The sequence below is a fragment of the Leopardus geoffroyi genome, chromosome A2 (assembly GCF_018350155.1).
Source record: "Leopardus geoffroyi isolate Oge1 chromosome A2, O.geoffroyi_Oge1_pat1.0, whole genome shotgun sequence".
In the NCBI taxonomy this organism is placed as follows: Eukaryota; Metazoa; Chordata; class Mammalia; order Carnivora; family Felidae; genus Leopardus; species Leopardus geoffroyi.
Window position 1 is genome coordinate 148,286,476 of NC_059331.1, and position 71,623 is coordinate 148,358,098.

The following is a 71,623-nucleotide window of genomic DNA, read 5'->3' on the forward strand; positions in this document are numbered from 1 at the left end:
CTCTCTAATTTACACTCCGGGGTGCATGGGGAGAGAGTTCTGTGCTGTCTGCAATATGCCAGGGCCCTATACAGACGTCTATCACCACCCTGAATTCTTTTCAGCAGGATGTTCATTTTGATTTGCAGTTTACCCCTTCAGCTTCCCTTCATCAGGCTTGGCCAGACTCCTGAGAGGAGATCTGAGCTGAGAGCGGGAGACACGGGTAGGCCAGGAAGGCTGGAGCTGGGCTCTCCAGGGAGACATCTGCCACCAGTCCACCCTCCACAGCCTCCTTCAACTCTATTTGCTTCTACAGGGAGACGGGGAGATTATGATGTTGCACAGGCGTTCCAAACCCTTGTCATGGTTAATAAAGGTCTGGCAGGAACCAGAGCTAGGATGGCTTTGCAGGCTCTGGTGTTGGTGACTCGGGGAGGGAAAGTAGGTGTAGCTATTTTTCCGGCTGCCTAGGTGACACTAACGAGCCTGGGGACCAACAGAGAGACCAGACTGAGGGTCTCTGCTTCCTGCCCTTACTCAACAGGTTTACTGATCTGGGGCATGTGGACAGTGTGACAGGTAGTGCAAGGTCAAGGGACAGGAAGTGGAGCATGAATAGCTAGATGAAATGCTGTGGGGGAAGCTTCTGGCCGGGGGCACCACTGCATTTCCCTGATCTTGACTTGGGCCAGGACTGGGCCCAGAAAATAATACATGTTTACTGTAGGGGCAGCAGACAAGGAAAAAGAAGTTTGACCTTGTCTCACTACCCAGAGACTAACCACTGCTATCTTTTCAGATGTTTTCCGAGTAAATGTATTTAATGTTTTATATTAATTGACATAATGTTTAGCTGTATATCATGATTCCGTCTGGCAGGCATAAATATTTAGGTCATTGGAAAGGCCTATCCCATTTGTTCTTTTCACAAATCAAAATCCAGTCACATTTGCTTTCTAGAAATCAAAAACTATCAGGTAAGACTGAGGTCCTTTTATATACAGGAAAAATTATGAAAATGTAATCATGGGTTTGTTGTGCAATAAAAAAAATTTAAACAAAGAAAATGGTGGAAAGATGTAAATGATAAGAGAATAACTGGAGAAAACTTGTTTTTAGAAAAATGCAATATTGCAAAAATATCAAGAAAGAAATGAAAGCTAAAAAATTGAAAACATATTATTTTTTTTGAGGGAGAGAGAGGGGACAAGGGAGGGGTAGAGGGAGAGAGAGAGAATTTTAAACAGGCTCCACGCCTAGTTCGGAGCCCAACATGGGGTTCGATCTCATGACCGTGAGATCATGAAAAGCTGAAATCAAGAGTTGGATGTTTAACCAACTGAGCCACCCAGGCACCCCATGCAAACATTTTAGTTTTTTACTCAAGACAAATTTTTTAATGTTTATTTTTGAGTGAGAGAGAGACAGAGAGCATGTGTGCAGGAGGAGCAGAGAGAGAGAGAGGGAGACAGAGAATCCAAAACAGGCTCCACAATGTCAGTGCAGAGTATGATGTGGGTCTTGAATCCACAAACCATGAGATCATGACCTGAGCCAAAGTCAGATGCTCAACCAACTGAGCCACCCAAGTAGCTCATCCATGCAAACATTTTAAAGGAAAGAAAAATATCAAGATGCAGATAACCAAGCTGAAAAGAGAAAATACTTCTACAGGCCCAACATAAGAATGACTTATCATTATAGTTTTTTTCTTTCTAGTGCTTGTCTCATACGTGTTTTTTCAAGGATGTGAAGGCGTATAGCATAAACATGTCTTCAACCTGTTATGTAGTCATAATAATATAACTTTAATGGCTAAAATACATTCTATTAAGTATATTTATTGCACATTGTTTAATTATTATCCAGCTTTGGATTTTGAAGCACTTCAGATTACCCTATTACAAAAGTACAATGGTTAACATTTTTGTGCATGTTACTTTTTGTTATTTTGAATTTTCTTAAGAGTATTTGCCTAAATGAAATTGTTGAGTTAAGACGTTTGGACTTTTGGGGCACCTGGGTGGCTCAGTTGGTTAAGCATCTGACTTCGGCTCAGGTCATGATCTCACAGTTCGTGAGTTCGAGTCCCACGTTGGACTTTGTGCTGACAGCTCAGAGCCTGGAGCCTGCTTCGGATTCTGTGTCTCCCTCTCCTTCACCCCTCCCCCACTCGCACTCTGTCTCTCTCTCTCTCTCAAAAATAAGTAAACATTAAAAAAAAGTTTAAAACACTTGGACTTTTAATAGTTCTTGATTAATATTCCAAAATTTGCTGTCGAAAATGATCGTCCAATTTACAGGAGTATTGCTTTCATTGCTCCCTCAGCAGCCTAAGATATTATTAAAAAAATTTTTTTACTGAGGTGTAAGTTGTATGAAATGTCCATATTTTAATAGATCAGTTTGATGAGTTTTGACAGTTATAGGCACTTTTAAAACCACCTCTGCCCAGTTATAGAATATTTTCATTACTCAAGAAAATTCTCTTGCCTATTTTGGACTTCATAAAAACACAAATGATAACAAAGAATTATATATGCTCTAAACTCTATTAATCTGCTGTTACAATTTTTTATATTAAACAGAATTGGTGGTCTTTCAAAGAATTAATTACATGCCCATTTGGTTCTTTTTTTATAGTGTTTCTCTCTCTCCAAATTCTCCATTTGTTTGTATGTACTTACTCTGTTTGTTTCACTGTCACTGTCTAGACAATTCTAACATCTGAGCCATCTCCGGGTCTCATTCTATTTACTCTTCGTCCCTTGACCCTATCACATTTGCTTGTGTCTTATGGTCTCTTAATTCCTTATTTATGTTGGGCACTGTGTGTAGGAAATCACTAGAGACTGAAGTAAAGAATATTTACCCACAGGAAAGGTTGTGTGCCTTCCATTAGACTGCTAATGTGAGAGAAGGAGACATATGAAGGCTCTGTCTGAACAGGGTATGGATTGGTTGCAGCTTTAGTTTGATCTAGTTCACCACTGGCTTCTGATGTTTTGAGGATGGTACCAAGGCTCGCTTGGGCTCTGAGCACCAGTGAGACTCAAGAGATCTTTCTATGCTGCCCAGTTCTGTTGGAGCTCTCTGAACCATGGAAAGCTTTCTGTCTTTCTGCTTTGCAGCCAGCTGTGGGCTTGAGTTTTAGGGCCTTCCCCCAGATTTCTGTTCCATGTCTGGGGAAGGCCACCGTGCTGCACTTGGTGGAGACCCTGGCTCCCTTGAAGGGATTTCTCAGCCTTCTGTCTTACCCCCAGTCTACAGCAGGTCGTGTAGTTGGGGAAGATCCTGCATGCCTCAAAGGGAATTCTCTCGGTTCTATCTTGCCCTTTGCCTTTGGCCTATTACCTGTGTACTTGAGGAAGATGTCTATGAAAGCTTTGGCATGCAGGTGGGCAGACACTTGCTCTATGACCGGGGCTGTTGGAATGCTGATCTGTCACACGAGCTCACACGTGCCCGTTAAATGTTGTTACACGTTGGGCTGATACTTCTTTACCCGAGTTTACGACCGATTCCTCTCCTACCTGTCACTTCAGAGATAGAAGCAGCCATGCGTCTCTTCTATCTTAGGAAGAGCTTGTCATTTCTGGAATCTGGTTTATTTAGTTTTTTGTTTTTTGTTCTTTGTTTTTTGTTTTTTTGCATCCTGAGCACTCTGATGATTTTTACAACCACGACTATGAGGCTTGCTTGGCTGGTTCTCAGTGCCAGGGCAGGTTCAACAGTCACTTCAGGCTTTCCACATCCTAACCAGAAACAGAAGCCCCAGAGGGATTATTTTTCAGTTCGAGATAATTTAAGAGAGGGAAATGGGAACTCAGTGCTTTAATTTATATTTTTTATTCTCTCGCAACTGAACATCTCAAATCCTTGTTTGCTTGTTATATCACTTCTTTTGTGAGTGTCTTTTGCCCTTTTAGTGTCTTAATTTGTTTCTGACCCATATACAGAGGTCTTAAATACTAAATATAGTGCCTCTTTGTTACATTTGTTGCAGTATTTTTTGTCTGCCATTTGCTTTTATGGGTTACGTTCTATTTCGTAGTCAAATTTATAGATCTTCCTCTTTTTTCTTTTTTATTCCTTGTATTGCTTGTGAGCCTATAAAGTTATCTTTCCTATAGACATTTGGAAAATATTCAATTCTATTTTTCTGAGATTTTGATGTTTAAAAAAACCCACATTTGACTCTTCCACTCAACTGGAATTTATTTTAGTACATAATATAAAGCGAGATTCTGAAATTACTGTTTCTCCAAATTGCTAGTTAATTGTCCCGACACCATTTATTGGGTAATCCTTTCTTTCCATCATTGAGCTGTAATGAATCTTACATCTTTGTACATAATCGGGTCCATTTCAGTGCCATCTGTTCTATTACAGTGATCTCTCAGTCTGGTCTTGGGCAAATCCAGATGAGTTTTTGAATCTGCAAAGCTAAGGAGCTAACTGTGGTCTTGATATAGCTTCCTCAGGGGCTGGGAGAGCCAATTCTCTCTGAAAGCGTCTGATGACAATTATATAACTTGTATTTATTTACTTATTTCATTGCTTAATTTTATTAAATTCCTGAGAATTAAAGCTCTTTAAAGGCTGTGATTATCTTTGACAAGGTTAAATACTACCTGAGCCCTGTTTTCCTGGAAAACAGCAATGGTCAAGAAGTCCCCCGCTCCTTTGTGTTCCTGGAAATGCTGATTGCAAAGCAGCAGACTGCCCAGTGTGAGCTGTCTAAGACTCAGGGGTAAACTCCTATTAACTTAAGACAAGGCCAGACACAGACCCTCCAAATTCCCATTCTTTGTCTCATAAATGTTTAGTTCCGCTCTTTGTTTCTGATGAATGTGGACAAGATACCCATTCAGTCGCCTTGGCCAAACTTTAGTTAGGCTTTTTCTCCACCCCACCCTCCACAACCCTGAACCTTGAATTTTGACCCATGCTCAGGCTGAGCCATTAATGGAATATGGATTCTCTCCTTCACAACCCCTCCTGAAAATAGGCTGACCACAAAGAAAAACAGTCCCTCCTCAACTATCTGATCACACTCCTTGCACATTCTGTCCCCCGCCCCCAATTCTGGTTTACTCCTCTCTCTAGAAATTCTGCCTGAGGGGCACCTGGGTGGCTCAAACAGTTGGGTGTCTGACATTAGCTCAGGTCATGATCTCAATGGTTTGTGGGTTCGAGCCCCACGTCGGGCTTTGCGCTGACAGCATGGAACCTGCTTCGGATTCTCTGTCTCTGTCTCTTTCTGCCCCTTTCCTGCTCATGTTCTCTCTCTCTCTCTCTCTCTCTAAAAAATGAATGGATGTTAAAATTTTTAAATAAAAACAACAACAACACAAAATAAAAATTCTGCTTGAATTCAGGTAGGAGCACTCTTTCTAGTGCTGTCGTCTCCCTCCCCCTATGGCAATAGTCTATTTCATCTCACGGTATTATTTCCGACTTGAGAAGTATGTCTATCCATTCACCACTGTATCCCAGTCTCCAAACAATTCCAGTAACAGAGTAGCTTCTTAATAATGGTTCAAGTTGTTTTTTATTATAAGAATAATACATAATCCTTGAAAGAAAAAAAATCAAATGTTTCAGAATGATGTAAAATAAAGTATAAAATCCCTCTTCCCCTCAAGTGCTAGCCTTTGCCACCATTTATATTTCTTTCATATCTTTCAAGACATTTTCTGTTTTTTCTATTTTTTTTAAGTTTATTTATTTTGTGCAAGAGAGAGAGCACGTGTGCACGGGAGGGGCAGAGAGAGGGAGAGAAAGAGAGAGAGAGAGAATCCCAAGGAGGCTCTGCACTGTTAGCACGGAGCCCCACGCAGGGCTTGAACTTGTGAACTGTGAGATCATGACCTGAGCAGAAATCGGGAGTTGGACACGCAACCGACTGACCCACCCAGGTGTTCAAGACATTTTCTGTCCTTATGTGAAAAATAGATGTATACATCACAAATGAGACAATTCATAATTAATATTCTTCAGTTTTCTGTATTCATTCAGCAGTCAGTATGCCAGGATATCTTGGGCATCGTTTTACATATGATTATATGTAGAGCTACCCCATTCTGCCTAAGAGCAGCACAGTGTTCCCTTGTATGGTACATTGCAGAAATGCCATCATTTATTTGTTATTTTGTTCCAGGTTTTTGATATTACAAACAGCACTGCTGTAAATACCCTGTGTATCTATTTTTTACATACCTGTACAAGTATATATACAAGGATAAATTCCTAAAGTGGAAATTTTCAAGAATTTAGAATGTTGGTAGATTATCACATTGCCCTTCAGCTTTACACTAACACCAAAGATGAATGAAAACAATTTTTAAAAATTCTGGTTATCATTGGACTTTGCCTATATTATAGATGAAAAATTGAATCTAGATACTGGTACAGTTTACATTTCTTTGTGTGAGATTGAACATCTTTTCACATGGTTATAGGCCCTTTTTAAAAAAAATTTTATTAAAAAATTTTTTTTAAACTTTTTTTTGTTTGTTTGTTTGAGAGACAAAGAGAGACAGAGCATGAGCTGGGGAGGGGCAGAGAGAGAGGGAGACATAGAATCCGAAGCAGGCCCTGGGCTCTGAGCTGTCAGTACAGAACCAGATGCGGGGCTCAAACCCATGAACAGTGAGATCATGACCTGAGCCGAAGTTGGATGCTCACCCGACTGAATCACCCAGGTGCCCCTGGCCTTTTTTTTTTTAAACTGGGTTGTTCTTTCCTTATTGATTTTAATAATTTCTTTTTTTATGTTATTTTTTTACAATTTACATCCAAATTAGCATATAGTGCAACAGTGATTTCAGGAGTAGATTCCTTAATGCCTCTTCCCCATTTAGCCCATCCCCCCTCCCACGACCCCTCCAGTAACCCTCTGTTTGTTCTCCATATTTAAGAGTCTCTTCTGTTTTGTCCCCCTCCCTGTTTTTATATTATTTTTGTTTCCCTTCCCTTATGTTCATCTGTTTTGTATCTTAAAAGTCCCCATATGAGTGAAGTCATATGATACTTGTCTTTCTCTGACTAATTTTGCTTAGCATAATACTCTCTAGTTCCATCCACGTAGTTGCAAATGGCAAGATTTCACTCTTTTTGACTGCCGAGTAATACTCCATTGTGTGTGTATATGTGTGTGTGTGTGTGTGTGTGTGTGTGTGTGTGTGTGTGTGTTTATCACATATTCTTTATCCATTCATCTATCGATGGACATTTGGGCTCTTTCCATACTTTGGCTATTGTCGATAGTGCTGCTGTAAACATTGTGGTGCATGTGCCCCTTCAAAACAGTATACCTGTATCCCTTGAATAAATACCCAATAGTCCAATTGCTGGGTCATAGGGTAGTTCTATTTTTAATTTTTTGAGGAACCTCCATACTGTTTTCCAGAGTGGCTGCACCAGTTTGCATTCCCACCAACAATGCAAAAGGGATCCTTTTTCTCCGCATCCTCGCCAACATCGGTTGTTGCCTGAGTTGTTAATGTTAGCCATTCTGACTGGTATCTCATGGTGGTTTTGATTTGTATTTCCCTGATGATGAGTGATGTGGAGCATTTTTTCATGTGTAGGTTGGCCATCTGGATGTCTTCTTTGGAAAAGTGTCTATTCGTGTCTTCTGCCCATTTCTTCACTGGATTATTTGTTTTTCGGGTGTTGAGTTTGATAAGTTCTTTACAGATTTTGGATACCAACCCTTTATCTGATATGTCATTTACAAATGTCTTCTCCCATTCCATCGGTTGCCTTTTAGTTTTGCTGATTGTTTCCTTTGCTGTGTAGAAAGAAGCTTTGTATTTTGATGAGGTCCCAATAGTTCATTTTTGCTTTTGTTTCCCTTGCCTCCGGAGACGTGTTGAGTAAGAAGTTGCTGCGGCCAAGGTCAAAGAGGTTTTTGCCTGCTTTCTCCTCAGGGATTTTGATGGCTTCCTGTCTTACATTTAGGTCTTTCATCCATTTTGAGTTTATTTTTGTGTATGGTGTAAGAAAGTAGTCCGGGTTCATTTTTCTGCGTGTCGCTGTCCAGTTTTCCCAGCACCACTTGCTGAAGAGACTGTCTTTATGCCATTGGATATTCTTTCCTGCTTTGTCAAAGATTAGTTGGCCATATATTTGTGGGTCCATTTGTGGGGTCTCTACTCTGTTCCATTGATCCGAGTGTCTGTTTTTGTGCCATCCTTATTGATTTTAAAGAATTATTTTTATATCAGATAAATTAGCTTTCCTGTCATATATGCTGCAAATAATTTACCCTTTTGTCTTTGACATTGTAAATGTTATTTTTGCCATAGAAAATGTTCATATTTTTATATAGTCAAAACTGTTCATCTTTTCTTCTATAGCTTCTATGTTATTTTCAATTCTATGTACAGGCATATTATAGTTTACTTAATGCCAATATTTATTATTTTTTTATTAAAAAAATTTTTTTAACATTTATTTATTTTTGAGAGAGAGAGACGGAGTGTGAGCCGAGAAGAGGCAGGGAGAGAGAGGGAGACACAGAATCTGAGGCAGGCTCCAGGCTCTGAGCTCTCAGCCCAGAGCCTGATGCGGGGCTTGAACCCACAAACCGTGAGATCATTCCTGAGCCGAAGCCCGGCGCTTAACTGACTGAGCCACCCAGGCACCCCAAAGCCATCATTTATGAAGATTTAAGTTGCTTTTCATTTTTAAATTATTTTAAACAATATTTGCAGATACAAATTTATACTCATTGTTGACTATTTCCTGTTAGTTCCTAAACATTGATTAAGTCCTGCCAGATGAAGGCCACTGATTTTCACCCCCTTCTGGATCCATTGATCTATCCTCTCAGTAAGAATGCCTCTTTTTGCTCAGAAAAGTTAGATGCTGGAGAGGAGAAGGAACGAGGAGCAGAAAGATGGGGAGGGGGGTGGCAGGCAGGAGAGAAGAGCATTTTAAGAATATGTAAGGGACGACATCACAGGTGCACATCCCAGTTAACATCGTTATCTCTTAGTTTCTGCTCCTGACAGTTTGCTGGAGGGGTTGATCTGCCATTCTTGTAGTTTTGGGGTATGAACGAGGACTAATTAGAACCTTGCCTTGTAGTTGGGTTTGTACACAGTGATGGTGACTTTTGTATCAGCAGGCAAGGAGGGACCCTTTTCTCTACAGTTATCTGCAACATGTGATCTCATGGTCAGGATAGTTTATATATCTCCTCTATGATTTCCTATAACCTTTAAAACTAGATTGGAGCAAGGGGCAAATCCTGTCTATTTGTGGATAATGAATATGGAATAAGTTGGATTTCTCTCTCTTAAATATAAATGAAAGGAGAATTCACAAATCCCAACCGTTTCTGCTAATTCCACCAAAGGTAAATTGCACACTGCCTCGCATACTCCTCGAAGAGCATGAAGCTAGAATCTCTCTATTTTCTTTCTTTTTTTAACTTTATTCATTTTTTGAGAGACAGAGAGAGACAGCACGAGAAAGGGAGGGGGCCGAGAGAGAGGGAGACACAGAATCCCAAGCAGGCTCCAGGCTCTGAGCAGTCAGCACAAAGCCAGGTGCGGGGCTCGAACCCCCTCACTGTGAGATCGTGACCTGAGACGAAGTCGGACGCTTAACCGACCCAGCCACCCAGGTGCTGCCAGAATTTCTGTATTTTCAGAACTGAAACTTGTTTAGGCACTTGAGTGAAAATGGCAAGGTGGCCGATTTGTCTGATGGTTTCTTTTTATGGACTCCAGAGGGTTATATAATCTCATACCTAGAAATTTGGTTTAACTGATCGATCTTCTACATTAATGTTAAGGTTCACACTTCTGTTTATGCCTCTGCCATCTCCCCCACGGGACCGTAAGCTTCTTGAGAGCAGGCTTGCCTTGTGAGTGAGCGTGTGCATGGTGCGCCGCCCAGACAGGTGCTGAGGACTTTTCAGATCGCTAGGGGGAGCCACACGAGGTTTTCTCTGGAATTCTTACAGGCGCCAGTTGCTCAAAGCAGGGAGCTCTGATCTGGACTGACATGGCAGCGTCCTCTGCCCCAAATAAGAACGTACGTTTTGCAGGAACTGTCTGCAGGGTGATGCAGCAGAGGCCGTGGACTGTGTGTATAAAACCATTTGCTGTCTGCGCAAAACCTGGGCCTGGTGGCTCCTCTGCACAGTTCCCGTGTGCCTTTGGGCAAGAATCCCTTGAACAGCTTATCATGCGTTTTTTCTTGATTCCCCTGAAGTTCCTGGGAGGTTCTGAGTCCCATGCAGGAGCAGTAGGTGGTTTTTCTTTCTCAACAGACACATGCCAGTCTTGCTTTTTGGAGCTTGTGTGAGGTGTGAATGGACTCTTGCCAAGAGAGCAGGGCAGGAGACTGACAGGGACTAGGACTGGGGAGAAGGAGGTATTGATGATGAAACGGGGTTCTTGGATCAGCCCGGAAGCGGAAGTACTCCCTGTCAGGCACAGACTGTGGGGCGACCCCGGTGGAAGTGGACACGATCTTGCCAAACATAGGATGGGTGAGTGCCAGGTTCTCTGCCCATCCTGACCTCTTTACTGTGCTCTGTGCCCTCGTTGCTAGTGGTCAGAACTCCTCGCCGAAGAGTTGGCTTTTAAAAATCTCTGATGCTCCTGAGCCATGAGGTGTCGTCTGGGGTGGAGGGTTGGCAGACTGGGGTTCAGGACTTCTCCCGTCTGGTCTCTGTTCTCACAGTTGCTCCAGACTTCCCTCATGATGCAGCCGAGCCCCTGGGCAAGGCTGGCCTGAGTTTCCCTGAGATGAGCAGGTGGGAAGGTGGAGATCCATGGTGAATCAACGTTTGGTGAAGGGTCAGAGATGGCAGATTAAAAATAAGCACTGGGGGCGGGGGGTGGGGGTAGGAATCCAGAAAGCACAAGATTAGAGTTGGCACATGAGAGAAAGAGATTAAATGGAAAAAGAAATATCGCTGGCAGCTTTGGATTTACCCAGCCAGAGTTTCTCCGGTGGGCAAGAAAGGCTTAAGTAATCCAAATTAATTTCTAGTTAAAGGCAGAGCTCAAAGAGCAATCAAACAGGTGACCACAGCTGGCACCAAATTTCACAGGGAGATAAACTACAAATGCTAAAAAGCAGCCGTGTGTGCTGAGACTCAGACTGCAAACGGCCGACACTAGGCACAAGGCAGAGGCTAGAATGTTCCAGCCGTTCATTCTGTCCTTTGTGCTAGGCACTGGGCTTCCAGTGTGTGTCTGAAACATGGGCACTGCCTTAGAGCGGCTCCCGGTCTAAGGAGGGAGATGCCTAAAGAGAGCGTTGCAGGACAAGCGTTAGAGCAGAAGTAATTCTATGACGGTATCCAAAGAGGGTAAAAGAAGGAAGCAGGGAAAGTGAAGAGGGAGTGGGGAATGAGGAAAGACCTTCTGTAGGAGCAGATGCCTCACCGGAGCCCCAGGACCAACAGACTATAACAGGCCCTATCATGCTGATGAGGAGGTCGGGAAGGGACCCTGGAGGCGGTTGGAATAGCAGGTGTGGCGATGTGGACGCGCGAGGGAGCCCGGGCATCCCCAGGCAGTCCCGTAAGGCTGCGGCATGGGGTGCACCATGGCCAGATCTGATTCAGCCTTTTGCTCTGGCAGCATGGTGGGGTTAGATCTGGGGCGAGAAAGGAGGAAGAGGGGTCATCTGAACAGCGAGGGCAGTCATCTGGGGAAAGGGACCGTGGCCTGAACTAAGGCTCTGGGCATGAGGATGGAGAAAAGGAGATGGAATTTGTCGTCTTGGGGACTGGGTGACTATTTCAATGCATCTTGTTAAGAGTCAGCCTTGGTGACTAGGCGGGGTGCCATCCTCAGAGATGGGAAGGAGAGGGGAAAAGGGGGGACTTTGGATGCTCAAAGGGGACAAATCAGGACCTGCAGGGCTTTGGGTAACTGTAGGACATCTGGTTATCAGGCAGTTTGGAGCCTCACCCCTTTCCCTCTTGCTCTTTCTTCTTTTTCTTTTGAGAGACAGAGAGAGACAGAGCACGGATGGGGGGAGGGGCAGAAAGAGAAGGAGACACAGAATCCCAAGCAGTCTCCAGGCTCTGAGCCCCGCGTCGGGGCTCAAAGTCACAAACTGTGAGATCATGACCTGAGCCAAAGTCGGGTGCTTAACCGACTGAGCCACCCAGGGGCTCCCCGCAACCCCTTTGCTGCGAACTCCTGCCTCCTGAAGTGGGTAGTGTCTGGGTGCTGCCCGAGCCTTCCATCCGAGGCTCTCCCCTGCCCCCATTCCCGGCAGTAGTCCCCCAGTAGTGGGTTTGGAGGATGACTGGTGGTGGCATTTGAGGCTATCCAGTTTCGTGGTGTGAGTGCTCTCAATTCTACCAGCTTGGTCTTTGCGAGCTAATTTTCACTGTTAATCTTTGGGGGTTGAACTGGACAACAGTTTTCAAACTGTGTTCCTTCAAGCCCTAGCTTTCTGGCCTCGGGAGCTGCTAAGACTTGGAGGACAGGGTGGAGGTGGAGGAGAAAGGAGGAGAGGGGGCGAGGCCAAGTGGAGATCCAGGGTGGGCTCGGCCCTTCTGAGCACCCCCACAAAGAAAGACTCTTTTAAAAAGTTGTCTTGAAAACAAAGACATTTGTGGGTAAATGGTTGGCCTAGGTCCAGAGATGTTCATGCTCTGGGGAGGAGGCTTGAATGAAATTTAGTGGGGGGGGGGGGGGGGGGGGGGGGAGGGGAGGGCCAAATCAGGGAGCATCCGCTGAGGACTGAGGTAAGGAGCTTAGCGCAGTGCTAACCAGACGGCAGAGCAGGTCTGTTTTATGCCAAGTCCTTGGAGGGGTGCAGGAGGAATTCATTACGAGGCCGTGTCGGGCTGGGGCTGGGAACACAGAGAAATCTCTGGTGCAGAGGTGGCAATCTGGAGTCGGCCTGCAGAAACCTGAGCACAGATATGTTTTATTTGGCTCCTAAATTGTTTTTGTAATTTCCGAATTAGTTGCCAGCATTCAAAAGGCAGGAGGCTGCATAGAAAATTTTGATTTTGGACTTTTCTCGAAAGACAAGGCTCGAGCACTGGGGCTGGAGCTGCTCTCTGAGGGGTCATGCTTTCTGGTCTGTAGCCACCCCACCCTTCTCTTGTCACCCCAGCCGGCTTGGCTCATTGATGGGACCTGGCTGGGTGCTGTGAGCATTTAAATTTGCAACTGCTGAGTCAGAGTCACTTCCTAAGCGGGCCAGGGGCCAGGGGCTCACTCCCTTCTTAGCCCTAAAAGCTTCTGCAGCACAAAATGACTGTTTTCTCCCTCCCTCTCTTCATAAGGCTTTTGCTTAAACTGAACCCCTACTATGGGAACTGTCTTCTACCGTTCCGCCTGTTACCAGGTGCATGAATATAGTTGGCCTGTGGACAGTGAGCATAAAGAGAATTGCAACTGTGACAAATATCATGAGAGAGGAGTGTGTTAGAGATCAATGCAAGAGGGCTTTGTCCTAGTCCGGGAGAGGACAGGTCTGAGGTCTGACGGATGAGAAGGAGTTAACCAGGTGCAGATGGGAAGAGAGGGTGTTGCAGGTAGAGGGGGAGTGAGATGGAGGGATGCTAGGGACGGCAGATGTGGACGGATGAGCCAGGGGGCAACTATAAGTTCCAGAGAAGGATGCCGGCTTGGATTAGAGGAATGGCAGGGGATGAATTTGAGGGAATTTAAGGAAGTAACTAGAATGCGCTGGGGGATGGATGGGTGATAAGGCGCGAGGAGAGGCCTGTGCAACGCTGTGTCCTTAGTTTCTGGCATATGTGACGAGACAGAGTGGTAACATGCGCTGAGATACGGAGCCGTAGGGAAGTACGTGCAAGGAAGGATGACAGGTTCATCCCCCGTGTGAGGTGACTTCGAGACATCTCAGACGAGATGACAGAGAGACGGTTGGATGGACACACAGGTCCGGAACTCAGAGACGTTCGGACTTGAAAAAGGTCTGTTTGCTACCAACCCACTGGCCTGATGGTGAGCTGCCTCCTGGGCACTTTGCATTCTCTCCTCTGGACAGATGCATCATTCAGTCATTCAATGAGCGTTGATTAGACACCAGTGACTGTGCAGAGACGCTCTGCTAGGCGCTGGCTAGATAGCAGCGAGCAGATGCTAATCCGCGCCTCGAGGAACCAAGCTGTGAGTCTGCAGAGTGTGGATGTGATTGGATTCCCTCCAAGCCCTCTGCCTCCTCCCACTATTGGGGTTATTAAAGGTGGGTTGGCATTCTCTCTGTTTCCCCTTGCCTTGCCTTGTGGTTAACTGTTGAGAACAGATTTACGTGTGCTTTCACACTCCACAGAAATAAGATACAAGTTTAGATTAAAGAGTTTCAAAACTTTCTGCCGTTGCTACTTTGATCGTGGTCTACTTGGCATATTTGTCTCTAGACTCTGAGTCCGAAGCGCTGCACCCTCTGAGACAGGAAACCAGACCTCAGATGCCTTCCTTACGTATTAGGGCTGATCTCCTAGTCTCTGAATGAAGTATTTTGAATATTGTGAAACTTCACCTTTTTCAGTACGTGTAGCCAGAAGAAAGTAAATTAATCACGAACATTGATTTGCTCATTGTATTTGCTGATCGGTCTCCTTTTGTGACCTTTAAATATCTTGAGGCAGGGACTGTATTAGTCAGCCTTCTTTCTACGGTTTCTAGTATAGTCTACGGCACGTGATCGGCAATTCACGAATACATACGCTGAATGAATAAACCAACAGGGAGCATCTTTCGATGACTGTCTTGTTCTCTTAGTTCATTCTGATTTTACTTGTGCCTGTATGTTTTTACCTCATCTCCTCGAGTAAAATCTGAGTTGTGGTGGCTAAGAACAGTGGTTGCCCTGCACCTGCTAAACTCACAGCAGGTGTTCACCATGTATTTGTGGGTTGACTGCTTAGAGTTAGAAAGAGTTTGGCCCTCTAGTCACTGTCCTTCACCTGTAATGATCTCTTCGGTGAGTTTCCTCAATTTCCCCTGGTTTGTGAGAGCAAAATCCAACGGGTGTCTGACCTTTGCCGGGTGAATACTTACCACGTCTGGACACTGTGTTCAAGGTGGGGTGGTGGGACTGAAGCGGACAACCTTAGAGGGGCTCCTTAGCTGTCACGAACGAAGCCCTTTCTCTCCGTCTCGTCCCGATGCCTGAGGAGGCAGACATTACGGCTCTTCTTGCTTTACAATAGGAGAGAACCGAAGCTTAAGGAGGTTAGGCAACTTGCCCCAAGTCAGGACCTGAATCCGGATGGTTCTGCTTCGGAAACCCGGCTCTAAGTCAAAGATCGTACAATTTCTGGGAGCGCCTGGGTGGCTCAGTTGGTTAAGCATCTGACTCTTGATGTTGGCTCAGGTTGTGGTTCGTGGGGAGCAAGGCCTCCATCAGGCTCTGTGCTGACAGTGAAGGGCCTGCCTGGGATTCTCTCTCTCCCTCTCTTTCTCTCCTCCCCGCCCCTGCTCACGCTCTCTCTTGCACCCTCTCTCTCTCTCTCTCTCTCAAAATAAATAAATAAACTTAAAAAAAAAAACCCAAAGATTGTACAGCTTCTGTAAATGTCAGAATCACCTGGAAGCCTGGGAATGTTCCTGGACTCCATTGCAGATGGCATTATTATGCAAGAATTTATGTTTTTTTTTTAATTTTTTTTTTTCAATGTTTATTTTTGGGACAGAGAGAGACAGAGCATGAACGGGGGAGGGGCAGAGAGAGAGGGAGACACAGAATCGGAAACAGGCTCCAGGCTCTGAGCCATCAGGCCAGAGCCTGACGCGGGGCTCGAACTCCCGGACCGCGAGATCGTGACCTGGCTGAAGTCGGACGCTTAACCGACTGCGCCACCCAGGCGCCCCCAAGAATTTATGTTTTAACAAGCCAGCACCCAAGGGGATTCTGGTATTGGTGGCACTGTGGGCACTATGCCATCACTGACATGGGACGTAGTCACTCAGAGGCTTAGCCTGTGTCTCTGACATACTCATCACTGCCCTTTGGGGGACAAGGGATATGACATTTTCCTGCTCTGTGTTTCCAGAAACCCATAAGCCTGGAACAAAGCTGTGCTGAGGGTATCTCCAATAGAGGCTTTGACATGAGTCCCTCCTGTAAATTGGGAGGCGGTTAAGCACCAATGAGCAAGGGCTGCAGACACTCTGCATCAACCCAATAAATGAGACTATCTTTTCCTCTCGGTAGCACAACCTTGGAAGTAAAACAAATGAGACTCGAAGAGGGACAGGTGAAGAGCCCACACATCCACCTCCTGGCAGGGTGATGTGGAAGCAAGAATTCATGAGGGATCATTTGGGATGTTGATGGTGCAGTGAAGTCCTTCCAGGAGCTCAGGGAAGGGGGAAGAAGGGGGAGGAAACTAGGACCTAGTAGGGATCCAGGATCCTGTCCCAGGAGGAGGGCACAGAGAGCCTCTGGGAGGGGGACAGGTTCGGACACAAGTACTCATCAGAGCTGGGTCGTATTCTGGCTCCTCTCTCTGTTGGCTGCTTCGCCTTAGGCCAGCCACGTATCTTCTCTAACCTCAGTTTCCTGATCTGTAAAGTGGGAATACTAATATCTATGCCGCAGTGTGTTGTACGGGTTAGAGATGCCAGGGACACCTTGCCTGACACAGAGTTGACCCTCAACAGGATGCGCCAGGAGCATGGGTCTGAGGTTTTCAAGGGCACGGCAGGGAAAGGAGCTGGTATTCAGCTTTCCCTAATCGTGCACTAAAAATCCTCCACGGAAAGCCCCAGCGAGAGTCCTGGCTCCAACATGGACTCGTCAAAAGGGCATAAATATTTATGGACACTCAGGCAACCTCCCCAAGTGTCTTCCATACCCTTTGGTCCTCCTCCCCTTTTTTGTAGTCGGGATCTCTGGTCTTCTGCAGAGAGGGGCTCAGCATTTATAAAGATGTAGTGGATGGATCCAGGAGCTGGGAACATGGGAGAGCTTGGATGTGAGGTGCAGGGCTGGAAATGCTTTAGAGCCTGAAATTGAGTAACTATTGAGATTTGCTTCGGAGCCTTTGATTTGCTGTTGGCATATTTCTAGGAGACCCTGGACTGTGAAAGGATGTGCAGGCTGGGCCACCTGCCAGGGAAACCCTGGCTTGGTTCCTTCTGGAACTCACCAAGCTTTCGCTGCCCTAGGTGGTAGCCTTGAAGCCAGGGGACATTCAGAGGCCCGGAGGAACCTTCGGAAAACCATGTCAGAAGCAATAGCAGCTCGTACGTGGAAAGGTACTGTGATAAGTGCATCACTTCATCTTTACCGCAGTCCCGTGAGGCAGGTAGTGAAGCTACGACAACATCCCACAATAATCAAACACAAGAACTCTGCGAAGAGGGTCACGGGATGCGGAGTCCTGACTTTCACTCGCTGTGGGAACGTGGCAAGTTCTCAGCTGCTCTAAACCTGTTTCCTCACCTGCAGGAATAGACGTGCTTATCTCATACGGTTGAGATTTTCCAGCTAAAGCAAATAGCCAGTATGTAGCATATGGTACAGCCATTCATTCAGTAGGTATTAGGTATTGTTATGTCCATTCCGTAGATACAGACACTGAGGCCCCAGTAGAGTAAGCGGAGGGCCCAAGTCACACAGGTAGGGGGTGGAGGAGTCGAAACCCAAGCACAAGTATGTGTGACCACAGTGCTTTCGTTTTCTAGTCACTAGGTATTCTGCTCGAGCTGGAAAATGTTCTCTGGAAGCCTTCCTCAGCCTAAGCAATAGGTGGGGGTGCGGGTCCTGATCTGCCTGTATTCTTCAAAAGGCGAGAACCTCCCGACTGGAAAGGAAGCGTTGAGGGGCATCGAGGCAGCCAGGCCGTGCGAGGAGAGTGGCCGTGGCCGAGAGTGAATGTTTTCAGGGCTGGTGCGCTGACGGCCTTGCTTTGGGCTTTCTGGGTAGCCGCCCAGAGGGGCCTCGCCTACAGTGTTTCAGCAGAGTTGCTTTTGTTTTGACTTGCCCCATAGCCATCAACTCAGGAAAGGGTTCCAGAAAGGACTGGATTTGCTGTGCCTCTTTATTGGAATACGGGCTCTCTGGCTTCAGGTGGAGCCAGCTCTACTGGAAGGAAATATTTCCCGTCGGACAGCCTGCCTCACTCTTTCCTCTTCTCTCGTTCTCCGCTCTCGCAACTCTCTCAGAATTCCTAAGAAAGAGGACAAGTAGGCAGTGGCCTGGAGGCTTCGGTGCCATATACTTGGAGCAGTGGACTATATCTAGACTCGTGCTTCTCGAACCATCTGGGATGGAGGAACAGGGTTTTTCTTTGACAATTTCTTGCAGAATGGTATTTTTATAAAATCTATATTTTTCTTAAAAATGTATTTTTTAGAATACGTTTCTGGGAAAGTGAAATAAAAAGATAGGAAAATACAAGTCCCCTTTGTGTTACTAGAATAAACCTACTAAATTACTCTTCTGGATTGCTGTAACAGTCTCAAAATGCTAGCTCAGTTTCTGTGCTTACCTCACTGTGGACCAGCAATAAATAATTTTCAGCGTGACCCTGATAGGCACTTCGAGTTGCCCTAGGTGACCTGGGGCGTCAGTGTGGACTTTTGCTTGGGGGCTTACTGGCCCCCACGCATAGGGGCGGGTCTGTCCCACAGCCAGATTTTCAGCGGCGGGCATGCTCTCCCAGTGGTTGTCATTGTCGAGTTATGGGGACCAGCGTGACGCACAGGGGATGCGGGAGAGCTCCCTCCTGTCCCTGCTGAATGCAGTCCCCGCTGCTGTGACAGCTTCCACGTGGTGCTGCCACAGCTCCACGTGGAAAGGAGGCCCCAGGCTTGAGGCTGATCGACACTGCGGAGCTCCCATAAATAATTGCCTCAAGGTTTAGGCTCTGGGAGCAGGACTGAGTCAGCTTCTTATCTTCTTCTCTGATTGGCACACCGGAGGGTTATTTGGGGAGGGGAGCAGAGGAAAGCCATGGGCCCACTCCACACAAGCCTGCCTGTCATGGACCGGAGAAGCATGATAGCATATCAGATCTTCTCTCCCCTTAACCTTGTCAGCCCGCCTTCCGGCACTCGCAGTGCCAGCAGTTGACAAGAGGAAGGGAGCATGATGGGAAATTCCACTCCTGGCAACAGGGAGCCTGTTATGGGGTCCCAGAGGGAGGGGAGCTTGCTCTAGAATTGTATTTGCCAAAACCTTGAGGCAAACATGCCCAAGAACAGGTCCCCACCCATCTGCCCGTCCTGCCCTCACCCCTAGCTGCATCGGCTCATGTGCACCGTATTGCCTTATCGCAGTGTTTACAGTAGTGCGGTCTGATGTGTGAAAACATCTCCCGCAAGGAGAGAGAAGGACTCCTGCGGCGATGGGTGGGTGTGTTTGCCTTCTGGAGGTCCCACAGACACCTGCCACTCTGCCTGCAGCCTCTCTTCTGTTTTCCTATCTGACAAGTTTCCTCCAGCTTCCTGTGTATTTCTAGCCTAACTGGTGCCTGACAGGTCCTAACTCAATTAGGCAAACACAGCTTCTGACCCGGTCCTAAGGGGCCCCAGGTGGGGTCCCTCAAAGTCCAGCTGTTACCATTTGGCATTCCAAGATGCCATACGCTCTCAGAAACAAAAGACACAGCTCCTGCCCAAACGGAGGGGTCTTTAATAAGTCAACGGTGGGACGAAATCCCGTCTGCCGTGCCCTGCAGCCAATGCCACAGGGAGGTGGGGCCAGCAGGAGAGAACAAGGGCTTTTGACACCAAGGGAATGGCTGCCACTTGCCTCCGCCTGGCTCTGCTCACCGTGCCTTCTCTCTTTTCCGCCTTTATCCCCAGATGGCATCCCTTGCCACTTTCCTCCTGAAATTAAAAAATGACAAGGATGAGGCAGGTGGGAGTCAAAGTTCTCAGGTAGGGACAGTCCAGAAAGGGACACTTTGGCCTTTGAAGGTACCGAAGGCTGAGAGGTTAAGGCTGCTGCTGTAACGTGGTCGTTCCAATCAGGGTTCCCTGGAACGTAGCAGCCAGCTCAGTCTGCAAGCCACGTTTATTCCCAAGGTGGTGGAATGTAGGAGTTAAGAACAGGGCTTTGCAGTCAGACAGAACTGGGCCTCAGACCTCTCTCTCTGTTAAAATGCCTCTCCTCCAGGGGACTTTCTAGTGTCTCTGGGACAATCCCATTCGTTCGCCCCCAATAGTCCTGTGGTTTTGGCAAGTCAGCAGATACTGCCGTCGTTTTTACTTTATAGACAGGGGAGAAAAGCCTTCTCTTACCCTAAACGTCTGTTTAGGTGCAGCCAATCAGGAGTTAACGATCTAAAAAACAAACCTCCTCAGAAAGCCATTCCAAAGTGTGCAAATACCCCGGAGAGAGCTGGAGGGTAATTGCAGGTAGCTGGGAAGTCACTGTGGCTCCATGAATACCTTCTAAAGGTGATGGGAGGGGGCGCTCTGTGGGTGGAGCCGTGCAGTATAAATGCTAGGTAAGGATGATGGAGCCCCTGGAAAGGGGCAGGACTCTCCGCCCACCCATGGCTTCCAGCCTGAAAAAACAAAACCCCAAAAGCTACTCCTGTGTGCCACCCATATCCACTGGCCTCCACCTCTCTGTGCTCTTGGGAAAACATTGTTAACTTGGGGGTTTGGGGCGAATCTGGGGGGAGGTGTGAAGGTGACTTTTCTCAGGCCTCAAACTCACCTTCTCCCTCCTTTGCCCAAAGGAAAGGATGTGCTCGTCACTCCTTGCCTTTTGTTCTTTCTTCCTCTCCTCCTGGCTCTGGCCTGACCTGGAGGGAACATGGCCAGGAAATAGCCAGTCCTGCCCTGGACTGTATACTGGGGCCGAGTTAGATATGGGGGGAATTCTGGGGTCTTTGCTTTGCCCTGAAAGATCCAGTGGTCAAGAAAAACACAGAAAAGCTTTACATAGTGGCAAAATAGTGGCCCCTGGGCAGGCTGAATCAAAGAGCAACAAAGAAGATGGCAAGTTCCAGGGTGAAGGGGGAGGGAGGGGTGTGCAGACTGAAGGAAGATACCTCCCCTCTGCCTCACCTGTTTTCGGTGAGGGGACTAAGGGTGGGTGCTCAGTAGCATCACAGACTCAGGTGAGGCCCCTCGGGTCCTACAGGCTGGGGAACCTGCCCTCCTCTGGGTGAGGGGATTTCTTAGGCTATTTCGTCCCCAAAAGGGCTGGGACAGGAACAGTTTGTCAGGAATTTGGTAGGACGCCATCCTCTACCCCTATTTTCTAGAATGTCTTTACAGGTAAAATCAACTATTGTCCATCACCACCATAAAAAATAAATAGGAGGCAGTGTCACGTTGCTGATGGTGCCCTCTTTCTACCTCCCTTTTGAGGAAAAGTTGGCAAATATAGGAAAGCCCAAATAAGAAAACAAAAATCTCTTATCCTTCCATCACTCGGAAGTAACTATGGTTAGCATTTTGCTGTAAATTGTTTTGCTCTTTTCCTTCTGCAAAAAAAATATTTTAGCAAAACCAGATATCCCACAGTAAATAACCTGCTTCTTACACGTAACAATATCCATAAACATTTCCTAGCATCATTGGATAGTTTTCTACATCTTTTTTATGGGTGCAGTGAATTTCATCATATGGTTATAGTGTAATTTATTTAATGATAGCAAATATTTATAAAGTGCTTCCTATGGGCTGTGCTTTACAGGCATCATCTAATTCATTCCTTACTGAGATCTACGAGGTAAATCCCATTACTATGCACCTTTCATCAATGAGAAAACAAGTTTTTAGGCAATATTTTGCCCAAGGTTGCATAGGGAGTGAGCAGAAGAGCTGGAGTTTGAACCCCAGTGCATTCCTCCTGGCTCCCGAGTCTAGGAGCTAGCAGGCTGCACTGCCACCTTGGCTGAGTGCCCATTGCCACCACTTAGAGATTTCTAGCTTTTAAATATTACTCACAAAGCTGTGAGGAACATCTTTATAGCTGTACGTTTTGTATATGCTGTTGTTACGTGCAAGGATACGTTTCTAGAAATGAGGCAGAGAGGTCAAAGGAAATACACATTTTCCTGGAGTTAGAGCATATGTTTGGGGCAGCACCGCACACAGACGGATCCCATCTGGAGGTGTTGTGGCGGGGGGCACCTGCTCTACAGCTGCCTCACCCCCTACCTCTCTTCCTGTCCGATGGGAAGGTTACCTCAAATTGGATTCCCAGAACCACTCTTGAGAGTGACCGTTTCTTGCACCCTTATAAACATGAGGATTTCACGTTTTAAAACCATTGCCACAGGTTAGGTGGAAAAAATGGTATGATTTTTATTTATAAATTTTAAGTTGTCAACAAAGCCAAGTAAACCTTTAAAGTTTGTTACCAGGCCATCTGAGTTTCGTCTTTGTTGACTTCCCTGTCCATATCCTTTGGGGTGGGACATGTTTTTGACATCCAGGGGCTCGTGACATTTGAGTGTTCTTGCTCCCATTTCCTTCCTGGGTTGGATGGATGGATGGATGGTGGGTGGATGGATAGATGGATGGATGGATGGTGGGTGGATGGATAGATGGATGGATGGATGGATGGTGGATGGATGGATAGTTAGATGAATGGTGGATGGATGGATGGATGGATGGATAGATGAATGGTGGATTGATGGATGATAGATGCATAGATGAGTGGATGGATGGATGGTGGATGGATGCATAAGCTGCATTTCCTGTAATTTCCCCTTAGAGTCCTTTAATATGGAAACCGATGCTAACTTCCTCACTCTGCCTTATTGACCTGGCAAGTCTTCCGTTAACTGAATTCCATTTTCATTTTCTCTGGAATGTCATCCTTACTAGGTATGGTCTGGGCTACAGCTCTGGCTTAGAAATTATTCTTAGAAATGGTAGACACAGGAGCTATCTTCCTGCTCCTGAGCTCGTAGGAATAATAGTACTAGCTACCCACTTATCAAGCACCTGCCAAATGCACATTGTTTTCATTCTTACCACAATCATGCATGGTATATATCCTTGTCCTCGTTTTACAAATGAGTAGAGGGCTCAGGGAGGTTAGGTGGCTTGTACCAGGTCACACAGCTAGCAAGTGACAGGAGAAGAATGCCCTTTGTATCATGCTGTCCATTGGGGTAAATTATTAAAGGGTTTAGGCATTCTATTTTTTCTCTCTTCATCATTGACAATCTTTATTTCATAACTATCAAAAAATTGGACAATTTAAACTGAGGAAATTATTATGGCAGATTTTATATCAAAGTATTGGAATAATGCTTTCTAAAACGTCTCCCAGCTGCTTGCAACTGTGATTCGAATGTTTATCCTTTGGCAACCAAAAGGAGCCCATATTGGACTCAGAATTCACCTGCAGCCAGTTCTCCATTGCTGAGCCAGCCAGCCAGGTTTGCACATACCCCCTTTTCCCCTAGCGCAGGCATCTTTGGTAGTATCTTAATGTTCCCTCTCCCTGGTTCCTCAGATGCTTACTGACTGAAGGGTGGAGTCCAGATCCTCAGTCTGATTGGGGCAGAAGTCTTCCTGAGAAGCAGGAAAAAGTGGGAATGGGTGAGCTGTGGAGTGGGTGCTCCCCACACACAGTGTCTGCCGGGATGGACTGTACCTGCCTGCCCACTCCCCAGACAAGCCTCAGACAGAGGGAGCAGCAACCCTCTCTGTGAAGCCTTCCCAGCCCCCCCCCCCCCCCGCCCCTTGGTGATGGTCATTCCCTTCTGTTGATGTTCCATGTACCGCCACTGGGGCCCCGGGAACCCTCTCCTGGAATCATGTTCCTGTATTTCTCCCCAGCTGACTGGGAAGCACTCGAGCATGGGAACTGGATTATTAACCTTTGAACGCAAAGTGGATACTCAAGAAATGTTTGAATGTGTGAATAACAGCACGAGTGAGGGAGCTTAAGTGCCCTGAGACTAGGAAGGCTCCTGGTTTACATGTACTGGTTAGGTTGGGCAGACTGGACAAAATGACTTCACAAGGCTCCCGGTGAATTCCCAGGTCCCAAGGTGGAGCTGGCTGCTTTGGCTTTCCTTTCCAAGGGGAAGGCAATGAAGTCGGTCCTCTGGACAGAACTTTGTCCACGTACCCCTGCCCCATGACCGCTGTCCCCCTCCTCTCACCCCCTCCTTGGCCCAGAGCCTCCATGTCCCCAAATGCAGTGGTTTGGGAAGTAAGAATGTACGGTAAGGACTCACCTTCGCACCAATTCTTCCCAAGGGGCTGCAGGTTGATCCCTCGATACCCACAAAAGGTCAGGCTTGAGGAAGCCTGGGCAGAGCCCTCTTTGAGTAGCACCGAGTTGGCACTCGGTGTGTGTGCCTGAGGTAGGGAGGGAGCGTGGGGCAGTTGGATGCTCTGCTCTTACTGGAGGGCTCGTGGCTAAGTGAGGGGGGGGGCACGGAATGCAAGGGGGCACCCCTGTCTCTTCAACCTTGAGAAGTCACTTTGTTTGCTCTCTTACTGCTGAGATCCACTGCATCTGAGAAGTGTGACTGGCAGGACTGGTTGGTATCAGGCCAGGCATGACTCTCTAGAGAAGAGCGAGTGAGAGAAGAGATGGGTCTTTAGAATTATTTACAGTGAGAGAAAATAGGGATCCCCAGAAGGATTGCTTAGGGCAGGAGCAAAAGTAAATTAGAAGGAATCCAAACAATTCAACACCTCTTTAGCAAGGGTTGGGGGCACTGGAGTGGAACTTTCACAGCAGGGAGGAGTCAAAACCCACTCTAAAGTGAATCAGAAGGAAGAACTTGGTAACTCAGGGTTAGGATGAGCCCTGCAGGTCTGGACAACTCTGGGTCCTTGCGGTGTCCAAGTTACATGTTGGCACCTCTGCTGACCTTTGTGAATATGTAGGGACAGTGTTTGATTTCCATATGACTTAGAGGGTGCCTCCCGCTTCTAATGAGTGAAGGCCAGGTTTGCTAGCCCTCCTGTAATATGTAGTACAATCCTGAACAGCACGAGTTTCCCCAGCCCTGCGTGCCACGGTCCCACTGAGAACACTGGATGATATCTCAGGAAGCTTCCAGTTCTGATAATCTGATACTCTGATTCTATCCTGGCTGCAGCCATCAGTTTGTTTTCTTCAAAGATGAAATGAGGGGAAAAAAATCGATCATCTTAATAGATGTAGAAAAAGGATTTGATAAAACTCAATATTCATTTGTGATTAAAATATGATCCCTTAGCAAATTAAGAGTAGTGTCTTAATCTAATAATAATGTCTACTGCTTATAGCAAATAGTATAATTAATTACAAAAGATTAGAAACATTCCCATTTATTTTTATTTTACTTGAAAAAATTTTTTTAACGTTTATGCAGTTTTGAGAGACAGAGAGACAAAGGGCAAACTGGGGAGGGGCAGAGAGAGAGGGAGACACGGAATACGAAGCAGGCTCTTGTCTCCGAGCTGTCAGCACAAAGCCCCGTGCGGAGCTCAAACCCACAAACTGTGAGATGATGACCTGAGCCGAAGTCGGACGCTTAACCGACTGAGCCACCCAGCTGCCCCAGAAACATTCCTATTTAAAGGAAGAAGGCAAGAATGTCCACTATCCATCATCGCTAGTGTGAACATTGTGCTTAAGTTTGTAACAAATGCAATTAAACACAAAAATAAAATGAGAGAATAAGAACTGGAAAGTTAAAGATGTAATTGTTATTTACACATTATTTGATAGTTTCTACAAAGAACCCAAATGGCTGATGGAAAAGGTATCAATATTTTTTTTAAGTCAGATCTTCTGGGTAGAGGATCAGCTTATCCAGGGGGGCCTGGGTGGCTCAGTCGGGTAAGTGTCTGACTCACGATTTCAGCTCAGGTCGTGATCTCATGGTTCGTGGGATCGAGCCCCACATCGGGCTCCCTGCTGACAGTGCACGTCCTGCTTGGGATTCTCTCTCTCTCTCTCTCTCTCTCTCTCTCTTTTTCTCCCTCTCCCTCTGCTCCTCTCCAGCTTGTGCCTGCTTGTGTGTGGGTGCACGTTCTCTCTCTCTCTCTCAAAAACAATAATAATAAAGGGGCGCCTGGGTGGCGCAGTCGGTTAAGCGTCCGACTTCAGCCAGGTCACGATCTCGCGGTCCGTGAGTTCGAGCCCCGCGTCGGGCTCTGGGCTGATCGCTCAGAGCCTGGAGCCTGTTTCCGATTCTGTGTGTCCCTCTCTCTCTGCCCCTCCCCCGTTCATGCTCTGTCTCTCTCTGTCCCAAAAATAAATAAACGTTGAAAAAAAAAATTAAAAAAAAAAAACAATAATAATAAAAAGTTTTTTTTTTAAAAAAGGATAAGCTTATCTAGACTTGTTGCATTCTGCACAACAGTAATGACCGAATTAGAACATTTAATTCAAAAAAGATGCAATTTATAATAGTAAAAAAAAAACAAACTAGAAAATACATGTGAAGACTTACAATAAGGTAAGTATTATGAAAGTTCAAGTAATGTAGGAGGAATTGAATAAATTGAGATACAGTATGTTTGTAGATGGGAAGTCTTGATTATAGAGATATCGATTCTCCCAAAATTAGGCTATAAATTCAACACACATATAATAAAAATTTCAACATGATTTATCTTCATACTTGACAAGTAGCAGCTCCAACTGGAACCTAACACCTGGTTGATCTCCTGAGCGGTGAGCTTCTGGCGTGGCTCCCCTGGGACTATGTGCAAGTGATGTTTATGTAGAGTAAGAGGGAAACATATTAGGGGGAAAAAGGGACAGATGTGGAGATGGGAAGGGCTTTACGGTATCTCTTCTCTGGCCTCTCTCCAACTTTTTGGCCAAGTCTTAGAGGTCCCAGCAAGGCTAAAGGAACTTTGTGTTAGGTTGGGCTAAATTGTGCTATGGGGGAAAACCTTAGTGGCTTTACACGTAAAGGTGTATTTCTCACTAAGTCGGTGCTGGCAGCATGTCTGCAAGGCTGCTGCCTCTATAAAATGACTTGGGAACCTAGGACAGTTGCATGTACTATGCCCCTGGAACATGTGGCACCCACATCCCTGGGAAAGGAACGTGGGGCATGGGGAACTCACAGCCCCTCTTCGGTGGTTTGACCCAGAAGTTACACACACATTTCCCCCCTATAAACCAATGGCAGACTGGTCGCATGGCTCCGACTTCGCTGGAGGAGAGGCTTGACATTCCAGTCGTGTGAAATGAAAGAGGCATGTTCTCTGCAGTGAAATATATCCATGAAGGGCACAAACGTGCTACGTTAGGGCTCAGTGCTAAGGGTGGTCGGGTGGAAGAGAGCCATTCTTGCTTTTCTGTGAGGAAATGACATCTCTGGCGGTGCTGAAGGGAAGGTAGCCGTGTTTGGCACCTTCAGGGTTTTGAAGCCGCAGCATTGTGGGGAGACAGCTCCTGGCCAGGAAAGCAACATCTTCCAGAACATACCAGCAGGAATAGCTGTGACAAAGGACCGCTGCTGAGTGGTTTGGAGGGCAGGGGAGGAGCAACATCAATAAGGAGAGAATCTTGTAGAAGAACATGAGACCATGCATAAACTTATGAAGAGTCCCCCAGATATCTGGTCCTGAAGTTGTAGTCCAGAGCTAGGAGACCGTAAGTTTGGTTATCAATGCTAGTAATGTCCCAATAGAATCTACAGGCTGATGGAGCCGGGGGACACTTGGTTTACACCCCAACTGCCTGTCGGATAAGAACATGAGTCATCCATATGGTTGTATTTTAGCACTGAGGAACCAGTTCCTATTTGGATTGAGTCAAAACATGTTAGATTCATACCCTGTTAGGAGCTTCTCAATATACTAACTCAGGGGTCTTCAAAGGATGACCCTGGGACCAGAAGCATCAGCATCACCTGGAAACATGACAGAAATGCAACTTCCTGGCCTCCACTCCAGGCCTGATAAGTCAAAGGTACTGGGAGGAAGGCCCAGCAGGGGGTTTTAATAAGCCCCCTGCCCCCACAGTGTGATTCTGTAGCAAGGTCAAGTTTGAGAATCACTCATTAACTCATCGAATCTTAGCAACAATCTCTAAGAGTGTTCATCTTCCCTTATTACAGAACAGGAAACTGAGACTCCAAGAAATTGCAAAGTACTGCATTTTGAGTCAAGACTTAAACTCAATCTCATAGTCCTGTGCTCAAATCTGGGGTTAGAATATTTTTTTCCTGGTAGAAATTTAAATCCCAGTAATTTAGATCCTACGTCTGGGCTGAAAGGGATGTCAGGAAAATATCTTTTAAATTTCTTATTTACAGATGAAGAAAACGGAGCCCAGAGAGGTTAGAGCAGATACTTAACGGCAGAGCCAGTAACTGGAACAGTTTCCTGAAGCCTGGGGCAATGAACTTTCCACTAGGCCATGAAGAAGCCATAATTTAATTTTGTCTGAGGCCATGTTTCTGCTTAACTGATCTGATTAAGCATCTGAATCGGGGCAGGCCACCTGCGTTTTCTGTATGTCTTTCCCCTTCCCCCCACTACTCTGACCTGGGAGGAGTCTGTGAAGTAGCTCCAGCCCTTAAGTGGAGAGATCCCTACGGTCTGGTGATAGAGAACCCCCAAAACGAGTTTCCAGTGTTGCACGGAGCCTACGAGGGATCAGTCTGTGAATAACGCGGGCCTCACTGGGCCCCTGGGAGCATTCAGACTCTTCCCCGATTTGCAAGGTCTCCTTGGGGTCATGGATTCCGGTTTCTAAGTCTGAAGAGGGTCTAAATCCTAGTTCTCCTCCCCTCCTTGGTTTTTTGGGGTATTACTTTGCTCTCTCTATGGTAAATATTTAGTGAGAACTTGAGCCTAGGATTCAGGTGTGGAAGACCGAGATTTGATCTGACTTGCCAGCCAGGTGAGTCCACTCCGACCCATCCTCCGTGCTTCCGCACCCTTCACTGGAGAGAGGAAGAAAGCATCACCTACTTCACGCACAGATGCTGGGGGAATTAAATGGCATAAACCCGTGGGAGCCCTCGGAACAGGGCCTAGAAGGGCCAAGTTACCACCTTCCTCTTGGTTGGAATGTTTTATTGAAGTGTAACATATAAAGAAGAGTGCATAAATCATAAAGGCACAGCTCAATGAAGTTTCACAAACTGAGTTGGTTTCAGCAACAGAACGTGACCAGCAGCCCAGAAGCCCCCATGTACCCCCTTCCAGACACCTGTCAGCACCGCTCCCAAGATAACTGTTACCTTGACTTCGACACCATGTGTTTGTTTTAAATGTTATATAAATGGATTAATACAAAACTTCTGTGTTTGGCTTTTTTTCCCCTACTCAACATTATGTTTATAAAGCCCATAAGCTTTTCTCTTTCTGTTCTAATGCTTAATCGTGTCCATCTTAATAGTCTGTGGCACCTTTTACTGCCCACTTTCTGCCTCATGCCTTGTGCCCAGGAAGTGTTTATCTTTACCCTGCAGGCTGGACAGCTGATGGCATATGGTGCTTTATCCTCTACCAGTGCCTTTAATGAAGTCAGAAGTGTGGGTCTTCAGAAGACTATAACCAGAGTGCTCAGGTGACTGGACACTTGCTGAGCCAGTGTCCTCTCTATGAGAGGTCCTACACAGGGACGCCAGCCCCAGAGGGATGACACTTCTGCCCTCCTGTTCTGGGCTACTGCTTTCTTCCCAAGGAAACCAGCGCAAAGAAGGCGGCTTCAAAGCTCCGTCTCTCAGCATGGCTGAGACACCTCCTCTCCCCAAGCTGCGGATTAAATAATAGATGAAATCACTGTATTTGAATAGGACAGCTCTCAGGACCTCGGAATATCTCACTGAGGAATTAAAAGGAGAGTTCTCTTCTTCAGACCTCATGGAGGTGAAGAGGGGACAGAATCTACCTCGCTCAGTGCTTTGGTGTCTACAGAAGATGGAAATGAGATCCGAAGATTCTGGGGCCACTTTTCTTCTTCTGGTTTGGGGAACTACCCCTTTGTAACCTGGGCACCCAGAGTCACGCCTACAACTGTAAACAAAAAAGAGGGCTCTGTGGGGACCTATTAAATTTCTATGTGTTTTATATCCTGCAGCCCAGCCCCAGCCCTGCACCCACCACCTCCTAGACAAAGAAGTAACAAAGCAGAGCTTCTCAAGTTTTGGAAAACAGTGGCTCAGCCCTATTGCCTTAGGGATCACTCGCTGCTGGTTTCTCAGTTGTTGAGGCTTGATGTCAGTTGAAGTTATGACACTGGTCTTTTTAGGAAATAAGATCATAGACACCAGGGCTTTAGAGTATGAATGTCCTTCAAGTAACCCAGACCCTTATTTGTTGTAAATGCTGCTTTTATTGCATCCTGGAAAAATCAGTTACCTGGTTTTTTAACTTTTTCTGTGAACGGGACCTCTGACCCCACCCCACTCCGAGACAGCCTAGCCTGTTCTCTTGCTGAACAACCCAGTTGTCAGGAAAGGCCCTTGTTGAACCAGAATTTTCCTCTCTTAATGTCTACCCATTTGCCTTGGTTCCTTCCGCTAGAGTCATCCATATCTGTTCCAATCCATATAACAGATCTTTACCTATCTGAAAAATAACTACGCCGTAACCGCCTTAGGTTACTTACTGAATTCCAACTTTTTGACAGGCATTGAATCCTCTCTTCTCAAAGTAAAACATTCCTAGTTTTTAAAATATTTATTACACGAAGTAGTTTTCGAACTCTGCATGTCATTCTTGGAATGTAATGTCCCATGTTAAAAATGCATCATGTAGCCAAAAAAAAAAAAATTAGAGGATTATAATACCAACATATTAGTAGTTCAATGGATTGTTGGATTTCAACAAAAAAATCCAGAAACAGCCCCAAATATATGTACAAGACTTTAGGGTATGATAAGATTTTTGCCTTGCATAATTTCTCATAATAAATTCCAGATGGATTAAAGATTTCAGTGTAAACTGAATGTCCTAAGAGAAAATATTGATATGATTATATACTCGAAGGGTGTAGAATGACTTTGTAAGTATAATTCTAAAGACAGAAACCATGAAGAAAATGACTAATAAATTTGGTGACATAAAAGTATTGTGCATGTGAAAATGTCATCAACAGATAACGAGGGAAATGATAAACTGAAAAACATTTTTGTAACATTCGTATCAAACAAAGGATGGAGATACTATAAAAAGATCCCTTAAAATTCATTTTTAAATAAAAGATGAATCATCTTAATAGAAAAAGCAAAGGAAATAAACAGGCAATTTAAAAAGACATTTAATATGGTAAATGTATGAAAAATGTTCATCTCTATGAGTAAAGGAAGATATGCTCATTAAACCTAAATATTGTTATTCATCAATAAAACCTTTTTAAAGATGGAAAAAGACCACCAACTGTAGTCAGTGTTAGCAGACTATAGGAGAAAGTATACTTTCATATTCTTCAGCTTCAGGGTGAATTGATACAATCCTTTTAGAGGACTACCGGGTGATACTGACAGAATGAGTCAAAAATTTTTAAAAAATGTATGTGCACAACATTTGACTCAGCAATTCCCCTTCTGGGTAACTGTCTTATGTAAGTATTATGCCCAAAGTGTATGTATGTATCTGTGTATGTATACATATACACACATATATATACATATATATGGATATATGCATATATTATGAATGTAGGTACATATACATTCAGCAAAGCATCATTTATAATTGTACCCTGTAAACTTTTAAATCATATACTCCATCTGTAAAACAGAATTAAGTAAAATTGAGGAGATACCCCAAAGATCTATACGTCTTTTATAAATTACCTTCTTATACTACTGTAATAATATATTATATACAGTATAAAACATATGAGATAGATATATTAAAAGATTAGGTAAATGGAAACTAAGATATATTTCTCCCTGTGAAATTAATGACCGTGTGCAGCTCTGTGGTGGGAGCCTCTGACTTTATTACATCAAAAGTTGGAAATATCCTAAGTGTCTACCAGTAGTTAAGTGTACATAAATTTTGTTTAACACAATGGTCAATAAGGTGGAATAATGTACAGCATTTTATTTATTTATTTATTTAAAAAAAATTTTTTTTTCAACGTTTATTTATTTTTGGGACAGAGAGAGACAGAGCATGAATGGGGGAGGTGCAGAGAGAGAGGGAGACACAGAATCGGAAACAGGCTCCAGGCTCCGAGCCATCAGCCCAGAGCCCGACGCGGGGCTCGAACTCACGGACCGCGAGATCGTGACCTGGCTGAAGTCGGACGCTTAACCGACTGCGCCACCCAGGCGCCCCTAGCCTTTTAAATAACAGTATAGAATAAGCAGGTTATTGAAACAGTTTATGTGTGCCTCTACTTGCCCTTAATGGTAAAGTAGCTTATAGTAGACCAACTTTCCCAGAGATTATTATTATAAATTCTGAACAAAGTATAAAACACAATAATTTGAAGGCACTAGAAAGAAACAGACATAGCTAGAGGGAGGCCGATCCTTGAAAGTAGGGAACTGCACTTGGTAGAGATTCATATTCCTGTATTTTTGTTTCAGGGGCACTCCCAAGCACTCCACCTGGGATGGCTGGAACTCCAGCAGAAAGCTGGGGAACCACTGGCTGGCAGAGTAGGGAGACAAGTTTAGGGTAGCCACAATAACTGAATGAGGGTGGAAATCTCAGAAAGAAAGGGGCCAGCAAGAAAGTAGTCTCAAGTCTACATGTAAGCTTTGACCAAAGCCTTAGAGGACAATTAGGCATGTGTAGGGAGACTCCAGGGAGTCAGCAAAAAGAAAGCAAAGCTGGAAGATTGATGAACTGAGGAGAGATTTCAGGTGCTTCCTGCCACAAGGAGAGACAGACTTTGCAGTTTGAGTCCAGTCAAATTTAACTGCCTGCTAGAAATAAAATCAGCACTCCTCCGAGGAAGAAAGAGAATCCAGAGTCTCTACAACACATCATTTACAATGCCCAGTGTAGAACAAAAAATTATTAGATGTGGAAGAAGCAGGAAAATATGACCCACAGTCAAGAGAAAAAGCAGTCCAAAGAAATATAACCAAAGATGACCCAGATACTGGAATTAGCCACAAGATTTTTAACATTGCTATTACAAATACGTGTAAGAACTTGAAGTAAAATATGGTTAAAATGAACAGATGGGTGGGTCTTAGAAGAGAAATGAAGAAGAAAAGAAGAAAACTAACTAAATAGAAACCTTAGAACTACAAAGTATAATGTGTAATTTAGATTGGAGTCAGAGAAGAAAGGGTTATTGAACTTGAAGAGAAATCAACAGAAATAATGTAATCTGAAGAATAGAGAGAGAGAAATGAATAAAGCCTCACTGTGGGACCACATCAAGTGATCTAGGGTATACAACCTTTTAGTCAAATGTAAGCCTTGAAAGGTTTATCTGACCCATCCTTACTGATGTTCATAATTGTTATGTGTTGCCTGATTATCGGACACAAATGGTAAATACTACACCTGTAGGTCAATGTTTTATTGTTTTATATTCACATACCTGGATTACACTTTAGCTTCTATCTGTTCTGTCAGGTCCCCCATATTATTTATTGACATCACTGGTAACCATTTTCTCTGAAACTGGGCACTGTGTAACCATTATTCAGAGAGAGTTCTCAACAGGTCTCTTGTGTTTCTGAACATCTTGTGAGTAGAAGCACTGACTGCTTTTGTTCTGGGCTGTTTAATGATTTTTGTATAGCAAACTTCTTTGGAAGATAGAGATAATTTTTCCTTCTATGGCAGAAGGCAGTTCTGTTTACCCTCCAGTCAATAAAGAGTACTTCTCTCTCTGGGATGAAGAGCCAGCAGGCTTACCACTTGTTATAACAGATTTGAGTTCCCTAAGCTTCCAAGTTCTTCTCCTGTAACTCAAGCCACTGAGTTGCGGGTATCAATCACATAGTCCTCTTTAGGTTGCCCTGTGAAAACTATGGCCTGAGGACTTGGTATAAATGCCAACTCTCTGGCTACTGTTATTGCTGTGAGCAACAGTCCTTTGTCTCTGACCCAGGAGTCTCCTGTCTTCTGACAGAATCCATGAAACTCTGATAGGCTGACTCGTTAGCTGTGAGTGGGGTAACGCCTCACACCCTCCACAGTTCTTGACAACACCTCCTCATGATCAAAACCCCAATGGATTGGCAAAACAAGAAATCAGACTCCTACTGCCCAACAACTAGGCACCCCCCTCCCCATCCTCAGTGAAAGGGTTTCTGTATTCCAGTATCATTTCATGTTATCCTACCAGTGCACTGCACTCAAAGGTCTGTCCTATCCTGTGGGAAGCTGCCCCCTCCCTCTCCTTATTCTATAACTGCTCCTCATTCAGCAGCTGGGAATTTGAATTCTGGGCTTGATTCTAAGAGGCCAATGAGGAGAGAGCAGTGGGTTGGCTGTGCAGTGGGTTAGGTATAGGGCCACGGTGAAGGGGGAGTGAGCTGTGCACCACAAGTAGTATGCAAACAGATGTGGGACTGAGCTGGGGTCACTTCATATTGCTTCGCATCCCCGTGATTATTAGCCTCAGGTCTAAGGGAGGGAGAAAGTAGGGAAGTGGGGAAAGGGAGAAAGCAGCAACAGAGACATTGGCTCTTGTATGAGAAAGAGGAATACTGCTTCTGAGATTTGCAACATGAACTTGATCTTCCTGATACTAGGAAACTAAGATCTGGTAAAGCCCAGAGTGGCAAGTGGTAGATTTTCAGTCTGCTGGAGGGAGGACCAGGACAGCCCAGTGTGGGGGCTCCAGGGACGGGAGAAAACAGACAGAGTGACTACCCTGCTGCAGACCTACTCTACTGTCTTTCTGTGGTCTCTGTGGGGCTCAGGATAGGGATGCCTTATCCAGGGCCTGGGGCCAGGGATGGCTGAAATGACTTAGTCTGGGCCACAACCTTCACTGGCCCCTTGCTCTAGGCTTGGAGCCTGTGTGTTGTTTTCAGCCTGTGGAGGCTTCTGAGGCTCAGTTGGCCTGAGAGACAGGTGGCTATGCCATGTCCCAGCTGAGAAGATTCAGATGGGAACTCGGTGCCAGAGTTCATGAAAGCTTTTCCTGATGCTTAGAAAGTCATTGTGTGCTACGTGAGGAAACTTAGACACAAAGTTGTCAAGACAGCAAGTGAAGAGAAGCAGAAAAATTTCTTTTTTGGAGAGACTTAGCGAACCTTGATTCTGAATCTTTCACTTCCAGAAAGGTGTGTTTTCCTCCTTATTGTAATTTTAAGTAGATCCAAAAATGCAGATATTTTCTCCTTGCCTATTCCTATCCATCATTAGGATCTAACTACCCATGTATACAGAAGACTTTCTGCCCCTTTCTCGTGTCTCACCAACTGAGTAATGCCAAGGGACAACAGCAGAATGAGGGACGAAGGAGGTGCTTTCTCCCCTTGACTTGATTCTGTGTCTGAATTGACTGCGTGGTTCCCATTGACAACCCAAGTCCCATTCAGAGTTTCTCTTCATAGGATGTCTGTCACTGTCTGACTGCCCAGATCCTGGCCAAGGGCAGGGCAGCTGGCCTACTGCAACCCCCTGGTTAAGGGCACAAAATCCTCACCTAATGAAGCCCACCCAGGCTGGGCTCAGCCAACTAGATTCCCACTCTTGGGAATTTGAACTAAAAGAAGCAGAAGAAATTTCTAGTTGTTGGCTATTTGTGTTGAAAGGTCATGAAAACCCAGGGGCTCAGGCAACCATGCTCAGCCATGGGCATATTTGCAGGAGCGTAAACTATGAGTTTTTCCAGAATTCTGAGGCCCATTCAGCCCTGTAGGATCCAGCCCCACCACTCCCCACCTCTGTTTACGCTCCCCACCTCACTCTTTGCTCCCTCTGTTCCAGCTGGCCTGAGGCTCTTTTTCAAACACACCAGGCATATTCCCACTCAGAGCCTGGGCACTTTGATTCTTTACCCTGGCCTTTTTAACATGAAGATATGTGTACCTGAAGAAGCACTTGGCAGGAAGGCATGCAGTACTCTGTCCACCACTCCCATAAACAGCAAGTGGTCAGACAGACCTGGGTTGAAATCTCACTTTGCTAATTGCCACTATGTCACTTTGGACAATCTACTTAACGTCCCCAGTCTCAGTTTCCTCATCTGTATGAAGGCTACAGTCAGTATCACAGGATGCTTGTGATGGTCAAATCAAATAACAGACTTAAAAACCAGGCCCAGATTCTGCCACATGGTAGGTTCTGGAAATAGCAGTCCATCGGTGTTCTTCTTTTCAGTAATTGGTGTTGCTTTTGTCTATGTTTTAAAATAGCTTTTTAAAAGTCATAGAACAACACATGCACATCATAAAAACATGAAAAGTATGGAAGAGAACAAGAAGGAGGAAAAATCACCCATAATCCCATTACCCAGAGGCAACTGCTATTAACACTCTGGTATACTTCCTTCTGAGCTTCTTTTAAAACCCCCCAAACACCTCCATTTCCTGTATGTTGATCTGTGTTTAAGTTCAGCCATAGTCCTACCTAAAGCTCAGAAATAATTTAAATGTGAGTGTGAGGAACTTTGTCCTCTGCAGAGGGCGAAGACATGTGTTGATGGTTTTCTATTGTCTTCGGCTTTGTGAGTTGGGAAAAGCAAAAGCTTCCTACAGAGAATAGCATTTTATTTTTAAAAGAACATAAACAGAGATATCACTGTGCAGAGATGGGCTACCGAGTCCCTCAGCCTCCCTTCCCATGCTCCCCCACTGGCTGCCTTCCCTTATTTCTTATCGCTGGAAAGTTCCCTGGCTGAAATTACCAACCCTGTTGCTTAGCAGTTCATCTGCTCCTGCCTGTTCCCCTCCTGTCCCCAGGAAGTCGGGGCCATGTGTTCCCTTGGCCCGTATGCTGACAAGCATCTTCCTGCCCAACCTGCCATTGACTCAGACACCAGCCAAGGCCACCTGCTCAGTGTCTGCCCCTCCCTGACTTCCAGAGGCAAGAGTGAGGAGTGAGAGTGAAATGGAGAGAGGTAGGGGGAAAAAATGATTCCTCAGACAAAGGAACTCCAGGGCTTCCCATAGACCTCTTTTCTCGGTCCTTCCTGTGGTCCTTACCCCTACTTTTAATTGATCTCTGCCTGGAGGATGCTTCAGGGAACAAAAACAGCCCAAAATGGAGCTAGGAAAAGAAGGACCTTGCCACAGGGAGAATCTAAACCGCTAATATCGACATAGCTCGTTAGCCTCCACTAAATAGGTGGGTGATACCGATGACTGGGCCGGGTTGAGATCCCAAGGTGGAACCTCAGCACCACCTGGCTTCTCTCCTGGGTCATGGGTCATGGGTCATGGGTCATGGGTAATACATTCTGCAACCCCACCCTCATCTGCAAGACATGGTACAAATCCTTACACTGGTTAGTCAAGTTACAGTACTTTATTGTTTTAATAACATTATATATACAAGAAATGCTGGCGTTTATCTAGCCTAGGGTTACCCGAGTTGCCTTCTAATTGGGCAATTGTATGGATGGTAGGAAGCCCCCTTTCTGCAGTCACGGCCTAAAAACACTCTTGTGACCCAAGCAAGGATACCTCTACTGGAATTGAAAAAGCTGGTCACTGGAGAAGTTGACTTAGTTTTCCAAAGGAGCCCAGAGGGCCTTGTGGATAAGGAGGACAGATACTCCAGTCCCTGCTTCCTACAGTTCAAAGCCATGGAGATCTGTTAAGAATAGAATAGAGAGCTTCCCGTCAAAGTCTAGTGGAAGGGGAGGGCAGGGAGGTCCAGAACAAAACTTGAAGAAGGAAAGAACGTGGGTTAATGAGGAAGAGCCCAGGGTGGTGAAGGAGGGCAGGTTTGTGTACAACATGGGACGCTGTCAGAAGCCCCACCAGACCCACCAGCCTAGCACAGCACTCGTCAGGGGTACAATCAGGGTAAGAGTAGGAACTGAAGAGGGGTGCTGGGCATGGAGTGTCCTTGGCCCATTCTCCCTTAAGGGCTACCATGGGAACATGGGCCAAAGAGGCATCATGAAAAGGACCAATGGGCAACTGCCAGTCTGGGGAGGCCCAGTGCTCAATGCTCAAAAAACCGCTCCAGAGTCAGGGAGAAGTAAGGCAGTTGTGAACAGCTCAGAAAGAAACAACACCTGGGTGTGGATGTCAAATGGGACGCTCCTTTGAGACATTGTAAGCCCACAAATGTTCTGGAGAGGGAGGAACCCAAGAGAGCATCTATTTTCTATTTCTTTGGCATTTGTGGTTTTACCAGGTTTTACCCTAAATTCATATTCATTGCACTTATTATTTAAGAAATAAATGTTAACTATGGGAAATATAAATCAAAAGAATAAAACCCAGATGGTCCATACTCTCGCTGCCTAGGGACCAAACTGGTGCTAGCATTTTGGTGTATTTTCTTCCAGTCTATTTTTTATACAATAGAACAGTGCATATTATTATCTAACCTACCTTTTACACTTAAAAATGATGTGGAAAATATTTTCCCATATCACTAACAAATTTTCCTTATCTTTTAAAATGGCAGCACCGCATCCATCGCACGGTTGTACGATAGTCCAGTTAACAAAGCCCCTGGGTCAGACCCCGAGACGGTTACAAACCTTCTTTTTTTTAATTTTTTTTTTTAACATTTTTTTTATTTTTGAGACAGAGAGAGACAGAGCATGAACAGGGAAGGGGCAGAGAGAGAGGGAGACACAGAATCCGAAACAGGCCCCAGGCTCTGAGCAGTCAGCACAGAGCCTGACGTGGGGCTCGAACCCACGGACTTGTGAGATCATGACCCGAGCCGAAGTCGGACGCTTAACCGACCAAGCCACCCAGGCGCCCCTACAAACCTTCTTTGAGTTCTGACTTTGTGTGTGAGTCTGGGCCTGCTCTGTGGTTGAGGCATACGCAGAAAGAAGAGACATGGTTCCTGCTGTTAGTTACAATTTAACTGAGGCCTTCCAATCAATGTGGCAGACTTAGTGGACATGGAAAGGTGTTCCATCCACCCACCCATATATAAATATGCATATAACAAAAATAAATTCAATTACAGAACTTCCTGGTGTCATTTATGAGGCAGGAACTCAAAGCCCAAGTGTTGGGTGTGAGCTGGGACCACGATAGTCCAAAGGGAGTTTAAGACCTGGACATACACCTTAGGGGTTCAGATTGGGTTTTAATATCCATCCAAGGATAGGAGTTAAAGTCTCAAATCTCAATGAGTTGGGAGAAAGTGATGGAGGACTTCAGGCATAAATTTAGAACTTCTGAAGGTAGTTGGAAAACTAAGCAGACCTTTTTGGGAAAGTTTCAGGAAAGTTTGTCATCTATCAATGTCTTGGGTGGAAGAGAGTCAGTTGGAAACCTAAGCCTTCACTGTGTGTACAAATTTACGCCGCATAAGTAATGCCTAGGAACTAACACAAATGCAGGTTCAGAACTGCTAAAGCCAGTGGGGTGCTAGCAAAGGTAAATATATAGTATTATATAGACAGATGATGCTACCATTTATGTACCATGGTCATGAGATTACCTAAGTAAGCAAATGCCATTTGTGAAGAACTCACAATAAAAAGTAGGATCTGTGAAAAGCTACAAGCTATGAAGAGGGACACTTAGGAGCAGCAGCAGCCTGAATAAATAGCATTCCAAGATCTAGGGGGAAATAATCTTAAATAGACTGTGACTTGAATATATTTAAATTATTTAAAAAGGAGGAATAAAAATTATAAGAACAGGACAGAGCAATACAGAAACAGTTTTAAAAAGGAGACAGATGGTTTCTAGCAATAAAAACTGTAACATTACAATAAAAAATTATTAGATGTGTAAATTAGTGTATTAGACATTAGTAGTGTGTGTGTGTGTGGGGGGGGGGTATAGTAGTATATATTTGGCCAAAGAGAGAATTAGTGATCTGGAAGATACACTGAGACTATCACCTAGAATTTGAAATGGAAAATATGAAAGGGAGTTAATAGATACGTAGTCGAAATGCATCTACTCAAGTGCCAGAAGGAGAAAACAGAGAATATTTGAGGGAGGTAATATTTGAAAAGGTATCATAAGAGAATTTTCCAGAATGAAAGAAACATTTAAATTTTAAAATGGAAGAATATTAGGTCCCATGAATAATAAGTAAAAACAAATGCATATCTAGACACATTGTAGATACGCTACAGAAATAAGAAATAGAAAAATTAAAAAAAAAAACTTCCAGCCAAAAGTCAGACGACACAAAAGAATGACAATTTAAGTAAAAGCAGACTTACCACCATCGAAAATAGATAAAAATAAGAGAAGGACCTTTGCACTGCTGTTGGACAGCAACTAGCACCCTAAAATTAGGGTCCTAACCAAACCATCCTTTAAAAATGAAGAAAAGGAGTTTTTAACACAAACAAAGCCCAAGAGAATTTTTTACTCACAGATTTCAGTGGAAAGAACAACTGAAGAATGTAACTCAGTGAAATGGAAACCAAACCAGATGGGAGGAGTAGGAAGGCAGAAGCAAAGGTGAGAAAAACAACAACAACAACAACAACGAAAAAATTAACTTTTTGGTAAATGTAAGTAAGTGCTGATTACAGGAGCAACAATAAGAAAAAGTGGTTATAAACAAGGTGACAGTGAAATCTTGGATAACAATAAAGAGCGTGGAAGACAGGAGTGGCAGCATGATGGGAAAGCGTCTTATTGTCCTGAAGGTAGATGGAGACAGTGATTGACTTTAAACATTGTTACACATAATTTTTTAAAAAAGGAGTTACTTAGGATTAGCCACTAAAAGAAGACAAATACAATGCACAACTTTCAAAGCAATAGAGGCTAAAAAAGAAAGAAAGAAGAATCACTCCCATAGGAGGCATGATATGAGGAAGTAAGGAGAAAATAACTGTGCTAATTATTACCAGGTCTGTAAAGAGTCTGGGATTTGATTTATTCAACTTCAAGCAACTAAGCTAGCCTGTTACTGTTTTATGGATGCTGTTGGAAGACATGAGACTCCTGGGTCAGAGACAAAGGACGCAGCAACCACCATGAGTATCCTGTGGGCTTCATCTCATCTCTGCCCCCACGTCCCCTGGAAGATGAAGCAGAGGGACCATTGCATGTGCAATGAGTGTGTGTGCAGCTGAAGAGCACTGTGCTTGGAGAATCCATCTCTGAGCAGGCAGTGAGCATGTGCTATGTTCAAAAGGGAGACATTATCTGTAAGATTTCTTTATGTGAACACAACTGTGAGAAGTGAACCAGGTAACGAGCTCAGAGCCTTACATTCGTGGCATACGCAGTAGACGTGGAGAAGCATGAGTGACTCATTGAGCTTCTCTTCAAACGATGATCACACACAAAACAAGGTGATAGAAATGAATTAAAACACATTAGCAATTACAATAAATAGAAATCAATTAACTTTGCCTTTTTAAAGACAGAATTTCTGCCTATGGGTCTAAAACTATACAATTTATAAGAAACACCTAAAACGCAATTTGCTCTTTTTGCCTTGGTGGTTTGGCCATATTCTATTTTGGCAGATATCTGGCTGCCTGTGTAATACAAGAATTTGTGTGTGTGCCTGTGCATGCACGTGTGTGTTGGTGGTGACGGTGATGTGTTAGTGGGAGGAGTGCAGGTAATTTCTCTCCTTTTCCGCTCCTTCCTCATCCTTTGTCAAATCCACTCACACCTCTGCAACACAGATACAGAAAGTTTGAAAGTAGCAGGAACGAAGAAGGACATACTGTGAAAATACTAACCAAAACAAAATTAATAGCATTAAAATAAATAGCGGATAAACTATATTTAAGGGGGAAAAAACGCCTTCAAACCAATTCAGAACCACACGCATCATTACCTTGCGACAGACAGAGCAATCTAGCTGAGAGGAAACATTCGAAGTCAAATCCCATATAAGGCAGAGTAAGATGGGTGAGAAGTCCAAACAGCAAACATTTGGAATCCAGACGAAGGAGAGATGGATCTGGGTGAACTGATCCAGAAATGGGTTCTGGATAAGGAACATATGGCTTTAGATCGGTCCCACCTAAGGGTGGCTGATGAAGCATGTAAAAAGTGAACCGCAGCTTGTTTGAGACACAGAAATACATATGTAGGGACTTTATACACAAAGGGAGGAAATACACACAGCATGGACCCCAGGGTTTGGGCAGCTGGAGGTCTTGGTGCTGGCGGGCTAAGGTCAGCCGTCCTATCGCTATAAAGGCCTGTGTGTTTTCCTCTGCTCCTCAAATCTGTGACAGTTTCTGATGCTGTTGTGCCTTCTGTGGATAGAGGTGGTTCTGGGTGTGCCTGGCTGTTAACTTATAGGTGGCATGGTACGATCCTGGTGCTTTCTGGAAGAGTAGAGATGACTAACAGTGGGGAGAAGGACACTGAGGTCCAGAGAGAAGTGACTGGCCTAAGGTCAGCTAGCTCACGACAGAGCTGGGACGTGAACCCAAATCTCCTTACCCTCTGTGGACACTACACCCCATGGTGGGAAAGCTTTGTCCACTGCCCTTTGGGACTTAGCGCTTTGGCCAGCGCCTACTTTCGCAGATGTCTGGCTGCCTTTGTGTGAGTGTGTGTGTGTGGGGGGGGGAGGGTGATGGTGATGTGCTAATAGGGGGGTATGGTTAATTTCTCCCTTTTTCCTCTCCTTCCTCATCCTTTGTCAAACCCATTCACACCTTTGCAAGACAGATGGGAAAAGAAACTTTGGTGGGGGATGGGCTTTAAGATGTGGCTCCTGGACGTGAAGTCTGGGGTTTCCTGGTGTCCATGTGGCCGTGGCTGCTGGGGAGGCTCTGGAGCATCTGTCTGGGGACAGTACAGACAAATGTCCTGAATACCCCCGCACGGGCTGGGGCAGGGCGTCACATCATCTAAAGCCTTCTCACTCACCAGAGCCATGTGCTAACAAGCTGTTGGCAGAGCGCTAGGGGAAGACATATTCAAAACAACAGCAACAAAAATTGCGAGCCACTCCACCAGGCCTGGAGACCCCTCCGTGCATCTCATTAGCGCCCCGGGGGTTTGGGGGAGGGGGGCCGGCGGCTTCCACCTACTCCCCTAAGCCAGTGCGGGCCAGCAGAGGTGGGTGGGACGTGGGACGGGAGGCGCCCCCCTCCCTGCTTACGAAAGGCCTTTCAGATGCTGTGCTTGTTCATCTGTTCCCTTGTGCATCTTCACGGAACGTATCGGGTACCTAAATCCTATTGTGTCGGACACATTTTGGTCTCACGTTCCTCAAAGCAGCCAGTGCTTGCAAATCTCTTTCACACGTACGGACCTTGGGGGTTTTAATACGATTTCCATGAAGAAAGGTGGGTCGCCACAGAGTCCTGGTGTATCTTCAGTTGACCTCACTGCCGGCTGGAAGTCAGGGCGCTCTCCACAGTCACCTCCACGCAGCGCCAAAGTCAGGAGCCTCTCACCCCTAGAAGGCGCCCCGTTTTCCATGCTGGAAACTAGCCCGACTCCTGAGCAGTTTCCCCGTTTCTCCCCAGCTCTTATTTCCTCATTCCTTCGCGCTTGTCTTCCCAAGTTCCCAGCGTCTGAGACAGCGCAGCTGGGCCTGGCAGTTGGGAGGGGATCTGTCACTCAGGGGAAGCAGGGGCCGGTGACGGGATAGCCCCTCTAGCCCCCAGTACTGGGGGTTACTACCTTCTCACATTCCCCAGATTCTCCCGCCCAGGTTGTTCTAGGCTAGCGGTGAGAGGCCCATGGTTCTACTCGGTTTGAGCCAGATTACTCTCAAGCAGTGCTCTCTCTATAAAATAGGGATGGGGAAGGAGGACTTTCACAGAGAGGGACTGCCAGCGCACTGGAAAGAGCTGGGGGTGGCTTCTCTCAATGGCTCGTCTTCCCAGCAGAGAGACAAGTGGAGAGGCCAGCATTTTTGGCCTGATTCTTTGGCCTCTTCACCTGGGATGCAGGGTGAGCCTATCAGCAACCTCGGTATGGCAAATAGTTCACTTTTACAATGACCTTTTAGACCTAGGTTCCTGGAGGTGACTGTGAACCCACATGCAACTGTTGTCAAACTGTAAGGTGCTTTGTTACCGTTGCTAACCCAAGGTGGGGGGATCACAGTTCCCAAAGCCAATTCAAGTGGAGTGGTGAGGGGGCCCATGGAGAGCTTGCAGCTTGGGGCTCCAGACCCTCTCCAGAGGCCCTGGCAGGCTGGACAAGAGTCATTCTGAACTCTCAACGCCTTCGAGGCGCGTCAGAAGGCATTCAAGTCTGTAGAGTTTCCAGACCCAGAGTGCTCAGGCCATCTTCCCCAGCATCAGGCAGGGCTCCCACTGCCCGGAACTGGCAGAAAGAAGAAAGGCTGACTGCCCCCTGAAGGAAGGAAGATAAGGGGCTGGCTCCTGACCCTCCTTCCGCCCGTTGTGCCCGCTCCTGTCCACTGTGACATGATGCAAGCCGTCTCCCACTCGTAGATGGGAAGGCAGGTCTGTGGAAACCAAATACAAACGAAGAGCCAGGGAACTTCCCCATTTCTGTCTTAATATCCCCATCTGGGACTCCTGAGTAAACTGAGCATGCCCTGCAGGACGTGGTCAGGTTTCCCTTTGCGTGAGGCTCCAGAAAGCTCAGTTCAGCTGCAGAGACCAGCTCGGCAAAGTCATGGAGCTTTAGTGTTTTCTCCTGGGCGTCCTAGAGGAGAGGAGCCCATACCTTCTCTGCATCCGCCCCCACCGGCCGCTCTATCTCCTGGCACTCTGCCTTCTTATTTCTGTCCTCCCACGCAGAACCTGGGGAGGAGGGATGAATAAATGGTTCTGTTCCACGGACGCCCTGCGACACTTCCGTCAGAATTGACTCCTTGAGGAAGCCTTTCCTGCTGGGCGTGGCTTCTGCCTCTTCCCCTTGGTTCACTCCAGCCATCCCCCACCATCGGAATAAAGGAACGTAAGGCCGTCTAAACAGACTTCTCCTTTGCTTCTGTTAGGATACCAGCTTCATAAAGTCAGGGTGAGATTTTGTGCTCTGGGGTCTGAAGACAAGGATTTGAGTCATGTCTCTGGCACCCCCTGGGCGTGGTTTTGAGCCATCACTTAACTTTTCCAAGCCTCTGCTTCCTTGGTCATCAAATGGGGGAATGATAGAATCAGCCTCGCAGGGTGACTGTGGGAATCAACTGAAATAATGTGAGTTGTCATTGTAACAGTGGTGCCCGCAATGTGCAGGGCACGGTGCTGCTCAGACTTGAATTTGCTCCATTGTGGAACGGGCAGGCCTGGTGACACACGCAGGGGAGCGGCATAAGCCAGCCTGCGTGCCATTGAAGGAACACCCAGCCCCTGCGTCCCTTCCCCTTGCCCCCTACTAAGCAAATGGATAATAGCGTGTAGCATTAGCCAGGGGACAGATGTCTTCATGTGGAAGAGCCAGATCTCCTGGTAGCCAGGGACCAGGCCACGCTGGGAGGCACAATTGAATTTTTCCTTTCCATCTGACAGTTCAGGACTGGATGTTACTTTCCAAATGAAAGCAGTTCTGGAAGGTCGTTGGGAACAGTGAATTGTGATTATACTGGCACATTTTTAATTCTGTCTCATTACGGCTGCTGTTAGGGCTGCATTATAATAATTGCTTTAGTTCTGCTTTGGTATTTTCAGGCTTCTTTAATGTAGCTGTAATCTACGTGTGTATTAAAGTAAGCAGAGCCAAAGAGCAGGGGCAGCGGTATTAGTCCAGCAAAAGGAACGTTTGTGAAGGATATAGAGCAGACAGGCAGGCAGAGAGAGGAGCCATGGCCGCGAGACCTGGCGACAGCAGAGGGGGAGCAGGGGATGCTGGCCCCGGGCCCGACACACGCTCATGCTGTGACTCCAGGCAAGCAGAAGCCACCCGTCTCAGTTCCCCCAAAGTCTATCGTGGAGGCGCTTAAAAGTTCTTAGGAGAAAAACCACTGCTGGTGAGAAGCCCCGGGGGATGACTGCATGGGGGGGGGGGCGGGAGGAGTCTGGCTGCTGGAGGAGGCCTCCCGGGTAGCCCCTGGCAGAATGGCCACGTGGCCTCCAGAGCAAAGACAGAAGTCAAAGACATGGTATGCAGACAGTCCCCCAGTCCCCGGGGAACATTCCGCTCTGGGCTTTCTTCTATCATTCCCTGGTTTGTTTTGTTTTCCTTTGAAATTGGCTGTTGGAACCATCTCCACTCTTGGCACAGCTCTTTACACACGCCCTCTTGGCCGCTTGAGGGAGGCCTTCCTGTAACCCAAGACCACTGTGGCCTCTCTCTTTGATCCCTCAAAGGACCGTGGTGACAGTTGGGAGGGCAGAGTGCCAAGTGCCCCTGCAAACCCGGCCGCTCACGTAGAGCTTCCTGGGTGTCACGTGCGTTCTTGGCATTCATCCGCCACGCAGATTCACAATCCCCACAACGATCCCATGAACTAAGTAATGCGATCACCCCTTTTTAAGAGCAAGAGGGGGCCAGAAAGGTCAAGAAATTTGCCCATGTAACTGATGAGTGGCAGAGGCAGAATTTGAAGGCAGTTTAGGGTGGGGCCCACCTTTTGTCTGGTGCCTCCGCCTGAAGCAAGGTCAGTTCTCTGTGCCGCTCAGTGCGGACCTCATTGGAAGTCACTGTGGGGCTGAGGCCGCAGGCCAGGCGAGGCGGCCGTGTGGCAGAAGTGTGGAAAGGACACTGTTGGCGCGACTGGGGGACTGAACACCTGCTGAACGAAATGTGTCTTCCTGGTCCTCGGCTCCCCCCTCCTCCTCCCGGCCTGGCCTTGTAAGTCTGGGTGCTGCGGGGTGCTTCTTCTAGTCGTGTCCCTATGCACCTGTTCCCCCACCTTCTGCCTGGACCACGGCCACACCCTGACATTTCCAGAAGGATTCCTGTTTATCCCCCTCAAATTGTTAAAGGCTCAAATTGTTAAACCCAGCGAAGAGGGTTTCAGAGACTTTCTCAGGGAAAATCATCTTGGTGGCATGGAGCTGACACCCAGCCTGTTGTGGACGCGCAACAGACTCATGGAAGCTCACATTTAGGGAACTTTAGCGTCGAAGCCCTCCTGCAGGAATCTCTCCCGAACGGCTCTTTTTTTTTTTTTTTTTTTTTTTAATGTTTACTTACTTTTGACAGAGACAGAGTGTGAGCATGGGAGGGGCAGAGAAAGAGAGGGAGACACAGAATCCAGAGCAGACTCCAGGCTCTGAGCTGTCAGCAAAGCCTGACGCGGAGCTTGAACCCGTGAACCGTGAGATCATGGCCTGAGCTGGAGTCAGATGCTTAACCGACTGAGCCACCCAGGCGCCCCCCCCCCCCCCCCCCCCCCCGCACAGCTCTGATCAATGCTGGGCAGCTCGGCTCAAATGCCGAGGAGCTCGGGAGCTGCCTCCGGCCCACAGCGAACTGCTCCATTTCTGGAACAGTCCTAATCATTACTTAGGATCAAAGTCTTCCTCCTGATATCTTCTACCAGTGAGTCCTAGTTTGATCTCCTGGAATTAATCCATTCCCTTTATCACATGATACTATTTTGAATTTATGAGGGCAGCTAGAAGTTCCTCCTGTCTTCTTCTGACTCGACAGCCTCACGTTCTCTTTTCTGTTACTTCTATTTAGATATTCCTCTATGAGAAAAGATATCAAAGGATCTTAGTTTGTCTCCAGCACAAACTAGGCCCATACAAGCATTTCCTCTTCTTCCTCTATTGTATTCCAGTCAAAAATTTGGGGTAACTACGGATGTCATATATTGTGCTGAGAGTTGTATGATATAAAGAAACTAAGATCAGTTTCCTTGTCTTGGTTGTGTCAGAGCAGCAGTGACAACTGCTAAGTGCTAACCCGGATAAACTACCTCCTCCTTCCTATGGATATTTTTCATTGGTGCGGTGAGTGTGCTTACACTTGTGTGCAAACGGTGTCCTCTTTTGACTGTACAAAGAACTATGAAACGGGCTGCCCCCAAGGCTAACTCAGTCCTGTTTGTCTCTCCCACACCACCTTCCCGGTCACCCAGCTGTCACTGTGCCCTTTATCTCCATTCTTGGCCCATCCAAGAACCCTCTCCAGTCGTCCCATCCCTCTTTCCCACAGGGACATGACACTCTCCCCTAAAAACTGTCCTTAATTAGTTAATAAAATTTCCCTCCACGACACAGCCTGCTGTCCCCCAGAAAAACCAGTGACAGATACGAACACCATTTGGTCTAATTAGTTCTGATATTTCACACAACATATTTGTGAGGTTTTTTGGAGGGAAGGGAGAAAGGCAGGGAAAATGCTTCTGTTAAAAGAAGAGCAGGGAGGCTTGCATGATGGGAGGGGCAGAGTTTGGGGTCTTCCTCTGTCACTGCAAACAGACCCTTTGTTAAATCAGTGCCATGTGGCCTGGAGACACTCTTAGCTTCGTGAACCTCTTTTCTTGCACCTCCATCTGCCTGCAGTGGGCCTCCCCAAGGGCGAGACCCACGTGTGTGCTTTATTCCGGTGGCTTATGAAGTTTCTGCTTGCATGACCTTTTCTCCTCTGCTGACAGACATCTGTGCAAGGTGAGGTAGTGTTGAGAGGAGGTTCAGCACCGGAGACCTGGAAAGTCAAGACGTGATGTTCTCTATCTGTCCTGCCCTTGGCTCGCTCTGCGACCTTGGGAAGACTATTGAACTCTTGCAGTCCAAGGGCTGTGTGTTAGGGAGAGGTGAGTGGGGGGGAAGAGGGAGTTAAGATCGTACCTTGAGCTGCTAGAATAGATGTCTCTCAAGGTAGGGAATATTGGCAGTTATAGAGTGGATAAATTAGGAGTAGCTCTCAACATAGAAAATCAATCTTGTATTTCTCTGTCACATTTGTTGTCATCTTTACAACTGACAAGGTTTAAGAGCCAGTCCAAAGAGCTGAACGTACGCTTGGGGTATCCCACAACATGGCTACAATCTCATGAATCACACTGGAAGTCTAGAGCTGGGCTTTTCCCAAGTTCAGGTTTATCACAGTGCCCCACCTAAAGTAGATGTTTCATAATAGTAGGACCAGGCATGTGGCAGAATCCCAAGCCTTGAGGTGGTACCATGGAAAGAGCACTGGAAGGGGAGTCAGAACTCCTGGGTTTCCCTCCCTAGTTCGTGTTGTGACCTCTGGCAATTCATTCAACCTTCCTAGGCCCATTTACTGATCCCTAGAACCAGAGAGCTGAAGGACTCTCTAAGGTTCCCTGAAGTTCCAGTGTCCATGATCTTGTGGCCAAGCCTGCAAAAAAAAAGGGACGAGGGTGTTTTAATAACCGTGGTGTTGGGCCAACAGGTGAGCCTAAACTTCAAGCCTGAGGGATTTCTGCAGACCTTCCTCTCCAGGAGCAGCTTCTGTGTAGCTCTCTTGGGGATCATGGCCCAGGCCTGTCTTGCTCCCCAGACTGCCTCAGTCATCACCCCCAGTCATTTGGCTGGTGCACACGTGTCCTGGTCCTTATTTATCCTGCCCTTGGCCCTTTGCACCTTTTACTGCTTATTTGAGCAGCAAATCTCCACCTGTACTAGCTGTCTGTCCCACCAGCCTGGGAAGCAGACTGACTTCCCTCTCATACGGAAAAGGTGAAATCACCCACTATCATGGGTGATGCTTAAGAAGGTAGCCTGTAGGGCATCTGGGTGGCTCAGTTGGTTGCGCGCTCTTGATTTTGGCTCAGGTCATGATCCCAGGGTCTCAGGATCCAGCCCCAAGTCGCACTCTGTGCTGCGTGTAGAGGCTGCATGAGATTCTCTTTCCCTCTCCCTCTGCCCCTCCCCCATGCTCGTGCATGCATGTGTTCACTCTCTAAAATTAAAAAGAAGAAGAAGGTGGCCTGAGAAGTCAGCTTAGGTGTGAATATCTGCTCTGCCATAAAAATCCCCACCCTGGTATCTGTCAGTCTCAGTTTCCTCTTTTGGAAAGTTGTGATAACAATTTAAAACACACACACACACACACACACACACACACACACACACCATGTAAAGTACTTAGCACAGTGTCTGGCTTCTGGTAAACACTCAATAAACAAATGTTCTGATCACCGATTCTGATGTGTGTGGGTTTTTGCTCATACCAAACAATTCTCTGACACCAGTTGAGCGTCCGACAGTTCGACTCAATTCTGATACTACCTGGAGACAGCATCAGATCCCACAGGGAAAGGTCTCAGTCCCCCAAGACTGAGATGTCCATTGAAGGTCCAGGTTGTCACCTGTGCTTCTTACCCCCTGGCTATAAATCAGAGGTTCCCAAGAGTCCTTCCTTGGGTTTGATTAATTTGCTAGAATACCTCACAGAACTCATAGCATTTTATTTACGAGATTACTGGTTTATTATGAAAGGATATAATTCAGGGACAGCCAGGCGGAAGAGATACATAGGGTAGGGTGTAGGGAGGGGCTCAGGGCTTCCATGCCCTCCCCAGACACACCCCTTTCCCCAGGTCTCCACATGGTCACCAGCCCAGAAGCTCTCCAGACCCCTCCTTTTGGCTTTTTATGGAGACTTAATTACTTAGGCATGATCGATTAAATCCTTGAACTCAATCTTCAGCCCCTCAGCCCTCCCTGGAGGGTGGGTAGGACTGAAAGTTCCAGGGCTCTCGTCACATGGTTGGTTCCCCTGGCAACCAGCTCCCATCCTTTGGTTATCTAGAGGCTTTCCAAAAGTCACCTCATTAACATAACAAAAGATATCATGATCTCTCTCATCACTTAGGAAATTCCGAGGGTTTTAGGAGCTCTGTGCCAAAGACAGTGTATGAAGACCAAAATATATATTACTTATCACAATATCACAGTTAGTTGTTACATTGATGTTATTTGTGGTAAATCCTTCTGACACTTTTCCTCCAATCAGAAGCTTTCTCTGCCAATCTGCTTTAATGATAATTGTGGGTTTTTTGTTTTTGTTTTTGAGGGGCTAGAAATATGACGTTTAATCACATCCCTCCATGAATTCTGAAACCTTTCAGAAATAGACCGGAGGTCAGATAAAAATTTTAAAAACTTCAGCCTCATTGCTGGTAAAGCTGGGTTAAGGAAAGACAAGGGGACCTCAAAAAACCCCTCTTCAAATATTTCCCCCAACTTTGGGCCGGGAGTTGCTCTGGGGGGAGTCCAGTAGGCAAGGGCAAAGATACTGCACGAGTTAGAGAGGTCAAGGTCGAGGTGCATGCCATTTTTGACACATGAGCTCTGCTGGGTGCAGAAAAGCAGCTCCCTGGGGTTTGAAGCCTGCTAATCTGATGATAGATTCTTCTTTCCGAGTGGGAGAGGCTGACTCTAGGGGCAGAATGGAATGGGCAAAAGGTTCCTTCCTTCCTTTCCTCAGCAAGGGTGCAAATTCCTAATTCCTGAGGTAAGATGAGAAGCCAGGGACAGGGAGAGTGTGGTCCCCACTCTGACCTCCTAGTAAGAATTTCCTCGTTTCTGGGGGTGGCTGGGTGGTTCAGTCGGTTGAACATTCCACTCTTAATTTCAACTCAGGTCATGATCCCAGGGTGGTGGGATTGAGTCCTACATCGAGCTCTGCGCTGAGCATGGAACCTTCTTAAGATTCTCTCTCTTTCTCTCTGCTCCTCTCTCCAGCTCATGCTCTCCCTCTCTCTTTCTCTTTCTTTCTCTAAAAAAATAAAAATAAAAATAACGGGGTGCCTGTGTGGCTTACTCGGTTGAGCAGCTGACTTTGGCTCGGGTCATGATCTCATGGTTTGTGAGTCTGAGCTCTGCATCAGGCTCTCTGCTGTCAGCACAGAGCCTGCTTCGGACCCTTTGTCCCCTTCTCTCTGCCCCTCCCCAACTCTCGTGTGCACACTCTCTCTCTCTCTCAAAAATAAAGAACTTAAAAAAAAATTCCCTTGTTTCTGCACCCCACAGCTACTGCATTGATGTGAAGCCACGAGAAACCCTTATGAACTGACTCTTACACAAGCTTTCCAGAAGTTATTTCAAAAAGTCCTATATGTCTTCCCATAACACATTCTGTTTTAATATCGCCTTTTATTATGAAAGAAACATGTTTATTGTGAAAAATTAGAACATGAAAGAAATATATACCAGGTGATGGTCCCCTGCAGTCTGTAATCAATGTCCCTTGTCTCTCCTCCAGCCAAAAGTCCATTAACAAGTTTTGTGTCCACAGAACATTTTTAAACAGTTAGTATAAACGAGATTTACTGACCAAGGGTTCTGCTGATTAGTCGTGCCCTCTTGCTAAGTCAGTGAGAAACTGCTAAGTCAGTGCTCTAAGTCAGTGCTCACTGCTAAGTCAGTGAGAAACAAGCCGTTTCCAGGTGCTCTGGGCCATCCGTCCGGGTTGGGCACTGCATACCTGCTTAGTTTTGTTCTCCCAGCAAGTCCCAGTATCTGTGCACCTCTACCCGTTTCCTTCCTGTCATGTCAGGAATGTTTGCCTTAGGCTGGCTTTCTGCATCTCCGGGTTACCGACTCATTTCTAACACACAGATACTTCTGGGGCATCCTTTTTCATAGCTGAAGACGGCCTTTAAGCTATGACCATGACTCTATATCAGCTTACCATGAAAATTTGGTAGAAGCTCCAAGAGTCAAGGGTTCCATCACTGTAGTAGACAGTCTTTCTCTGTCCCTAACCACCCCAGCCCTGTTCATTCTGCCCCTGCTCCACTGCCTGAAGGGGTTTGGAATCCTCCTGCTGTTCCCTGCCCCTGCCTTTCCCTCCCCTCCCACCTCCGCCATGTCCCTCGGGCTGGATGTAGACCCTTGAAAATGGCAGCCTCCTTACCCAAGCCCCATTGGTCTCCCATTTGGGTCTCTTGTGCCCAGCCTCCCCCTCCGTTCCTTTTTCTCCCTTCCCTGTCTCCATGGCAGAGATTGGGCTCTACCCCCATGCCCCAGCCTCCTGACCTTGGCTAGTTGTTTTCCCAGGGCCCAGCCCTAGTTTCTGGGTCTTTCCCACATCAGCCCCACTAAGTGGCCTGAATGTCTCCCTGATGCAAACAACGTCAACCCTATGAGTGTTAAATTATGCCCTGCCTGCCTCCCCACTCAGATCAGCTTCTAGCACATTGACACAAGGCTAGGAAGGCCTAGATCTGTCCCCATGACTCTCAGCCCTGGACCTTGCCCTCTGTCCCCTCCTGGCCACAGAGCTCTGGACTAGAGGCTGTCCCACAGTGGACAGCCCACCTTTACCTCCTGGCTTTCCCTCGCCTTGGCTGTCATTGGCCCTGGCTTTCCCCTGTCTCCCGGAAGGAGTCCCTCATATACTGTGCAATTGAGGCCGTGCCATTGGTGACATGTTCAGCTGTCACTGCTATTTCCCATGAGATGTTAACTGTCACTCAAATATTGAGCAGTCCTGCTAGTTTGCAGCCCTATTTGGCAATTTATTTATTGTTACTAATACTCTGTCAAAAAATATTGATGTCTCTTTAAATCTGTGATTTAAACAGGCTTTCTCTAGGGAGCCTCTTGTTTTGGGGGGGGGGGCACATCTTCTCCCTAAGGGACACAACCCTAATTTTATCTTGAAATTGAATAAGAAAATAAGATGCATGTCTTAGGAACTCATTTCACAGGCAACACATGACAGGAACCAAGGCAAATGAGGACATCATGTCAGTCATTGTGTGTGTGGTTGCAGTGTCCCCTTCAGTCACTCCCAGTTTTACCTGCAGAGAAGTTCTTGACTGAGAACCATTTCTGCCTTTTGTTTCAGGGCTCGGTGTTCTTGGTTCACAGCAGACTCATTTATATCACCTAAGACTTCTCGAGCACTGATCACATGCCAGCCACTGTTAAATCCTTAGATAGCCTTAAAAGGCAAGTGCTATTATTCTGCCCATTTTACAGGTGGGAGAATTGAGGCAGAGAGAGGTTAATGAAATTGCACCAGGCCACACATCCAGTAAGTGGCAGAATTGGGATTAGAACCCAGGCCTCCTGGTGCCAGACTTTGCGTGCCTGCTGCTAGCCTGGGCTGCCTCCCAGACACTGGGATCCTGTACCTCTTCTGTGAACCATCCACTCTTGGTCTCAGGGCCTTGGGAGAGTCCTGGCTCACTCTCGCGCTGCAGGAAATTGCATGTGTCAGGACTGGACACACAACTTCTTTGCTACCCACCTGCCATGTGGGATTGTTTTTTCTTCTGGCATCCATTTCCTTCACCTCGAAGGATGAATTGAACAGCCGAGTCGATTCTGTGAAAATGCGGCATCTGATTTGTCCTCAGATGAACTTGTAGCGAAAACCAGCATCCCGCCAGTCCACTTGGCGGCCGCACGCTGTTTCCAGGAGTGGTCAAGGACCATCGGTGGCTGTTTTCTCCATCTTGTGCTCGGTCTGCCTCGTGGCTGTTGGAGGTTCTGGGTCCGGGCAGCCGTCTCAACAGCGTATCTCCTCACCTGGCATCTAGTGACATCCTGCCCTTCTCCTTCAGGCACCGGGAACTGCTTGTCCATTGCCTACAGCTTGTGTCCTTATTTCTCAGTGTGGTGGTGCCCGGGGACGATGTATTATGACAAGGGAAAGTGAGATGGTAGATCAGGAGGCTGGGATGAGAACGTCTTGCATTCTGGCAAATGCCCTGGCTGCTTGTGTCGTGGGTTGTACCTTGGGCGGTCAGGGAAGATGGCTATTAGTGATTTGGGGCTCCCTTGCGTTTGCAAGCTTGGCCCGGGGGGCCACAGCAGGGTGTGGGAATGGGGGTGGGGGAGGTGCTGGGAATTAGGAGAACAGAGTTCTAGCACTAGCCTGGGTTTCTTACCTGGATAACAAGAGGCTCCACTCAGACATTCTCTTGGCCTGTCTAGCTCTGGGATCCGAGGGTCACACATAACGGAGGGTCAGTGGTATGCTGGGGAGGCCAGGAAGGCCCCCATTTCCTGACCCTTTTGCTAAAGCTAGACACTGCTCAGAGGCAAGGGGAGAGAGGTACAGGTGGATGATTGAAGTCAGAATTCATGTTTCAGGCGGCCGGCCTTGGCATTCATTGACAGAGCTCCTGATTAAATGCAGCCACGCGAATGACATTTCTGCACTCCCCTCCTGCCGAGTTCCGCTCCCGGGATATCTGCTCCCCAACTTGCGAGGGCCTTCTCAGTCACTTCTTTCTCTAACCACAAGTGTGGTGATTCGGTCATGGCTCAAAGGATGGAGGGGAAGGGTCCTGATGGGTGACGCGGGTGACAGGGTCCCCCGCCTAGCACATAGGAATTTAATTAAAAGTCACTCATTGAATTGGAAGTGGCACATGAGTGCATCCCCAGAAACAGCCGAGAGGGACTGGGGTAGAGGGAACCTCTCGGCTTCCTGTTTAGGAAGAATAGTAACTACAGAGTTGGTGGGGGCTTCACCAGGCCCTCCAATGTGAACCCCAGTGATTTGGGACAGTGCATGGACCCGAGTCCCCCCAGACACCAGTATCTATCCCTTCCCATTTCTCCTCTTCTGCCCAGCCCCCCCCCATCCCCCAACTCCCCTCCCGTGATCAGGCCACTGTCAGGCTCCCTGCCCATGATGGATTTTTCAGGCTTCGTTTAGTGACATAACCATCCCAGTAAAACATACAAATGGCCCAACCGTGGATCCTAATGTGCAGTAAACGGTTTTTCACCTCATATCATTTTTTATGGGAAGAAATAGGCTTTGTGCTTCCCCTACAGCGCCCCCCCCCCCCTTGCAGGTGGATGCGGCCGGGGGAGGCACTGCCTCCCCTCCATCTGGCGGGCTGCCCACTCCCCTCCGAGCACCACTCGCTCACAGGGGCAGGGGGCAGTTCAGCTTTGATTAACTGTCCCGTGCGATATTCATTTCTGACAAGAGGCTCACTCACTCTGCTGTCCCTACAGGAAAAGGGGGCGTGGGGGTGGCGGGGGTGGACCGAGGGTCCAAGGTTCCTGGTTGGATTCAGTTCTTTGTCTGTTCTGGTCGCGTTCAGAAGGCACCACCTTCTGCTGTAATCCTTTCTTCCTGCACCATTCGTCCCTGGCTCCGTGCCCTCTGCCCTTTCCTTGGTCTTCCCTGTGTTCTCTCACCCATCAAATGGGGGCCTCAGTGACTCTCTCTCTCTGCCGCATGGCGACACTGAAGAGGGTCTCTGATATGTCCAGTTAAGGAGAAGAAATAACCTCTGAACTGTTGAGGGGACCCTCCTAACCCCAGAAGGGAGGGTTCCGTGTTGCTGAACTCAGCATCTTCCAAGGCGAGCTCAACCGCTCCACCCTGGCCAGGTCGGTTAACTTACATCTCTGGGCTGACTACTCCTCAACACCTCAAAACAGTTCTCCTTCTGCCCCTGGGCCTGGTCCTGCCCAGGCTCCACCAATGGCTTCATTTCCTCCCCTCCATCCTGAACCGGGGCATCTTCTGAGACTCCAGCTTGAGCCATCTGCTGTTTTCTGTGAGCCTTCACCGTGGACACTTCTAGAAGCACATCCAAGGTACAAGTGGTTTGGGGGAGGGCAGGCTGTCTGCTGAAAACGGGTTGGGTGATGACTCAAAGTCCCATCCACAGCTGTGGAATCGCCCTGCTCTCTCAGGCAGCAAATCCTTTGCCTCTCCTCCTGCCTGCCTTCCTGCCAGCTGCCTTCCGCGTGCCCAGGAAGGCATGGGGTGCAGGCCCATGATGCTACGGCAACTTGCTTTCTCTTCTTGCCACTACTGCTGGCTCTGTCTCTGTGGCCAAAAGGCAGCTGGTCCCTGCCGCTGCACTACAGGCGTTGCTGGGGGAACGCGTCTCTGCTTGTGCATCTTCCAGTCCGTGGATGAAGCCACCTCCACAGGGTCCTGGATTTCTTTGTGCCCTTTTGGTGGGGGCTCACTGCCCACCTCTGCACCTGGCCAGCAGTGGGGCAGGCCTTGGAAAGGAGGACAAAGGGCAAGAGAGCTCAGTTGAGGCTTCCAGCCACCTTGGACACTGAGATGGGTCCATCCTGGAGCAGACATTTCCAGGTGCATCACGACCAGCCGGCAAGCGCTGGGGGAGTGTGGCCAGGACGGAGGCACTGCAAGAAGTGCTCGGGGACCGTGAAGTTTGGCCTGTGGACGAGATGGTGGCTGTTGACAAGATCAGAAAGTTTTTCATTTGGAAAAGTGGCTAGCCAGCCGCAAGTTGTTCCCCAGGGCAAGACAGGGCAGATACAGCTCAGGGTCAGAAGGCAGTTTCCTCCCAGCGTTTGACCCTCCCCACGGTGGTACAGTTGGCTTCATTCCTTCTGCTGAGACAGATCACTTGGTGGCCTGACACCGGTTGTCAGCGAGGTTGAAGGATTCTTGCCTTGGGACAGTAGCTCAGCAAGGCAACACATTAGATTCTTTCAGGAGCCTTGGGTTCTAACCAATTATCCTCCAAAGAGAAAATTGGAACCCCCAACCACAGACACAAGGAGTTGAGATAACCTCTAGAAGGTGAGACTCCTCAAATCTGCACTGCCTCCAGGCCCATGACCTCTGGGACCCCAGAAAACCAAAGCTAGGTGCACTATTTCCTTGGAGACTCAGTCACCTACTGGCTGCTCTTCAGGGGACAATCCAATTGGAGACGTGGAGTCTAAACACAAGAATGAAGATACAGAGGCTCTTTGAGGGGCTTCCTGAAGTTTGGAAGTTAAGGTGAGTACCCCCCGCCTCCTCACTCCTTGCAACACCCCCGCTCTTCCTGCCTCTGCAGGAAGGCCCGGCCTCCCTCTCCACCTGCCCCACAGAGGCCAGGGCCAAAATGTCCATGGGGTACCAAGGGGGTGGAGGGCCACTAACCCCCTGATTTAGGAGACAGAAAGCACGGCAGTGAAAACAAATCTATTTAGAAGCCTCCAGCAGATTTTAGACACCTTGATTAATCATAACTTGCTACACATTATTTCCCTATAAACAAACTACAATGTTACTCATATAAACAGCTTTATCTTGACAGCTGCAAAATGTCAGGATTTAATGTAGAATGAGCAGAGATACACCATATGTTACCACTCCAGGCCTGGAACACACTAATTCACAGCATATTGCCTCATACCGAAGAGGTGATTACAAAAGAGGGGCTAGGTTTTTGCCTTGCCGTGACTCTACACGCTGTCTCCAAGTCCCCAGTGCCTTCTCTTTGGCTGAGCCGGAATGGCTGAGATGCGTTTCGGAGGAAGATTCTCGGGCTTGCCAGCCGTGAGCAAGATGGCAACCCGGAAAGTGTGGATGTGGTTGCGTTGTGTTTTTAAGATTGGCCTCAAATAAATACAGGTGTCCCACACTGGGAAACCCACAGTTCCGTACAATAAGAAGGGGGGGGCTAGTCAATACGCTGCTGGCATCCTGCTGAGGAAGGTTGCTGCTGCCTTTGCGGGAATTGAAAAGCCTACGAAAGATAGCAAACAAATAGAACCCCCTACAGGAACAAACAATTAAGAAACAAGTTAAATGCAAGAGGAAACCGAACTTACTGTTCATGAAAATAAAATGTATAAAGGGACTCTTTACCAAGGGGTAGTTTTATCCCAAAGAGAGAGAAACAGGGAATTTTCCCCAAGAGGCTGCACTCTGCTAGAAAACCCACAGGGCATATTTTCATGGAGAGAATGGTTTTGTATTTGGTCTCTTTGCTTTCTTTCTCTCCCCTCCTGTACCTCGCTTCTACCCCAGTGTGGCATGAATCATACACAGAGAGCACCCAGTCTGGCCCACTGCTTCTTTTTATAAATACAGCTTTACTGGAACCCAGCCACGCCCATTCGTATATATACTGTCTGTCTCCTCTTGTGCCATAGCAGCAGCATTGAGTAGATGCAACAGAGACCATATGGCCCACAAGGCGGAAAATATTTACTCTCTGGCCCTCTCCAGAGAACGTTTGCTGACCCTCTGCTCTAAACCGTACATGTGTTTATGTCACTCTGCAGCCTAAACACTTAAGGCATGCTCTCAATTAATTTTTGGCCACCCAAGAGTCAATCCCCTCCTTTTGACTCTAGAACCCTGATCGTCTTTGGGGGAAAGTACCACTCACAGCACCTGGTGTTTAGTGGGACCGCCAACCAAGGGGCGGGCATGTGGCCACAGGTTGGCAGTGGACTTTCTCCCTGGGACTGTGACTTGCCAGTGGAGTGGGGGTGTGGCTGATTTGTCCTGTTGGTAGCTCCCTAAACCTCTGGAGTCCCAGAGATGCCCTGGATTGAATCTGTCTCCTAGACTCCTGGTTGGGCTTCAGGTAAGTGAGCCACCTTTATCCTTCCACATGGGTTTTCTTTCTTTAAAAAAAAAATTTTGTTTAATGTTTGTATATCTTTGAGAATGAGAGAAAGAGAGAGAGAAAGAGAGAGATAGACAGAGCTCAAGTGGGGCAGAGAGAGAGGGAGACACGTAATCTGAAGCAGGCTTCAGGCTCCGAGCTGTCAGCATAGAGCCCAACGCAGGGCTCGAACTAATGAACTGTGAGATCGTGACCTGAGCCGAAGTCGGACGCTTAACCGACTGAGCCCCCCCCAGGCGCCCCCAACGTGGGTTTTCTTACTTAAGTGAGAGCTGGTTTCTGTTACATATGACCTGAATGGATGCCAACGGCCACCCAATGGCCCCTTGCCATCTGTAGGTCAGGTCTAGGGTGAGATGGACTATAGGGACCCCCCCTGACCTGGTCCTGGCTCACCTTGAGAGCCTACCCACCCTCCACTTCCCTCTTAAGTTCCGATGTTCATACTCTGTGGATGTGCCCCACACTCCAGCTACTCTGTTATGATTACCAGTTCACAGAGGTGTCTTTCTCCACCCTGCTGTGAGCTCCTTGGTGGGCAGAGAATGGTCTCATTTATCTGTCTCCCCACAAGCATAACCAGATTATTGGATGTTAGAAGAATGAACCCCTATTTTCACCATTGGTGCTGTATTTGGCTATTAAGTTATAATCTTGATCTTATGCCGAGAGTTCCCCAACCCAACTCAGCACCAAGTAGCTCTTTCTGCTCTCACGCTGACTTTATTCCCTGGTCCCATTACTGGCCTCCTAGTACTGATCCATTCAAGCCCTGAACTTGTACCTTACTCCTGGGATGGACCTTCCCGTTTCTCCACCCCCGGGTGTATTTCTCTGCTCTCAGTCGCTGAAGTCCTGTCTTGCTCTTCTTTGTGCTGCTGTGGCTGACAGTTCTGCATCAGGTCCTTGGAGCTCATGGCTGGAGCTTTGTTGTCTGAGACCAGACAGGATGACCTCCATCCCCTGAAGCCTTGAGGGAGGCATGGATCTTCCAGATGCTTCCCGCCCTGCTGGATTGCCTTTCCTGGCCTTCACGCCTACATCTGGATCCTGATAATCCTGGTCTGGCTCATTTGTTGCTGACCTCTTGCCAGGCACCCTCTGACAGGGGGGGTGGGACTGCCTCAGTGGCACAGATAGCCGGGGAAGAGTATGTGCTAAACACCTCCATGGTATTTTTGCGGAAAAGGGAGTCTTTAATTCTTTCCCCTTGCAAAGACTAAAATAGTCCTTGGGGAGCACGGAGAGCTCATGGCTGGCAGGCTTTAGCAGGACAGTTGATGTTCAAACCCCAGGCTTCTGGCACAGCTCCTTTCTCCTGGGCCAGAGGCATGGGACCATCTTGGAATCTGGAACTCTTAGTGTCCCAGGTCCACCTAGAAGAGATAAGCATTGTGATGCTTTGCAGGCTTCTTGGGGAGGGAGATAAAGCACTTTCTGACATACTTCTTCCTTGCTGTCTTTCATGGTGGGCCACTTTCATGGTGGGCCAGAACTTTCTGAGTGCAAGATCCTGTCTGGATGTCAGAATCTTAAACTTTAATTCTAGTAATTCTCCCTCTCTAGTGTTCTTATGCCAAAAGGGCTCCGGGGATGTGCAAAACATCCTATATCCCAATCCTGCTGCCTGGGGTCAGGAAGGGTACTTGGTTTCTCTCCAGTTGGTGTAGTCATCCAAAGAAGCAGATTGTCCCACATCCAGCCCTGCAAGTCCAAACACAGGAACCCAATTATGCCCAAAGAAGGCATAATTCGCAAGAGGAAGGCTCCTTCTGGGCTTCTGAGCTCACTTCTGAAGGTAATTGGCAGATGCTGGTCCCTGCTACCAGGAACTCCTCTGGGAACCATGAGGTAAAAGACAAATCTGGTGGGTGAGAAGTGAATTTGGTGTATAGGATGAATAAACATTCTGAAGTGTCCAGGCAGGCTGGCTGTGTCACACGGGCTGCTTGTTTCCACAAACTTCAGAATGTCCCTCAAGTGCTGGAATTTCTGGCTTACAAACTGTATCTCAAAGGCTGTCTTTCACACTCAGAATGCATGAAATTTTGCCTGACCACAAGCTATGTACTTGACTTGTTGGAGTCTGGTCCTGGTGCCTGGAAAGACAGCAAAGGGCAGCTGGGCATCAGTTTTCTGCCTTCTCCTTCTCTGGCCCCAGCTGGCCCAGGACCAGGGCCAGCTCACTTGCCTTGTGAGGCCGCCATGATGGGATTAGAAAATGGAGCTGATGACTTACATGCTGGCTCCAGTTTAGCTCTTGGTTCCCAGCTCTGAGCTCCTGGCAGAACCGATGCATAGATTCCCTTCTCTGTCACTGACCTTTTCTCCTGTTTTAAGGACTTGTGTCTAGAGCTCAAAAGAGTCTGGACACCCAAAATAGAAATGTCTAAAGGAGCAAAGAGCAGCATTCGATCATTACCAAGCAAAGTGGCTTCCCTTTCATGATGCTCTAACACATAGATCTGGATTTCGAGAGAGTAATTCCATCATTAACATCAGTACCCAGCAAGCAGATTAATGTGGGTTTCTCCACACTTGTAGTGCGTGTATGTATATGTGTGTGCGTGTGTGTGTGTGTGTGTGTGTGTGTGTGTGTGTAGAGGGAAGAAAATGAGTTTCAAAACAGAATATTCTGGGATTCTGATTACTTGTTGGCAAGTGCTAATTTGAACATTCTCTGCTTTGAGTTCATATACAATTGATTGCAGTCTAAATCAGTGCTGTGGGGGAAAAGCGAAACTAGGCAATAGATGGGAGTTTTGCATTTGCTTTAAAGGCTTTTATGGATCCCAGTCACCTCATGGTTAGCAGTGCTGATGGAGGTGAGCAATAGCACGGGTAATCCAAAGCCAGTGGATAATCTTTAAATCATTACCACCTGGTTTTGAAATGTACCATTTGATCATTCGTCGGAGCTGATTTGCCTTCCTAATCATGCTCTTCTTGGACTAATGTTAAAACCAACATTTCTTTCCAATGAAAAATAAAACCAGTTCTCAATACAGCACTGAATCCACTGCGTGTGATGCAAATACCTGGGGAGAAAACGCACAGGAGGGAAAAAGGGCTAAAAGACAAAAGAAGAAGGTGGTGGAGGAGGAGCCTCGTCTTTGCCTCTGATTGATTTTTCTTGCCACAACTAGTGAGGGAATGCAAAGTGGAGTCAGTTCTCAGAACCTAAGCCCACTGCACATTTTCTGCTCAGGGGAGAGATCTGCTTTCCCCTATATAACTTCAGAGCCCCTGATTCCAGCTTGATGCAGCATCGTGGGGAAGGGTGATGGTCTCACCTGTTTGCCCAGTTCAGATGAGCAATAATTGTACATGGTATGAAACCCAACATATGCGGTATGGTGGCAGCTGAGTCTCCCTCCCACTACATTCCCACCCCTTCTCTCCAGAGGTGGCCTGTCTCCCCTGCAGTGCTTACCGCCTAACGTGCCTCAGGTGTCTCTTCTTGACTCACCTGCTCAGAAACGGCTCTCCTCGAAGTCACTTGAGCTTTGGTGCTGCTGCTTATTCCCTTGGCATCTCAACAACAGCTTTGAGGAAATCTATCCTCCTGGGTCTTCGATGCCAGAGAAAAGTCATGTTCTTCCTGTGCTTCGAGCATCCCCAGACACTGCTCACCGCTCCCAAGCCATCCACATCTCCGTTCTCTCCCTTCTGGATGTTTTCCAGGTCATACTAAAGGACTCCAGAGGCCCTTTCCTGGTCATGTTGCCTCTGGTCTCTCGGTGGGGTAGCATCTGACAGTCTTATCTCGATCTTCTTGTCGAAGCCCACTTAGTCTTGGACTCCAGCTTCCCTGCCATAGCGATGATCTTCTCACTCTCCTGTGTCTGCTGAATTGTCCTCCTTCCTCCGTGCATGGTCCAATCATTTCCTCTTCCCTCCCTCTCTCCACCCTTCACTCTAATCACTGTTACAAAGGTGACTTTCAAATCTGTGACTCTGCACCTGACCCTTTCACTCAACTCCAGACTTGATTTCCGTGTCTCTGCTGGACAGTTCCATCATGATGGAATCATAACCATGGCTGTGATCCAAGCTCCCCTTCTCTAACCTTTAGTGTTTTTGAAAATAGTTCCAGCATTAACTCTTTCAGACATTTCCCTCATCCCCCAGACTGGTCAATTCTCTTGACATTCTTTTTTGCCATAACCATCCTTTTATTTTGATTCATACAACCACCGTTTCATGTCCAAACCTTTCTGGCTCACCACCTGAATGATGTTCAGTAAACTTTTAACTGATTCTCCTTCAGCTTTCTTTCTCTCCAATCTACTTGACATACCATCTTTAGGATAAATAACATCCCCAAATATGACTTTATCATGTCATTCTCCCAAATAGAGGTTTTTTTAAGCCTATATAAGCTGTTGTAAAGCAGACACGATTCTGTAGATTCATACTTATCTTCTTTCCCCATGGTTTCAACTACCAAAAGGAAATACTAGTATGTACTTTTCTTGAAAATTATATTGCTGAAAGAAAACAACTTTTCAGCCTGACTTCCAAGTCCATCTTAAATGGTCCCCAATTTTACCTTTTCCATTTTATCTGCTCTGTTCTGTTTTGTTCGGGAGGCATTATGGTGCAGTGACGGAGTCAAAGGGCTCTGGACTCATTCAGCCTAAGTTTGTACTTCAGATGCTCCAGATATCTACTGTGTCGCTTCAGAGAAGTTTTTTAAAATGCTTCTAAGCTTTGGGGCACCCGGGTGGCTCAGTCGGTTAAGTGTCCAACTTCAGCTCAGGTCACGATCTCATGGCACGTGGGTTTGAGCCCCGCATCGGACTCTGGGCTGACAGCTCAGAGCCTGGAGCCTGCTTCGGATTCTGTGCCTTCCTCTCTCTCTGCCCCTCCCCTGCTCACACTCTGCCTCTCTCACTCTCAAAAATGAATAAATGTTAAAAAAAAAAAATGCTTCTAAGCTTTAACTTGCACACCTTTCATTAAATATGGTAACAGTGCATCTCTATTATAAATCGTTTTGTGGATCACTTAATCCATGTAAAATGTTTAGCAATTGCCTGGTGTCAAATAAGTGTGTCAAATAAGCATTCATTCTTATCTCCCAAGTGTGAGCCCCGTGCTTAAGACAGACTGAAACCCACTACCTCTTGAATAACGCCTTGTGCATTTCCTTCTCTTTGGCTTTGTTCATGGTTCTTGATCCATCTAAAAAACCTATCCTTTATTTATTTATTTATTTAACATTTATTCATTTTTTGAGAGACAGAGGGTGAGAGGGGAAGGGGCAGAAAGCGAGGGAGATACAGAATCCGAGGCAGGCTCCAGGCTCTGAGTTGTCAGCAGAGTCCGATGTGGGGCTCAGACCCATGAATCATGAGATCATGACCCGAGCCGAAGTTGGACACTTAACCAACTGAGCCACCCGGGTGCCCCAAATCCTATCCATTCTTTTATTTTTTATTAAAAAAAAATTTTTTTTTAAAAGATTTTTTTTTTCGACGTTTATTTATTTTTGGGACGGAGAGAGACAGAGCATGAACGGGGGAGGGGCAGAGAGAGAGGGAGACACAGAATCGGAAACAGGCTCCAGGCTCTGAGCCATCAGCCCAGAGCCCGACGTGGGGCTCAAACTCCCGGACCGCGAGATCGTGACCTGGCTGAAGTCGGACGCTTAACCGACTGCGCCACCCAGGCGCCCCTAAAAAAAATTTTTAATGTTTATTTGTTTTTGAGAGAGAGAGAGAGAGAGAGAGCTAGGGAGGGGCAGAGAGTGAGGGAGACAGAATCTAAAGAGGCTCCAGGCTGTGAGCTGTCAGCACAGAGCCCAACGTGGGGCTCAAACTCATGAACTGTGAGATCATGACCTAAGCTAAAGTCAGATGCTTAACCGACTGAGCCACCCAGGTGCCCTTATCCATTTTTGAAAGTCCAACCTGTATTCACATTTTCCATGAAATCCTTCCCTGATTTTCGCTCCAGTGAAACTCTTCTGTGTGAGACTGTTATGGTGGGTACAAATCATTATACATTTGTCAAAACCCATAGACTGTACAACACAAAGTGTGAACCCTGATGTGAACTATGGACTTCAGATAATAATAATATATCAATATTGGCTCATCAATTGTAACAAATATACCACAATTATAGAAGATAGCAATAATAGGGTGGGAAAGAGGGGGTATATGGAAACTTTGTGTGCTTTCCATTGACTTTCCCTGCTAAAAAATAAAGCCTATTAATTAAAAAAAAAATCTGACCTATCTGCATGTGTGTGAATTCCTTCAAGGCTCATTCCTTTATCTTCAGCCTCAGGTTTCTCTGGCTTAAAGATATACAAAGCGGACCCTTCATCATACCATGTTGGCAATTCTACCTTATTTGAATATAATAGAGTCAAGAGACAATGTGGCTTAAGAAAAACAAGTTCATGAAACAAGGAAGATCTAAGTTTATATCCTGGATCCTCTCTCTCTCTCTGTCTCTCTCTTTCTCTCTCTCTCTTTTAAGTAGGCTTCATGCCCAGTATGGAACCCACCTCAGGGCTTGAACTCATGACCCTGAGGTCATGACCTGAGCTGAGATCAAGAGTTGGACGCTTAACCAACTAACTGAGCCACCTGGGTGTCCCTTGGCTCCTCTTTTGACGTGGTGATGTCACTTGGACAAGTTATTTAGGTTTTTGAGCCTCAATGTCCTTATCTGTAGAATGGGGATAATGATATTTATCTGCCAGGTTGTTGTATTAGAATAAACCAGCAGTTGCTATCTCATTACTATATGAGGTAAGAGCTTTCTTTATTGCCAAGTAATCTGCCAGAGGCATACGTTCTTTATAAAAACAAAAACCTTCTTGCTTTCTTGATCAAAAAGTGATCAGAATTAGATCAGATTATTTGGTGATGAGGATAGACACAAAGGACTTCTCGTACTCAGATACGTTATCACCCACACCATGGAGGAAGCTGTCTGTACGTGTGAGCTGGAACTGAAATACTGCATCCTCGTTGTGTTAGTCAGTCATGAGCATTTACTGCAGCAAAGATTTTCACTTAGGTCTTCATCTTGCAGATACAACACCCAGGACACATGACCTCCAAGGTCGCCGTAGTAGAGGATCAGACCTAGAAGTGGCTTACATCATCTCCATTCACATCCACTTGGCCGGGACTCATTCACGTAGCCGCTGCCTGATTGCAGGGGAGCCTGGGAGAGGCAGCCTTCCTGCTGTTTACAAAGAGGAAGCAGAGAGGTGAGCACAGAGCATAGTCTCTGAACAGTCATCTTAACAAAAGTTTGTGGGTTCAGAAATAATTTTTCCAATGCCATCCAATTCTGCGCTGGTGAAAGTGGAACTGTCCACGTGCTTTTGTGTAAAAATCAAATATCGGTTATTTCAAGTAGTGGTTGAATTGAAAAGACTAAGGAGAGAGAGGGTGATCTCCCAGTAATGGAAAGAGAGACCGATTTCTTCTGTAAGAAACTACTTGAAGTAGGGCTTCAACGTTTTCATGAGGATAAATAAAATCGTCTCGTTCACTCCAGCCAATCCCAACAGAAAACGGTGTTCTCTCAAACTATGGATAAAAATGTCAAAAATGAAATCCGTTTCCATCTGCAAATTGAAAGAAGAGAATGGTGTAATCTTGCCAGAGAACGAAGGCCTGAAGTCACTTGGCAGTGTGGCACGGTGGGACAGCTTCTCTTGTGTACATGCTTGTGCACATTATACATGTAGATTCACTTCATTCCTGGGAGAATTTCATTCAGACAACAGCCCTGACAGATGACTGGATCAATTTTTGTCTTCAGCCCACATGGTCCAAAGCGGATACACAAATCAACAAGAGCATCTTGAGGAACCGAGTGGGCTGATTTATTCTCATTTTTTCAGTTACTCTTATTATTTGTTTGATTTTACAACGGTGGCCTAATCTAATTTGTAATATTTATGATAATACTGTTTTGGTGCTAGATAATGGTCTTGTAGCTCATTAGGTGATTTCCAGAACAAACAGCCCTCATCAAACATGCTTAATCACAGCCCGGCTCCTGGAGGGACAGAGGTGACTGGAGCGAGCCTCACTGTCCCCCACCTCACACGCAGGACTAGATGCACCAAGCAGCCCGAATCCTTTTCCAAATGCTCCGCTCTCTCCTTGTGCACGGTTTCTTCACCACGGTCCTCCTCTTACTAATGGTTGACCACAGACACAGCTCCGCCATTTACAAGCTGTGTCCACAGAGTTGTGGGAGATCCTTATAAACCACTGAGCATGGTGTCTCGCTTGTTGTAAACTTTACATAAATGTTATAATTTGCTGCCTCCCCCCTTCCTCACTACATCTGAGGCTGGGAAGGGGGCTCCTGAGAGGAGTACCAAGCCCTCCAGGGGTCATGGAAGGAAGCAGAAAGGCAAGGAAGCCCTCACTGAGCACTTTTCAGGGGCCAGAGCTCACCTGCACATGTGTTCTGCTGGTTCCCTTCATCCCCACAAGGAGCCCGAGAGACGAGGTGTTATCTTCCTTGTACAGATAGAGATAGATACCGGCAGGTGTAAGGAGTTTAGGGTCCTTGCCCAAGGCCACCCAGCTGGTAGGGGGTAGAGCTGGAATTGGAAGTCGCGCCCACAGACTTTCAAGTTCTGCGATGTGTCTACCACACTTAGCTGCATCCCATGAGAGCAGGAGGGGAGGTGGAAGGGCGAGAAAGCCGCCACCACACCTGGCCCCTGCTAATCCTGTGATCATGGACAGGTGAGGTGTCCTGACAATGTCTAACCCGCCTCACGGGCCCCTCCACATGGAGTGCCATCTGTTCCCTTGTCTGGGAAACTCTGGGGAACGTGTAGTTGGTCGGGCCCTTCGGCCCTCGGTGGAGGCTTCTGTTGCCCACTGTGATCCCGGAGTCCAGCGGGTGTGGACAGAGCCACATGGACCAGAGTGGGGGTCGGTGGCCGTATCTGAAGGAAGGTGGTGCTGCATGTCCCCTGACCTGCCACCCTGCCCCTGGGGGCCATACCCTGTGGAAGAACACCCGTCCCCCTCTTGAGGTGGGACGGGAGGAGGGAGCGGGAGTGAGGTGCCCTGACGGCCAAGTTTCCAGTGTAAGGCCTCTGTCTTGTTCTCCCCACTGTACCCTCAGTCCTTGGCACAGCGCTGGCAACCCTTGCTGCTGGAATAGCCTCTTTGGAAGGAGCTCTTGCTTTGTCCCGTGCCACCTGCTTGCTCAGTCTGTCCCTGTGCTTGTGTGTTTTCCTCTCTGCTCTTCCTCTGGCCCGATGAGTGGGGAGCATGGCCATGAGTTGGAGGGATCCAGGAGGAGGCAGTGGGGAGAAAAGAAGGATCTGGGCCTTTCGTGTGCCCTCTGGTGTCTTCTGAGGTCTGGCTTGGATTCTGTTGTTTAACTACTCAAGTTCTGTGGGGTTGTGAAGGGCCATTCGGCTCTGACCCCGGGGAGTCTCCGCAGCTCTGTCCCCGAGCCCTGGGTTCTGGAGGTCAGTGGTGTCCTCCCGCTGCAGCAGAGTAGAGTGGGGAAGCAGCCGCCGAGGCCGGAGGCAAGAGACGGGGCTCCCGCCCATGGGTGACTCACTCCATGCCTGCCTCCCTTCTCCAGCCAACGGCCTCCTCATCTGAAGGGGCCCGGCCCGACCGCATGACTCCCGGGGTCCCTGTGACCCCAGTATTTCTCCGTTTTTGTGCTTCCTCAAGACCTGCATTGTTGGCCTTGCGTTTAGTTGGCTTAGGCCACGTCACTCTCCAACCAAGGCTTTCATCTCGTTTTGGAAATCCCGCTTCTAAACTACATGTGGGCAAAGAGGCGTCCTGTAAATTCCTGTGCGCAATTTAAAGGGCATTTCCCCTGAACTGACACTGTTCCTCAAGCGAGGCCACGGCCCCACCGTTAAGTCAGCTCTCTGACCTATTTCTCGGTCCTTGCAGCCTGGCGAGGGGCCTGCCCCTCCTCTTCCAGGTCCCGCTGCTGTCCCTGATGTGTCCAAGTCACCGCAAAGCCAGCTACCGTTGACCGGCTAATCCAACGCAGTTTGATTTAATTTATGCCCCTCACCTGCGTGTAGAATTCTCCAGTTGGGCGCTGGAGTTAGCACAGAGTTGGCACGGTCCCTGCCCTTGAGGAGCACACGGTCGGACAGGGAGTGGATAGTGGCAGCAGCGGTGTGTGGGGGCGGGGGAGGCCCGTGTGCAGAGGACTGGGTTCCAGTAGTCAGGGACTCTGTCTCCCTGCTTTCTTATGCGTCACTCCCACTGGCTGTCCTGGCTATGGAGATAGATTTCCCGGCGACCCAAGGATGCACAGAAGAGACCGCCAGGACCCTGTGTCCAGAGGGGAGCAGAGGAGCCTGTCCGTTGTCCTGGGGTTGGAGATACAACTAATCTGCCTTTTCCACTTGTCAAGCTGAGGGAGGCTTCTGTCACATGTGTTTCGCTGGGGCAGAGCCGTACCGTGCCGTACCTGTGTGCTGCGGGGGACGCGGGACCAGTAGGGAGTCTGAGGCCGGTCCTGGTCCCATCCCTTATACTAGGTGACTCATAGCCTTCCTCAGATTCTCGCCTCTCAGGCTTGGGCGTCCTCCTCTGTATGTGGGTTGGTTGGAAGAACTTATTTCTGAGGGTCCCTCTGGGTCTGCTGCTGGGGTTCCCCACACTGTTGGCCCCCCGGAAATCCTGTCTTCACCTGCAGGAAGAAAAGCCCTTAGCGACCTCCTAGAGCATCTTCCTGTCCCAGGACGGCTTCCCCCCACACCTCCCAGCACACTCGCTCCCTCCCACCATATCCCAGAGCCAATGTGTACTCAGGGGTTTGAAACCCGCTCTTATATGAAGTAAAGCACTCTCCACAAAATCCAATCGCTCCCTTAAACTCCAATTAGCGTGATTTAGGGGATACTCTTTTTAGAATTGGATTCATGTTTGTTTTATTAGAATAATTGCGAGGTGGCTTGCACAGGCACTGAGCTCCCCAGTGACAAGCACTGTCAGGGCCCTTCAGGTGCACCCTCTGTCAGACCGATGACAGTGACATGCATGAGCTAATAGACATAGTCCGTATAACTCAGACATGGTCACACGCTGCAAAATTGTTATTTTTGTAGTTTTTTTTTTTATCAGGCAATTGTTTCATTTTGAACTGTCTCAGGTAGGAAAGCATGACTGAGGGTAATCGCGCCTGCTTGGATAGTGGAGACTCGTGTGTGTGTGTGTGTGTGTGTGTGTGTGTGTGGTGTGTGTGTGTAGGTGCAAGCCACCTTGCATTTGTGTGCATCCCTGTGGTGCACATGTGTGTACACATATGTGCTTGGGTGTGTGTACGTGTGTATGGTTAGGAAGGAGGTGGTTGGTTAGGCGTTCAAATGTCTGGAAGAAGGGGAAGTTTTACATTAGCCCAGGCTTCTAGAAAGGAAGCCCAGGCTTCCAAGAGGAAGCAACAGCTTCTTCGGCACCCCTTCTTTGGAGCTGGCCCCTCAGCACCCCCCGTGGGGGCCCCTGGTTTCCAGCCCTGGAGACTCAGCCCTCTCGTGAGTGGCTCCCCAAAGATGCAGTCTCCCTGGAGACTTAATTGGCAATGCTTCACTGAGCACAGAAACTTGGGATATGACAGTTCTTGCTCTTTAAATTGTCAAAGAAGAAAAGGTGCTTTGAACTGCAGCTGCCGGGAGGGCAGGGGGACCTTGCTTAGAGTTGCCCCTGCCTCTGTGAATGCTCAGGGAGCATGAAATAGCGACAGGGAGACAAACAGGTAGACGGGGTGGGTGACAATATAAGCACAACAGGCCATTTAATGGTCAGGCCGTGAGGCTCCCGAGAAGGCAGGCCTGGCCGCGCCATCTGGGACCGGCACTCGCGAGCTGATGCAGCAGACCCTCTGTGGGCACAGTGGGGCGGAGCCCTGCCTTGGCCCCTGGCCCATGGCTCTGCCCTTGAGTCATGTGGCTGTGCCCCCTGGTGACCCAAGCATGGATGGTCAGGACGCCACCAGGATAATCAGACAGCTGGCCCAGGGCTGGGAAGGCCAGAAGTCAGGAGCTATATAAATAGAACCATCTGGAAGCACAAGTGTGGGGAGTTCTCCACGCTCTCCCCGGTCCTGGTGACGAGGTCGCCTGGGAGGGAGGAGAGCCTGGCCAAGCCTGGGGAAGGGAAAGAGTGTGCGATAGGGGCAGGTGGACCCGGACTGGGTCTCAGGAGAACAAAGGTGTAAACAGGTGGGGTAATAGTGGGCAGTCCTCAAGGCGGTTTCTTCTAGAGGGTTTTTAATTTCAGTGTAGACTGTGGAATGCTGGAATCAGTTCTTGGCTGTGGTATTTGGCACTGGAACTTGGAACTGTCCCTTAGTCCCCGCATCAGATGCCTCATCTGCAACTTTTGAGTCATCCAGTTTGTCTCTTAGCCTGCCACTTGATAAGAAGGTCCTGAGGATAGTAACCATGTGTGTGCTTTTATTATACATCTAGACAGTAGGAGGCAGGGTAATGCTCACTCACTTCTCTCCTTCTGTTGCCTTAGTTTTTATGTTTATTTATTTATTGTTTTAGAGAGAGAGAGAGAGAGAGCAAGCCGGAGAGGGCAGAGAGAGGGAGAGAG

At 47.2% G+C, this 71,623-nt stretch overlaps 2 long non-coding RNA genes across 2 annotated transcripts in view; one reads left to right on the forward strand and one right to left on the reverse strand.

Annotated features, from left to right (window-relative positions):
• LOC123606887 overlaps positions 1 to 9,495 on the forward strand; it is a 13,224-nt gene extending 3,729 nt beyond the window's left edge. Inside the window, exon 3 of the long non-coding RNA XR_006716546.1 lies at positions 9,452 to 9,495. This is a non-coding gene — a long non-coding RNA (uncharacterized LOC123606887). The remainder of the gene's footprint in view (positions 1 to 9,451) is intronic.
• A 39,281-nt stretch (positions 9,496 to 48,776) lies between these two features.
• LOC123606888 lies at positions 48,777 to 60,465 on the reverse strand. The gene is made up of 2 exons (XR_006716548.1): positions 59,824 to 60,465; positions 48,777 to 49,060 (listed from the first exon to the last, which is right to left on the reverse strand). It is a non-coding gene; the product is annotated as an uncharacterized LOC123606888 (long non-coding RNA).
• Positions 60,466 to 71,623: the final 11,158 nt, after the last annotated feature.